This window comes from Platalea leucorodia, assembly GCF_965183815.1.
Source record: "Platalea leucorodia genome assembly, chromosome: 8".
Classification (NCBI taxonomy): Eukaryota; Metazoa; Chordata; class Aves; order Pelecaniformes; family Threskiornithidae; genus Platalea; species Platalea leucorodia.
Window position 1 is genome coordinate 37,663,436 of NC_138830.1, and position 51,849 is coordinate 37,715,284.

Below are 51,849 nucleotides of genomic sequence, written 5' to 3' on the forward strand. Positions count from 1 at the left end.
TGGGTCTGTATCCTCTCTTGGCACATAGAATGTACTTGTAGTTTACTTTAATAGGAAGTTATGATGATGGCAAACTAAGAAGAGAACATGTGCCTTTGATTAAGACCACCAGTATCACTAACAGCTAAATACTGAGGCAAACTAGGTCATACTTCAAGAACAAACACATAAGGCCGTATTTGGATGCCCATTATTGCAAGTAATATACATGTAGACATTTACTAGAACTTCCAAGTTCAAAAGAACAAAACAGCTCAAAGTGCCTTCAATCAACAAATTCACGGCTACCAGGCTTGGCTCCAATTCCTTATTGGAAAGGCACAATTGTAATACCCAAGACCAGGAAAGGATGGTTAATTCTTACTGTCATATTTCTGGAGGGTAAAATGTAGTAGAAATTATGAAAGAAGAATGTTATTTTCATGCTTAGTGTTATAACTTCTAAGTCCTTCTCTCTGCAAAAAAATTTTTCTTGATCTACGACGGGTGTAAATAAAGATTGCAAGACATGCATAAAACTCATTTGACAAAAACATGGCTACTTAGCTACCAATATTCTCCTACATTAATATTTCTGATTAACTACATAGTTCCATAAGGAATCCATCTGCTTATGGATGATGTGTTCATACATCTCTTACCAGCACACTATAGACTTCCTAAAAATAAAAAACAAGTAATAAAATCAACGACAATGCTTTGAAAATATCTGATATTTTAAAAAATTTATTTTTTGGGATAATCTTCTCAATGTTCTTTAAAATCAAGTTGCTAATTTATCCTGTCTGAAAGGCACCATAGGCACAGTGAGTGGTGAAGAGTAAACATCTCATTGGCATTTTTCACAACTGGGGAATTTATCTGTCTCCGAGAGAATCCAAATGAAATGTGAACAGCAAGATATACAAATAGGACCTAATTTGTAGCTGCATAGGCACGAAACCTCTAATTTCCATGCTACCGTGGCATCTTAGGCACATTCATGTCAGAAGTTTCTTCAATAAAATTAGCTTTTTTATGGGAAGGCTCAGCAAGGTCTTCTCCGTGGTCTCTGTTATTCAAGCGCTCCCGGTCTTCCCTTTTGCGTTTGTTAATCAGGCGATTTTCTCCCTCACACAGCTTTCCCTCTGGGACACCCAGTGTTCTCAGACAGACAATAGCTGCAGCCTGTTCTGCTAGTTTCTTTGACTTGTCCCTGAAGAGCAAGCAGACAGAGCACAGGTAAAAGTAGAAACTGAAGTCTCTACGCTGCCAAAAGACAACCCATTTCCTGTCTCTGATGCAACACCATGAAATAAACAGCATTTGCAGTCATCTCACAGCAGAACAACAAAATAGGTCAGTTCCAGAAATTATTTGAATCTTGCTAGGTATCAATGTTGATGCATCACTCCTGATGTAATATTCCTAGAAAATCTGCTTCTATCTGGTCTTGTGTCTCAAACACTCTTCATTTCAAAGGTATGAAGTCAGCATGTATTTGGCCCAAGTGGCTGCAATCCTCACAAGGTTAACACTTACAAATATGATCACTGAACAAAACTGAGTTTTGAAGGATCACTTTCTTGAAAGACACTCGGGCCCAAATATAATCACCGGTGGGTGTACAAATTCATTGATGCTGACAAAAGCAGGAACTGTTCCATAATAATAAAAATGCTGTCATTTCTGAGAGGGACTGCAGATTACACATTTGTGAAATTCAGTACTGGAAAACATTTTCTTCTCAAAGTTTCATATCAGCTGAGCTTAACCTCCTAAAGTCTCTGAACAGGAACGCTGCAAACACCAGTAATTGCTGTGTGCATTTGTCCTCTTTAAAATGTTCAATACTGAGCTCCAGCTTCGCAGTTAGATCAAGTTCAACTTAGGTGCAAATGCCTGAAGTCAACTCCAGTATTAATAATGGTACAAAATACTGTCATGAAACTTTAGAGCAGCCCTGGATGTAACTGTTGATTGTGATCTCTGAGAAGCCACTGAACTGTCCTCTGCTTCATTGTATACAGACACTTAATCCTGACTTGTTATTGAGAATGGATCTGCTGTAGTGGCTGAAGACATTACCTCCTCCAACATTCACCTCTGCCTCCCTTGGTTAGTTTCTGAACCAGGTCACCTATTTGCTCCCCTTCCAATAGAATTTGTGGACTAATGCACTAAGTGAATTAAAATCTGTAATGGTTTACTTGATTATGTTAAAACTTACTTCCTCTTGTCACATTCAAGTCTCAAATTTTTAATCCTTGCTGTCTCCCAGAGGTAGCTTTAGAAGGTAGTTTTTAGTTGACTTTATTAAAGTCTTTATTAAAAGTTGTTTGTTGACTTTTATTAAAGTCTTTATTAAAGTCAACTGGAATAAACTGGAGTACCCTTTCATTGCAAGTTTTAGGCAACATTTCAGAAACAATTACAATATAGCTGCAAAAAACATTAAGGATAGCTTACCACAGAGTTGATTTGTATTTTCGCTCAGCTACTGTCACTACTGAACAGAATAATCTATCCAGTGGTCTTTGAACCTGGAGAAAAAAAGAATGAAAAGGGAGAGGAGTGTCAAAAAACAATCATGTCATTTACAGAACAACCAACATTGTCAATGTTCCTTGTTATTCTTGTCTTTACACCACAATCAAGCAACACCTTTAAAGTTACTGTAATTCACACCACAAATTTAACCTTGCAGATTTAAGACTAAAAAATAAGAACTTGTCCAAACTGCAAATATTTTTGCTTTACAAAAAAAAAAAAAAAAAATCAAATAACGTCCCCACCCAAGCAAGCAGTTGCTGCTGTCCAGTATAGTTCCTACCTATAACAGCATGCAACAACAGAGAAAACATTCTGAATCCAAATTCTTTACTTAACAGAAGTACCTGTAGTTACAGCAACTTCTTTCACACATGAATCAAAACCAGACTGAAGGTCTGACTTTTAAATTTTTATTTTCTAATAAAATAAGCTGCTATTTTCATACATATGTGTATTACCATTTCTGAAGCTGCTTACTCAAGAGCTATGCCAGACTGGGAAGCTGAATTTCTCACTACCTTGAGTCTTAAAATACTTAGTTTCATAGACAAGGCAGATGAAGAGGTTTGAAAGGGTTTCTTCATTGACTCACAGTTTCATAAATAGGCTGAGGATGCTTTTCTTTCCTACACCATTCCAGAAGATACATTTTTGGAGTAATCTGTGGTGGATATTCTCGCCTAGACAGAAAAATTTGTGGTCAACAACTGTGCAGAGTTTACTTACTAAATAGATCTATTTTAAAACCAATAGTGCTGCTTATTATATTACTTCTACCAGTTATTTCTTGTGGTTTAATTTTACAGCTCAAATGATAAGAAAAATGCTGCTTCCTTATTAGATAATTCAAGTAATATGTCTGACACAACATCTAAAATAAAATATAAACTTCTCTATTAATTCTTCCCAAACATTCACATCCTGTAGTAATACAACTAGAGAAAAGATACTTACCAGAAAGGAGATTCTAACTAAACATATGACACAGAATAGAGATACAGTTTGGCACTGCTTATTATAAGCAACAATGTAAGATTAAATACTAGAAGAAAGAAAAGAAGCTGCTTCTGTTATGAGACAGTAGAGTTATCACATAAAAAAGGGCAGAAAAGGTAGGCATCGATTCAGTTACTAACATGCCTCGTACTTGGCAGAAAAAAGAAAAACTGTAAAACGACTGTATTCAGTCCTCAGGGAGTCAGGTATACATCCTGTAAATACTAAAGCATTATGACCTGAGGATTTGACGAGCACTTTATATCACACTCTCCTTGAGCTGTTTGATAGACTTAATAGCCAACATAGCAGAAATAGCAAACACTGGTATAACTTTGAAAGTAATAGCAATTCTATAGGTTTCACAGATTATAATCAAAGGTTACTTAAAATAATACTGTGCATGACTCCACAAATTAGTTTTTCAAGGAATACCTTATGAGTGGAACATGTTTAGGAGACTGTAGATAAGCACATACGTTATCTGCTCAGAAAAAGACTATTATGAAATTTGTGCAGGAGTTTTTATAGAACTACTGTGTTTTAGTTAAATTTCACCAAAAATAACTGAACTCGCATCCTTCTACGTACAGATGTTTGGATTTTTAAAAAAAAAAAAAAAACATTCAGCAAGTTAACTGAGAGAATTTAGCAGTCTCAGGAAGCCTGGAACTAAAGAACATCTTAGCACATCCAGATAGCACAGGAAGAGTGGTGATGCTAGTGATTATGTAATGATGTACACAAATTGCGTCATAAAAATTCACGCAGTAAGCACTGTTATGCACACTGTTATTTTCCAAAAAAACTGTAAGGCACTGTCAAATTCAGTTTTTATTTACGGATGCAAGATAGTGAAAAACTTAATTTGCATGCTTACTTGTCAAATCGAACAGCCATTTTTATTACATCTGGATCTTCCATTTGGTCATCTTCATCTTGTGTCTCAGTTTCTAAAGATGTTTTCTTTGCTTCGAAAATAGCTGTTGTTTCTTCATAGAAGTCAGCCATTTCAAAGACTTCACTATTCAAACAGAATTCCTTTGTATTAGAGATCAGCTTATAAATTTTTGTATCACATTATGACAGAGGAAAGTAAGTATAGAAATCCGTTGTGTTTAAGTAGAGTATATATGTACAGAGGATCACATGAAAAGTGTGGCTATATTCTGCACGGTGATTTTATATTGTTTTGCCTTCAATTCTTATCAGACGCTGTTGAGCTACAAGTAGAAAAGGAACGTTCTCATTTCCAGCACTATATATTCCATTTGCAGCCTGAAAGTCCAGGCAGAATCAATCAGAAATACAGGTCCTGCAATGTTCTAGTTATTAGCTCAATTAATAACTTGCAGGTGGATGAATCAGCAAAGAACATCTCCGAGTGACTACTGGCACATCAGCTCCAGAAGGGGAATATGAACAAAAAGTAGGAAACAGATTCTTCTTCTATTTTTAGTACTTAAAAATACTATAAACAATAAACACTATAACATCCAAATACCTCAAAATCTTAGATTTTCTGACTTCAGAGTATTATTCACAAGCCCCAGTACAAGGGAGCAAGCAACTAGGATTTGGGTCAAAGGCAAGAGCCTCAAATCCTTTTAAATTTCAGATCCATGGCAGGCTGCATCTAGTTTAAAAAACTGAGACTATTCATTTTCTGCAGATAACAACAATAAAACCTGCAGCATAAGAAAACTTTTACTTTCTGACTGTTATGAGAATGCTCATTGATATGAGGCTGCTCAATGACAAAATGAATTCTGGCCACAAAGCCACCTCCAATGCTTTAAGTGGAAAAGCAATGAAGCAGAATAATGCTAACTGATGCTTCTAAGAGAAGATAACTTATTATGTACTGTTATGTACATTTTTTTGTCTGAAATGCAGCAGCTTATTCTCTTTATTCGGTGCTGAGGTTAAAACCTCGAATGGCTGTAACATGCCATCACCACCAGGAGGCAGCAGTATTAAATAACATTTTTGCCTGAAGATGTATAGCTGCACTTTAAATAACTGCATGTTCAGTTACCTGGACATCAAACGGGCTGTTTAGAACAGTGGTTAAAAGACTTTGAGTCTGCTGATATAAAGAGGTTTTATAAATTTTCAGGTGTCTCTCTCTGTCCTGCTCTCATGCACACACACTGCTTAAGCCAATTTTGAAATTGGTATTGCATCACACATACAAAAACTGATTATGTTCAATTTTGGAAGCCCCTAAAGAATTGCTAGGCATAGCACATAAAACCAGAAGTTTTACACGTAAACACCGAATAGAGATCTAGTGTATAAACTGTGACATTTCTAATTACCTGTTTAAAGGCTTGACTCTTACTTAAAATTTCTTTACATACTATGCATTACTATTCATTCAGTAGAGAACACCACCACCCTTTTGTCTAAGATTTATTTGAAGTCATAAAAGATTGTTTCAGTTTCAATCTATACTACATCTCTTCTAACCAAACTGGAGAAATATAAGCAAAATAGATAGTAAGTTACTACACTAAAAATTGTTCAACTATTTACATTGCAAAACTGAGAAGTAACTTGAAAAGTGTAAATGTTGGTCATGGATTCCACTGCTCCTTTATGATTAATGAAGGCTAGCTCCTTTTATATATAGAATACAAATTCCTCTCATTGTATTGTAATGTAATAATCATGGATAGAAGCGTTTATAGAGAGCCACAATTCGTAAATTGCAAAAGGACTGCAGGCATTTCCATTCATTTTGAACATGAACAGAATGCTGATTAGGGCTTGCTAGAAAACAATAACTTGATTTGCAAAATATTTCAAGCTTTCAACATTTCTATCCATTTTCATACATGTAAGAATACAGTTTCAGACTGTTTATTTTATAAAAACAAGGAGACTCTCTTCCCCTTCATTCCATCAGAAGGATAACTATAGCACACAACATGGATATGACACATGCAAGCTCAGGCTTTTATTTTGTTCAGTTTGGGATGGGTTCAAACCTGAATTCCCTTCCATTCTGTGCGAATTCTTTAACCACACGTATATTTTATGGTTTCTCTTGAACTTTTCCTTCTTCCTTTTCTGTCTCCCCCTTTGAGAAATTTCATCCAGACTGTTTCAGATGTCCAGGATGAAGAGATTCATCAAAGCTACTGTATTTCCTCAAAAAGGTTGTCATCATTCATTAGCATATCTCAGGTATGAAAAGCAGCACAAAAGAAATACATCTAAGTAGAGGTGATCTTCATAAATTGTTTTGAGTTTCTCTCTCATTCAAAAGTGTGGTCATTTAAAACAAACATGTTGTCATAAAATTTCCAGTAACATTAAAAACCCCACATGCAAAAGGGAAAGTTAAAATAAACTAATATCTCTGGAAGAAGACAAGCTCCACACTATTAACCTCCAGACTACCACTAGACAACGCTGAAACTTTTCTTAATCAGTTAATGCAAATATTGGATAAATGCCTGTCAGTCAGTGAAGTACCACTCAAATTAGTACGTTGAATATAAAGACAGTTTTAGGGTTAAAACTTTAACACCCGAGCATTGGGGAAACCTGGAAAAGTTTACTGTATTTTTTCACACCTTACTAACTAGATTTTTTTTTTTTTCCGCAACTTCTTCTGAAGGTATGAAATGCTAGGCAGTGCTACAGACAGAGAAGTGGTTTGCAAGTTTGACAGAGAGTACAATTCCTTTTTCTGAAGTACATGCTTACCAGATCTCCTGTGTGGACTGCGCAGCATGCAGCTTCTTACCCTGAGTAGTTTCCAACTGTTCTCTTAACATCTGACACAAACAGTATTTTGTGTTGGTATAGTGATTATCATATCTCACTGCCTAGAGGAGAGAGACAAAGCATATAAAAAGATACCAAACAAATTTCTCTTATATAATGCTCATGTCTCTTGATGAATTTCAAAACGCTTTTTGAAAGGCAAACCACAAAGTACAGTTTTCTCAATAACATATTCAAGACTACTCATGAATGTGAGTATAATCCGATTATTTTGGCATGCTTTCATGAACATAAGTTCAAATTATTCATATACTTATGAAGAAAGAGTTGACCAGTTTACATAACTGACTAGTGATGCAGTAGTATTTTAGGAAGTAACTAGTTAATGGCAGTCCAAATTTTCAAAAACCAAAAAATTTCCAATTAATGGCATGATCAAAGCCACAGATTTCTGATTAATTTCCTATTATGTCACTAAAATTGTGTATTTTGAATAATAGATAAAACTTTATAGATGACTCGGCTAATGGAGCTATAGATATATATCATTACTGTATTGGCAAATCATTCCCTTTACTTCCCTCCTGTTAAAAAATCTTGGCAGTATTTGTGAAAAGCAATTAATTGAATCCAGCAGTAACTGACTATTTAATATTCCTTCACTTTTCTTTTCAATATGATTTGTACTACTGTAACATCAAGAGAGTTAGCCTACATATCATTAGCTTTTCAAATTCCTAGACATTTTTAGATAGTCTTCTAAGCCTCATAAATGTTTCGAAAAACCTAGACCTAAAAAGCATGGTAGGTAAGAAAAGCATGGTCAGGAAAAACTGTTTTCTGAATACAGATTTCTCAAAATTTTTTTCTGAACAAAATAAAACAGAGGAAGCAGTGGTTGATATGCAAGACCCATGTCACATGCAGTGTGTCAAAATACCCTCAGAGCCTAAGTCTTTGAAATCAAGAGGAGTTAAAATACTGTAGTAAGATTTTGATTAACAGTTCTAAACAATGTTAACTACAAGTAAGATCTTCCAAAAAACATACATATTTGATGTAATCTTGCATGACTTCCTTCAAGGGGAAAAGACCCTCTTTTCTGAAGATAGATGGGTTCCACATGGCAGCACGAGCTATCATTACTGATGAGGCAGCTGTTGCTTTCTGGAAGGTCTCAATGTCCGTATATTCTTTGATGAAGTCATGAGATCCTCCACTAAAAATTAACATCACTGTTATAATCATGAAAGTTTTATTTGCTATTACTTGTACTTTTATACACCCTTGTATTTTCAATGTGATATTACATTATTAGTGGTGGCAGAGTCTATTTAGGGCATTTTCTCAAATCCAAGAGAATAAATGGGTCTGAGAGTTTTATTAGAAATGGCTCATTAAAACACTGATTATATATAATATTTTCAATTATCTGCATACTTAAAAATAGAAGACCGTTTTTATGACAAAATAATATAGTTTGTGTTTTACACAAACTGCGTGCTTTTGCACAGTTCTTAATGGATAAGGCTCACAAAGAATCACTTCCATGTTGTTTGAAAAATTATACCTTGTAATTGCTAGTTTTGTAACCTCCAACTGCATACTAATTGTGTTCGCACAAGTGATATTGAAAACAAATTAAGTATGGACAGCATCATTCCATTTTCACTCTGGCACTAACATAGGGAGAGTAACTAAAAGTAGTACTTCTGGATCAGTCATAAAGCACTTTAAAGAAGGTTGCACTACTTCTATTGTACTGCCTCTGCTTTCAAGTCAGCAAGTCAGATGTGTTAGTAAGCAAAAAGAACACTTAAAACACCTTTTCCTTCTCTTAAAGTTTCCCTTCACAACATCTTTTAAATGTTAAATAGAAGTTGGATTTTTGAACTATAAAGTAAGAGCAGGATCTTTATCCCTTCAAAAGTAAAAACACTGTCAAATTCAAAATAAAAACTAGAGAACGATAAATGACTTTTAAACCAGAAACTTATATTGTGAAGACAGCACAAGCAATCTTTCATAAGTGCAGGAAGCTTATACCATAAACACAGTACCATTCTAGAAATCACAGTACCAATTCAAGTTTTCTTGCTTTTTTTTTTTTTTTTTTTTTTTTTTTTAGCACCAGTCTACTTCCTTTCATTCATTCCTGTGTATTTCCTGACCAAGCCTGAGGTACAAGTGGTCAGAATTCTCAAAATACTAGCCAAAGAAGTTACAGCAGGGATCAAGTATCATGGATCACATGTATTTAATAAGCAGGATTCCAAGTTGCACATTTACATTTCTTTAGAGAGGGAAAAGTTTCACTAGGTGGATTGAAAACAAAGACCATATCCTTCTCAGAGAAACCATTAAAAAAATAGGATTGTTAAGGTTAGTTCAGCATGTTGGGACACTTGCAAAGAAGTAAACTGATATAGGGATTAATTAGAACCAATTTATCAACAATAAGCCTCTGATACTTTTATATCTTAATTGCACACTTCTACATCATTGAAAGTATTCATACAGAGCTGACATTTCTGTGACATGCATAAAATCTAAGAAAAATTGTTAGCCTCATCTTTCACCTAGGCAAACAAAGGCTTCACGGCAATGCATAATGTGAATTTTGCTTGGCTTTTTAATTCCATATTGTTTAAAAAATTATTCTGAAAACCAGAAAGGGGGTGAACCACTGAAAAGTGGATCAACAAACATTATCAGCATGGAATATTTCCTTTGTCCAGTACAGAAACAGATTTTCTAACTGCAAAAACTGCAACTGTCAATGTATTTTCTACATAGAAATGTGAACAGGTAAACAGTTCTCAAATTCCTGATCCAAGTATATGGTTTGCAGAGATGCAGGTTTTCAATGAAAACTCAAGATCAATGAAGAGAGAACTTCATTTAAGGACACTGCTTCTCTGGCCAAGGATACTCTACTGCCACTTATAAACAGGTGAAACATGTAAAGATGTTGGTCAGGAAGATCAGATACAATTCAGTACAGTTTGATACTTCCCATTACCTCCAAAATTGCTCTTAAAACTTACCTGTTTGTAGCTAAAAACTGAGTTTCTTATTTTACTATCACAGAGTTACTGAAGGATCTATCAACACAAGCAGACAGATTCAGTGGGTTCATGTCTGTATGTCTGCAGAATAAGGGAGGACTTAGGGAATATGTGAGGCCACAGAATATAACGCTGTTTTTGAGCAGTGGGACGGGTGATATCTAGTGTGCAAGTGTTCAAGATACACAGTGGTAGGGTTATAATCAGTCACTGCACAGGGCTTAAAAGCATAGAGAATTCAACTGCTGGATACAGTCAGAAATAACTTGCATAGGATAGATTGTGACACACAAAAGCAATACTTTTTGGAAAATACATGGAATTTTTAAACTAAAAACTGAGGTATGGTGATATTTCATATGGCCAACTTCTGTCACTGCTACCTCCATTCAGATTTCATCTTTGGTAACATTGTATTCGCCCTACATGAAGGATCTTCTTCCTGCACTTGCAAATCTTGTTAGGTACAGGCATCTTGCAATAATCAGCTAATTAGTTAAACTTACTTTGCTATTACTGGAATGGAGACTGCTTCAGATATGGCTTTGATCACATCACAGTGGACAGGGTGCTGAGGCCTCTCCTCCTTCTTCCTTTCCAACAAACAAAAAAAGACAAGACCAAAGATTTCCTATGGAATTTGTAGATAAATTTGTAGATATCTGAATCACAGCATACATGCCTCAAGGATTATTGGGACATACTTATTTCCGCTTATTTACTTCTATCATTTGATGGAATTTCCCTTTTTTTTTTTAAATACAAGAGAATTATTTCACATCAAATACATTTTAAAACATTGTTACTGTAATTCCACATCCAGATAAGCAGCATTTTTTAGATATAGAGTATGCAAGATAATTTTAGTTTTATTTGGTCTTTGAGACAAAAAAAAAAATCTAGAAAAATAGCAGCAAGTGGTTCAATTCCCTAATCACTGGCCTGATTTTCTACAACACCGATTTAGTTAACAGTTGAAATCAGAACCACATATTTCATGTAGAGTATACTCTAGTCATACCTTACTGTGCAACATTTACCAGCAAACTCAAAAAAAAAAAAAAAAAAAAAAAAAAAAAAAAAAAATCTAAGTCTCTCTTGCCTAAAATTGATTTACCTTCCATGGACAGCAATAGCAGCAATGCCAGTTTTTTCTATTCTCTTTACCAGATTCACAGTATCGTCAACCTGAGGGATAAGAGAATGACATGATTTTAGTTCAAAGAAAAAGGAATAACTATCATGTGATCATTGTACAAACAAATGTTGGAAGCCTTTTCTTTCATCAAGAGGGACAGGATTCCTGTATTTCAACAGTAACTCCAAATATGCTTAACCATTTAATAGATACTTCAATTAAAGAACTACATAGTATGGCAAAAATAAGAATCCATTTTCAATACTTCCTTGAAACTACAGATCACAAACTTTCTCAAACCAGGTAACACAATACTCTGTAGCAGGAAAATATTTTCCAACAGGTTTTTAGACTGTCATTTGAAAATGACACAAAACACTTGATTAGCAAGTCCTCTCTAACGACTACTCTGTAAATTTAATTAAAATCCATCTTAATAAGAGGATACCTTCTGAAATGAACATAACACGCAGTCACACATCTATAAATATTCCTCTCAGATGTGTCTTAAAAAGTTAACTAGTATCTAAAAAAGTCTAATGCTATTTTTACATGACCACTGAATCGAATGATACAAGGGAAAAAGGGGAAGCTCCCAGTATATCTTCAAAGAGGCAAGATGCTGTAAAAAGGCAGAAAGAAATTTGGCACACTGATGGATTAGCCTGTCTAATGCAGCTTTGAGGAAAGGGAGAACAAAAAACGATAAGGCCAATTTTCTCTTCAAAAGCTGGAAAATGATCTGTGGCTCATCACAAAAATAGCACATTCAGTCTTTGAAAAAAATGCAACATCTACCAGCTGGCATGGACATAGAGACAGAAGCTCACCTGCTGTTCTGATGGATGACGTGTTATGCAAAAGCAGCTTGAAACAAAAAGGAAGAGGCTCTAGGATAGTTGTAAAAAATAAAAACGAGAGGTGCCAGTTCTCAGGTTTAATACTTCAGTACTTCAAAACCAAAATGATCTTATGCAGAGTTACTGATTCTTTTCACACAGGCTTCATTTGTTCATTTAATCATTTTAAGAGCACATGTAAGTGACACTTGAACAATAGCTAGCTCAGTTACAGTTCACCCATCTACAGAAATATCTATCCAGGTCATATGCAATCACAGTATCTAGGAAGGCAATTAAATACACGTATGCAAAACAGTCAGTAAAAGAGAAGGCACATCATCTCCTGGAGGTTTAAAAATATGTAGGGAATTCAACTAAAAAAAAAAATCCAGTAAAGAAACTACACCAGCTGTAAAAAAAGAAAAAGAACTTACATATTTTCACTACCTTCTTAATAGTTAAATTTTAGAATACTGACAAAACAAAATTTAACAGCTTTAGCAATGTAACAGTCTTACCACAATTTCTTTGAAATGAATGACTGTACCCAAGAATTTATCCAGAAAAAAAATCATTGTAATTGCAATGAAGATGCTGCTTCTGAGACGATTGCGAACCTCTTTGAATAAGCTAGCAATTTCAGTGCTTCAATCTACCAAAGATTTTCTACAAAGGCTGCAGAAGTTGTTTTTAATTCGGGTATCATTTGTAGCATATATTGCTATCATTTCATGTACAGTAAATCAGGAGTCAAGTAATGCAAAACTTCCTTGCAGTGCAGAATATGAGTAGTTTACAGAGCACAGACAGTTTCTTTTGTAAATGCAGTTTCATTAGTGAAGCGTTCATTGTTAACATGGATGTTGGAAGTTGGAGAAGTAACATTAGGGCTTGGTCTTCCCCTCTTGAAGTTTAAACTTCAAGCAGACTGTCAAGAAATTCAAAGTCCATCACACTGTGCTTATGTACACGATATTACTCAGTCAATTCCACATTTGGCAGTCTTCTTCTAAAATAAGAGTGCATTTTCCCTTTTTATTTTCATTTAGTGCTTATTCACCAGCAAAAGCTTTGGGATTAACTCAGTGGGTTACAATAAACGGACTATAATATTTTTTTAATAAAGTATCCACATTTGGAGTTCAATGGAATAAAACCCTGTGTAGACATCTAATACTTAGTATTTTCTTGACTTTTTAAATTAGAGAGGAGAAATGAAGTTGGGCATCTGATGTGAGCAGCCAGAAAGGCAAGCTGGTTGGAAGGGGAAAATTACTGAATAGAAGAAAAATGAAAAATACTGAGATAGAAAATGCCTGCCAGCCTGAAAACCGTCAGCCTAGGAACCAGGCCCATGAACCACAAGCATCCCTGGTAAGTGAAGCTGGGTACCTAGAAACCAGCAACATCCTGAGATACCATCAACAAGTGCAAAACCAAGAAACCGTATCAACAATTTATCATCTGAAAAAGTAAAAAATAGTCTGGAAAAAGGGGCAAACATCCTCAGAAAGAATCTCTAACTGTCATTGGCTCTTCTAACTGTAAGAACAGGAAAACAGTCTGGAAAAAATAAAAATTGGTCTGAAAGAACAGAAAACAATCATCTATTGGCTGCCCCTGGTGAAAAACAGGCATTAACAGCATCTACTGGCTGCTCAAGGGGCGGTGTCCTACACCCTCTGGTGTCTCTATGACATGAAATGACTTAATTTTTATCCAAAATGGAGCTTATCTGAGAACTTCCCATGCTGCACACACTTTTCCTTCTAAACAGGTTGAACTCTCCACACGAACTTTCTGCAAGATCTTGGACTCTTGCCAGGGATGCCTGGCTGACTCCAAACTCCATGACAGATCATCGTTGGAGTGAGTCTCTGTCTGTTATTTTATTGGTCCCCCTCTGGGTCTATGTTTAGGGCTGGCTGAGTTTGTCTTCCTGCTTCTGGGATGGTTGGGTGCCCTTCTGGGATCAGTTTGTCCTTCTCTCTGGGATGGTTTGGCCCCCTTCTGAGACCTGTTTAATGCACTTGATATCAGTATTATTACTATGAACATACATATATGCATATAAGTAATCTATCATAAGTATATCTGCTGTTATATTATTGATAAGCTTGCTTCACTAGTGATAAGTTTGTAGTAACTTTTAATGGTATATCCCTACTTGGTTGTTGCTATTACTGATTGTTGCTATAATTGATTGCTACCATATTAATCCTTGCCGTTATACTATTGATCATTGCTACTAATAATTTGTAATAGCTTGAGATAGATATATCTATATCTTGCTTTATTAATCATAGGTATATTTGCTATAGTGATTTTTGTGGTATTTGTGGTAATCTGTAATAAAGTTGAGAAATTTAGAGCATAAAAGCCTCTGTGCCCTTGTGTACCACGGAATCTGACAAACCCACAATCACCATCTCTATACACCCACAGGTCAGATAATCCTTCAGGTCATGACAGCATCCCAAACAGAAATTATAATTCCAAGTGCTATTTCACAATAACAGGTCTAAAACGCCAACATATTAGAATGCCATATATGCTAATTGATTTAATAATCACAGAATTAAACAACAACTAAACACTTTAGCATAATGATTTATGTTCTTACTGAGGGCAAAATGCGGATTTTGCACGTTACTGGTTTACAAATCCCTTTAACAAGGGTAGTCAGTATCTGGAAAAAGAAAAAAAAGACAAAACTGTGATCACAACAGTGACATCAATAAAGCTCTCCTCCTTTCTCTCTTGAAGATACAAAGAGATGAGAACAATGTAACACTAGTTACTGTTCCTCTATAAAGAATCTTACATGCTAGACGAACACATGCAGTCTGCAATTGAGTATATCATTTTATCTGATAGATGTACAAACCTATTTCTAGTCTAAGCCATTTTTATTTCCACTTCTTTTTTGATTTAACTGGACTTTTACAGAGCAATTAATTGCTGCTGGAGTTTCAACAGTGCTTTTTAATGAGGTGACCAGTAAACTCTGATCATTTCAAAATAAAGTGCAAAGGTTTTTCATTTTCATGCAACTGTTTTCACAGACTTCTTATATTCAAGTTGTGAGTTTCTTACGAAAACTATATGTAAGTATTCCCTAAAAAGAGATTTTTTTTAAAAAAAGAGAAGAAACCCTTTAAAATGGAAAAGAATTAGTGGAAAAAATCAAGCAACATCATTGAACCTTCTAAAAGAAAACAAAAATTGTAAACTGAATTCCACACTTAACACAAAGCATATTTGATTCATTAAAACTAACTCAGAATAAGCAGATAAATGAGCAGCAGTTAGTTTAACCATTTAAGAACTGAGCTACAGAAAGAACCTCCTTTTCACAGGCTGAATTTAAGTGCAACAGACCATACTTAAAAGGGCCATGTAATGTCCTATACATGTTTAAATCACTGTATGACTATAAAATAAATGGTACCAGAAATCCAATAGCTCTCTAAATAAAAAAGTGGAAACCAGCTGATCCTGACTATTATTAGAAAAACACTTGGTTTTCAACCTTTTTTTTTTTTTTTTTTTTAAGATATTGTCATGCATGTTATTCTGCATACACTTACCCTGTATAAAATGGCTGGAACTGCAGGTAAATGATTTCTTTCAGAGTTGTGTATACTATGAAACTTGAATTTTGTTTAATGTTACCGCACTTATTAGGTTCCCAATACAGAAATGAGCTGTTACAGCTAGCACTCACAAGCTCTTATAACAGATGGCAAGTTATTAGTGTCACCTTGCACTGTCCTCTCAAATTTTTCCTCAGTAGTGTTCTCTCAAACAAAACAGTAAGATCCAAGAAAATTATCTAAAAAACCCCTCTTCAGTATTTTTAATTTTATTTTTTGCATATAAATCAAACTGAAATGACATAATTTTCCAATCATCACTATAATATTTTTCTTACAATAGCATCATAAGCAAACCTTGTAAGATTTCAGTGTCAGCCTCATGAAGGACTCCAATGTGAGAACCAAATCCTACACTTCTTAATCACATGGAAAGCTTGATTTGGAACTGGATCACTTGTACTTTTGCTTTTCCCATCGGCTAATGAAAGAAAGAGTAATAGGTCCAGTCTATTCCATTTAAACTCTTAGTTTGGCACAATTAATAATGCTTCCAGTTGCTGAATGGTCAGTTTATACAGCTTGGCTAACACAGTGGCTCTTGACACCAAGAGACTCTTATATTTGGCAAAAGGCTGGCACTCCATCACGGTTATAACTTTGATGACATGCCCTTCTAATGGCATGTCCTCAGAGAATGAAATAAATGATGCAGAACAACCTGTTTTCATGTCTGAGCTCACAAAGAATTGTAACTAAGCTTGTTGAAACTGTAGAATCAGTTGATCAGCTTGTTGAAACTGTAGAAGTCCCACTAACCTACAAAGCTGAATGGTGTTATCGCAGTAAGAGGAAGGATTTACAAAACAAAGACTGACTCAACATCCATTTTAGACAGAAGGAAAAGGCATGAACTGCAGGGACCCGAAAGAGACTGGCTATCATTCAGAAAAAGAGTCATGCAGATAAGCAAAGAGAGTCTGGTCTCTTCAAAAGACTGACCTACATCAAAGAACCCTTAAAACAAAGAACACTCAAAAGCCACATAGAAAAAGGCAGAGCAATGCTTTTGGTACTTTTGTTTTGTCCAGATCTGCATACTTTTGATAGTACAAGAAAGAAAGAATAACTACCTTGAAACATTTGCCACTGTGTACCACAATTCAGTTATTAGTGAGAGGTAAACTGTAAACTAGAATTGCCCTCAGAACTCCGAAGGATATAGTGAGCAACTAAAAGCTAAGGGGAGGCAAGACAAAGTTCACAGTCAACTCATCTGAACTATGAAGAATCAGGTCTTTAAACAGAAAGAAAATAAAAGAACTATCTGCTAAGAACGTTCCTGAAAACCCAGAGCAATGTCTGGATTCTGTTTAACCTCAGGAAGCTTCGAAGTCCTTGGCAGGGGGGAAACACACCATATTACCTATCTATCTATATTACATATAGATAGATGTATACCTATCTTTTTCATATAGGTTCATACAGGGTTTTATATATATATAAAAGAATATATATACAAATAAATTATACATACATGTATATGAACCTTTTTCATACTGGGTCACATAGGGTTTTATATAGATTTACATACATATGCACATAAAGCTCCTCCCTCTGGAAATATAGCACCACATTGTGGAAGTTTTAAAAATGAAAAGGAAGAAGGTAGCAATTTTATAGTCCAGACAATGACAAGGAGAACTAAATCAGGATTATTTATCCATAACCTTAATTTCAGTATTCAAAATTGATTATTCCACTCTAGCTTTTACAAATATGTCTTCTAGGCATTCATTCCTGCTTCCAGTAGAGCACAGTACATTTCCAAGGCAGTTCAAAACCCACAAGGTGATACTTACAGACTCTATTTTGTCAGGATCAGATAGCAGTGCTGCTCCCATACCTCCCTGGGAAAATATACAGAAACTGTTACACACTAGGCAAACACATTTTTCAACTCAATTGTTTTGCCTAATAGCAGACCACAGCAGAAGTACAATGTTATATTAAGAAGGGGGGGTGGGGGGGGCAGAAATGGCAAAATCTAAAATGCAGGCGCATTAGTGAATACTTTGGCAAAACACATTTCCTAGAACTGTATCAGAATAATTAAGCACTAATTCAGGGCACCAACTTGCTCCCATTACTTTATGGAGCAGACAGGATTTCAAAAAGACATTTTTAGCAACTGTAATCATCTGGTTTCTACTCATTAAGTGACAGCTGAACAGATTTATTGTTTTAACATTATACATCATGTTTGAGAGGTCTTGACATCAGTAGTTTCTGTCTACATACTACATTTAGAAAAATAGGCCAAGACAAATTAAGTGCCTGTATTGAACACAAATTATGAACACTTTAACAATTAAATATTTTAGCTGTTCTTTCTGCACTATCTCATCTGCATACATGGATCTAGAGGCTAACAGGCAGACATAAGAAATAAGTTCAAAATTGTATGAACATTTTTGACCCAAAACTACTGTCAGAGAATAACCATTCACCTCCATTTGTGGCCAGCAGATTGAGGGAGGTGATTCTGCCCCTCTATTCCACTCTGATGGGGTCTCACCTGGCGTACTGCACCCAGCTCTGGGGCCCTCAGCACAGGAAAGACATGGACCTGTTGGAGCAGGTCCAGGGGAGGCCACAGAAATCATTAGAGGATGGAACACCCCTGCTATGAGGAAAGGCTGAGAGAGCTGGGGTTGTTCAGCCTGGAGAAGAGAAGGCTGTGGGGAGACCTTATAGCAGCCTTTCAATACTTAAGGGGGGCCTGCAAGTAAGATGGGGATGGTCTTTTTAGAAAGGTCTGCTGCGAGAGGACAAGGGGGAATGGTTTTAAACCAAAGGAGGGTAGATTTGGGCTAAACACCAGAAACAAATTTTTCACAATGAGGGTGGTGAAACACTGGAACAGGTTGCCCAGAGAGGTGGTAGATGCCCCATCCTTGGAAACGTTCAAGGACAGGCTAGATGGGGCTCTGAGCAACCTCATCTAGTTGAGGACGTCCCTGCCCATTGCAGGGGGGTTGGTCTAGATGACCTTTAAAGGTCCCTTCCAACCCAAACCATTCTATGATTCGAATTTTTGATCTTTCGTCCTAGTACAGGGTGGATGTTTTGGTGTTCTGTTCTTAATTATGATTCTGTGGAAGGATAAAATAGTCTTTCATGTAATTAGTTATAATACAGAAGAAAGTAATAAAGGCTAAAGAAAACATTACTGGAAATATCATCAGACCATTATGAATTTAATGACATGTCCTCAACATGACTACAGTTCCTTGGTAATACCACTTTATCTCAAAAGCCATCTGGTAGAAAAACAGAGGAAGTTCAGAAAGAACAGAATCTAAATACGTAAATAAACAGGCTCCAGAACAGGGGAAACTAAAATTTGAGTTTAAAAGAATGTGAAATGTTCATTTTCACCATACCTCACTTACCTTGTCATTTTCATGAGTTGTCATTGAAACAAAAAAGTTAATGGTATTAAAACAGAAAAACCCTAGAAACATATGTGGATAAAATTATTCACAAGCTAGATGGAATATATTAGAAGAATTTAAGTACTTATTCTTCAGAGTGCAAGCCAACCTACAAAACTAAGAAGCAGTGAAACAGAAAATCCCCCCCATAAAGCGATCCATCCTATACCTTTCTTGCACCATCGCCTGGTACTTTCAACATTGGCCACTGTCAGATCCAGGCCGAAACACCATTAACTGTTCAAGTGAAGATACTAGATACCTGAAAGGTGTCCAACACTCTTACACACCTCACATGCTCCAAAGGAAAAGCAATCTTTGTGATGAAAAACATGAGCCCTCTCTTATATGTACAGTCATTAGGGCCCTTTGGTTCTTCGGTTCCAAAACTCCATGATGTAGTCTGTCCTTTTATTTCTTTAAGGCAATTTGGTCTAAAATAAACCCTTTTCCTCTTCAAGTAGTTTTATTAAAAGACATGTTCCATTAATGGAAAATAAACCCATTTAGAGAAAGCTTTCTTTTCTCTTGGCTGAAAAACTGAGAAAGAAGGACGATACATGGAGTAGAGTCTGTACAATGGCATGGCATCATGCAAGGTACAGGCATGTTTGGCAGTGTCAGCTTTGGCCTTCACTATTTCCCATTTTAACAACGTTGCTTTCATGCACCAGATATCTCATTTCAACTGGCCATATATTTATGCACCAGATACAATAAACTGTCACAGAATTCTATTTTTTTTTTTCTACTGTGAAAGGGGAGAGGAAAAAAAAAAAAAATAGTTTTACTTGGTCCACAGGCAGCTTGGTCTGACAACAGAAAAATATATAAGCTCTATTAAAGCTTAGGCTGATACTAGGAATTAGGGCAGATTTCAAGTTACCATTTACATTTGTGCTTTTGCTTCAGTAAAAGGCCAGTAAAAAGCTTCCAGATATAAAGATGGGTAACACAGAATTAGGAAGTGAAAGTACTGCCTATGTGAATATATTGTTTTTTCTGTATAAAGGATGAAGCATTACAGATCCACATGACAGAGAACGTGCTCCAAACGTTAAAAATGCCAATACTACAAAGACTAGAGGATAGAAAGTTTAAATGCAACAGCCAGGCTTCTTCCTTGGAATGATGTTTTAAGTCTTCTAAGTTGAAGTTCTTTTTCTTTGACAATAAATGCAAAATTTCTCTTATCTATTCTGCATGAACATCCCACATCAAAATGGAGCTCCATGCTCTAGTTCATTGATACTTCATCTATACATTAACTGGCTTAACAGTGCTAACAAACAGTTTGACTACTCTGTTTTAGCCACCAATGACAGAGGACTAGTTCAGTATTGCATGCGCATACCTTAAAGAAAAAAAAAAAAAAAAAAATCAAGTTAACTGATCCATCCTGCTCCCACTTAAAAATGACCAATAATTGAACTCAGCATTGCTAAGTTCTGAATGTTTACTTGTTCAGATGACAAACTGTGATTCCCATTTTTTCTAAGGCTAAGAACATATTTCACTCATCCAATGAATTAGTGACCTCAGGAAAACAAAACAAAAAAACCCAACCCACCTTATTTCATCCTGCCTTACAGAATTTACTTTTAAGTGCAAGATACAACACAGCCTGTCAGAATTTTCAGACTTCTACATAACTTTAGTGTTAATTTTGTACAATAATACAATTTAACAACCTCACTATGTTTTTCTCAATATTTAGTGGTTGTCTTGACAGAAAATACAATCACCACTTGCTCAGTTGTACAAGTCCACACTAACCTGAGCTTACAAATTTCATATATGCTTACCCACTTAAGGATATGGTATGTTTAATTACATTACCAAATCTATTCTTAAGTGAGATTTATAATAGAGTATGTTATTTTACTGTATTAGGGCCATGACACCTTCAAGACTCTTTTGTTTACCACAAAAAAATAAACTCAATTTATCTGCATGAAAATTTTACTGCTTGAATTTGTTCAGCCCAGAAAACCAGAACAGGTATTCCGCACTCCAGACCTCTAAGGAATAAAAAAAAAAGCTTATTTAAGAGTAATCAAAATCCACTTGCTTTAGTAGAATATTCTTTTGGGCATCCCATGTTGATATCAATAGCAGCTACATCATTCTCTCTGAAAGAGAGGAAAGAAACAATTAAAATATTTTTCAGCATATTAAAACAAGAATCAAGAAATAGACATCTCTCCAGGAAAATTTTTCCATCATCATTAAGGCTTAAATGAGAATTTAAGGTTAAATTTTTATTTGAACTAATAAATTTTTAGCTTTTCGCTTATATAAGTTACATATTTATTTTAACAGTGGTTTGAAGATTAAGTCTGTCCACAGGTTTCAATGACCAGTGTTGTGCAAAAGCTGCAAATACTCACCTTAAACATGTTTATATGGGATTAAATATACATAAGTATATACACCACTAAATTCACCACTGTCACTAAAGCAAGCCCTATTGAAACTTCCATCTATTTAAAGTGGAGGCTTAAAAACACCTTTTAAAAAGGTCTGAGACACACTTCATTTCTGCACAATATTTTATTGGGGGCTTCAAACCACAAACAATAGGAAACATTTTCAGGCATATTGATCTTACTTGCAGCTGTGCAATACCCAGGAAAATATCACATTGGAGAGATCAAGGACACGCTTACTGCACTAGCAAAAAGCCATCAATCCCAGTATAGAACTTGTGCAGCTGCTGTTTGGAGCAAGAATTATTTTAAATAGAAGTTGCAATTACACCATTATACCACCGGCCTTTTGAGATAATACACTTTACTGTGCAGCTCCTACAGAACTTTTCTTGGTCTTATCAAGACCAACCTTGATCCTCTCAATCATAAAAAATTGTCTTCCACCATAATTCCTCCGTACAAAAAAACCCAAACAAACCCACACTGGGAAGGGGGTGAGAGAAGATTACTTACACAAGCTTAGCTACTGCCAGGGCTCTTTCAGCATCTGCTGAACCCTGTTGGTAAAACAAGAGGATTTATAATTATAAAATATAATCAAATTAGTAAAAATAATTGCTCACTTGCACATGTGTATATGTGCGGTACACATTTAGTACAAAGTGACAGAGACCCATTCACGGCACAATGGATAGCTGAAACATTTAGCTAAAGCATGTACTAAGTCAGCCACTAAATGACAAAAGGTGATGCAAAAAAAGATCTGGAGAGGTCTGTCCACCCTCTTAACCTACAGCAGTATCAAATGTTCTTAGCCCATCACCAGATGGATATTTATTTATCATGTTCTTTAGAAGCTCCACTAATAACAATTCTACAGCCTCTACAAACAACCTATTCCAGGGCTATCATTACCACTGAAAAAGGTCTTTTTCAATATCTAATGCAGTCCACACTTCTCCCTCCCCCCAACCCCCATCTTCTCTTGTCCTACACAGAGTGGTCTCAAAGAACAAATTGCTACCTTTCTCTCCAGCAGCCTTTAATCCATTTGTGCAATGTTAATACACAGACTAATCCTCTCAATAAACAGTGAGACTGTTTACTGGACGGTGTAAGACTTAAACACGTGATCAAACAACAGCATAATTTATTTTTGCTATCTATACATTTGGAAATATATCAAAAATAGCTATTACAAAACCAAGCTGCTGTCATAGAGCACAGAATTCATCTTAATCACCTCTTCTGAAAACAGCTGTACGGAGAGCTTATAACGTAGCATCTTGGCTGCATGTGTACCAACAGATTAGAAATTCTGCAACAAGTTTGGTGTGAAATTTTACATCCACTGAAGCATCAAGAAATTGATAGTCTGCAATACAGAGAGCTGCTTTAGACTTAGATTAACGTTACTAGCACTTCCTTGTTTTACTATGTTGTTATTAGAAGAGTACCTGTGGTTAGTTTCTTACCATTTGAAAGACAACACGGTGCCTCTCCCTTTCACAAGTTCTGAAAACAACTCTTTCATTAGGTGCAACGAAGTCCACCGTTTCGAGTACTTCTACATGAAATGAGAAACAGATAAAAATGATATACAAATGTAATCATAAAGAAAGTGATATCACTATATAACTTGTATATAAATGAAATGCTATCAGATAAGCCTGGCGTGAACCACAGAACTAATGGCACCCTACCTCCTATAAGTCCTTGCAGTACATTTTCTGCACGCTGCTGTTTCCCTCCCATAGCATTCCCTAATCATACCCCAGCCCGTTTCTTGGGCAAGCATCAGCACCAGAAGAAATCTAATGACTAATCAGCCAGAATGAACATACTGGTACCATTTCTGGGAAGGGGCAGGAGAGGAAAGTAGATTTGTAGCGGACTTCTGTTCCCCAACACAGACACTACAAATAACTTGTTTCTCATGCCACTCAGCTGGGGAGGTCTCAAAAATACATTTTTAAGAACTTGTCTGAAAATCACGTTAGGCCAAATCTAGCCCATGAACCTCAAGTTAATAAAAGAATGATAAACAGTGAGATCTTGCATGTCTTGCTTCCTTGTTGCAGTAGACTAAAAGGTGTGTATATTATAATGTCACAAACAGCTAACATTTATAAAGACTTACGATTGGAAACCGTCTCTGAATTTGTTTCTTGGACACTTTCAAACTTTTCTTGGAAAATTAGAAGACTAACTAACATTAGCAGTTTTGCTCAGGAAATTAGATTTTATATTAGCACATACACATGTAAAACTTCGGGGGGGGGGGGGAAAAACACAACAAAAAACCCCAAAACAAAACAAGAGTTTTGTACTGTTCGTTCTTTATTATAGTAGCATACAAAGGCAGTAGAGAATGAGACTGAAGCCAGTATGTAGATACAGAATTGAGGAGGGTTATCTGTTAGTCACAGTTGTATTATTTGTCTTTTTAACCCACATAAAACTGAAAGCTTTAACACTTTAAACAATGTACTGGAACTTTTAACGTCCTGTCTATTCCAGCTATTAGTTTCTTTCACCTGCTGTCAGGAAGCATAATGCTGAAACATTAGTAATGGATTTCCAACACTAATCCCATTTTCCTTAATAAAAAGGGAAATTCCCAGAGCTAGAATTATAAAGTCTTTCGCCTGCACACCCAGTAACCTGACCTCTGTCAAAGAGTTTAACAGAAAACTCATCAAATCCTTGTAATAAACTAAATCAATGGTGGAGAAAGACTTTGTGTTAGGGCCCTAAAAAGAATAACAAACTGTCAGTTACTAATACATTACCCCTATCCTCCAAAAAAACGTGTGATTTTCCTGAGGGACACCAACTGAACTGCTGAAATTCCCTAAGAAGGGAAACTGAAAGTTTGAAACTGTAGAGCAGCAGACAAGTGTAAGGTAGAGCTTCAAAAGCGTATTTCAAGTCCCCAGACACTGTTTAAAGAGATCATATGTACTGATACATCATTGTAAGCACTATAAAATTACTTCAGAGAAATAATTATCTTTTCTCTTAACTAGAAAAAAGAATGCTTACAGATATTAACAAAAGAAATGCTATACTTGCCATTTATAACCCTCTTACACTGCAGCATCTTTATGTCAATCAGCTCCTGAGAAGAAAGAATAAAAATCTCCATGAGTTGAAGTGTTTAAGCCATACAGCTCTAAACAGTTGCCCATTTTATTAAGAATAACTACCTAGAGATACCAAACATAGAGAAGAATGCAAACAAAAACAAAAGTTTAACTATACAACACTCAACAGAAGTTTCAAAATACGAACAGAATATATGAACACGATACATTTACATAGTTCTAGAAGAACCATTTTATTCAAATACTATCTAGCAAGCTAGAAACAAAGCAGAACGAACCACCTAGAGTAGAAGATAACTTAATGCTACAGCAATAGACCACCTCAAAAATCAGTGTAGATTTGTACTGGCCAAACACATAGGTGAACAAAACCACAGTACTAGGCTTTAAGACTTCTTTACCTTAATCCTGAGTTTTAACAGCTCTCTATATTAGTTAAAAGACAAAAAGAAGCTTTGTGTTGACCTGTACTGAAGAACCTAATATACAGTTGCCATTCTTCTAGAAATTGTAGCTTGCTTCTAAAAGAAAACCAGAACTTCAGTCTACATATATTAGCTTAACTACAGATTTATGCAATTCAATTTATTAAGGACACCATTTGAGTCCTTTTCTCATACATGTCTCATCAACTTGATTATAGATGAGCTTTAAGACAAACTGACTGCCTTTAATTGACAAAGGGCTACAGCTTGAGCCAATATAACTTGTTAGCTGCTGAAATAAATATGCAGTTGTTAATCCAACTGTTATATAAATTAAGAAATAAAACCTACCATCATGCTATAGTGTTAGTTACCTGAAGAAGTTTAGTCTACTATAGACTCTTTGTTTTAGCAAATAAGACAGGGTTTAAGACCTGCTGATTTACAGGTAAGAGATAAACAAGCAATAGGCCAATCTCAATCTGCTTACATTATACCATAGGTCTTACAAGTAGTACTTTTAAGATTTTAACTAATGCTCTTCATCAGGTACTGTTCGCTTTAAGTTCTGAAACAGTTTTGAGTTCCAAAATATTGGGGGCAAAGACTGGAAAACAAAAGGATAAATCAGAAAATGAAGTTACAAAATGCAGTTATCCACGCTGTTCTGTTGCCAAACAACTGCAGTATAATTGCCTAAAACAACTGTTTTATTTTATACTATCTTGTCAGTTCTTAAGAAAACCTACAAAGCGTAGTTTCTTTGATAAAATATATTAAGACAGATATCTAACTGCAAACGCTAATCTATATCAAAGGCATCTTAACTCTCCTGTCTTTCAACAGCAATGTGGAGGGGAAAAAAAAAAAGACAATGTAGGAGACCTTATTTTTGAGATGAGGAAAACTACAACCGGTTTTTGGCTACAGGAATAACTTTCACCCTACAAGTTTTGTTACATACTGCAACTTGTTAAGGAAGTTTGAGGGTCTCTTCTTTTGAAGTAGTTTCTTTGGAATTGTGGCAAAAAGCGTGTGTGAAGGAGAAACTGCTTTAGCTATACAGTTTATAGTGCTGGATTAAATAACTTCTCATACCCTGTGACTTCAGCAGCCAGGAAAGCAATACCTTTATGTGTGTGGTTTGTTGTGGTTTTTTGGTTGTGTTGTTTTGTTTTAAAAACTATATTACTATCTTCCACTAATTTCCTATACAATGGCCCTGTCAAATCTGTGGTTACCGAAATCCAGTAGCTGCTCAGTAACAAGGTTCTTTGCTGCTACTAAGAACCGTAAGAGATACTGGAAAAGTACAAAGGCTGTCTGAAGCCTGACTCACTTTTAGTGTTTAAGACTTCTAGATTCCCTAACTCCATGCTTGTGATTTCTCTATACATGATCTACAGTTAGCCTCCCAGAGAATGAAAAAATATATATTCTCACTTAATCCCATGTAGAGCAGAGAGGTCATAATTCATAAACTGGGAAACTGTTAATTATTGTTTGTGAAAGAAGAAAAACACCTTATCACTCTCAATTTTATGACACACAGAAGTAACTATTCTACTGAATTTTGAGATTTCTTCTGAATCACCCAGCAATAACTATTCTTTCACAGGGAGCTGATCCAACTAATTAAATATCATTTGTAATTCTAGAAGCTAGAGACAAAAGGTGAACTGTGGCCAAGATAAAAACAGTCTATTGTTTATCTGAGAACAAATCTTTCCTTTCTTCTCCCCCCAAAAGGGCAGTGAGCTAACTCATGAAAGAACTTATGTGAAGATTCCTGGAGAATATCGTAAATGACTGATTCTGACTGTTTCAGCCTGTTCTGTTGGTACAGATCAAACGTTCTCCAGAAAAGCCAGTATTTAAGCCATGTTTACATTATATTTAACTGCTTACTATTTTGTTGGGTGTTTTTTTTTTAATCTCGGCTGAATCACGTAACTTGTACCGGTGCCTACATTTGAGAAGAGCTAATAATAGCACTGAAGGGGAAAATGTGAATACTGATGCACTGCAACAATAAGGACAGTGAAGAGTAAGTACCTTAAGTTACAGAGCAGTCCTACCAATAATATCTGCAGCAAACCGGAGTCTCAACTTCAGGCAGCTTTAAGAAAAGTGGTTAAGCAACACGGACAGCAGTGCTGTAAGGGGTACATATGGATGCTCTGGGTTAGCACAGCAGAAGTAACCGGGTGAGGGGGTAAGGAAGTCTAAGACTTCCTTCAATATTATGACTCTACTCAAAAAAAAAAGGGGGGTGGGGGGGAGAACCCAACACAAAGCAAAACACAGTAGAATGTGAGGAAATTGTTGAGTGTTTTGTCTAAATAAATTGAAACTACTGAACAGTCTTAAAATATGGGTTTTCCATAACTCAAGGACTGTTCAAAGGGAAATGCCTTAAGCCATAGAGATTCTTCTTTCCCCATTTTTCTAATGAAAAATATATGTAAAAGGAAAAAGTCCTACAATAAACAAAGTCTATTTGTACTTTTCTTAATAATAACGTTATCAGATAAGACTGCCTCATCTGCTCATCCTTCATACCTCACAGTACACGATATCAGCACCATAGTCCAGAGCAAGAAGACGCATTGGTAATGTTCCCACTCGCACCATTGGAGCCAGGATCTTCTTTCCTCTAAAACACAGAGGTGCATTCACCGTCATTCCTGTTGCAGTACTACCTGAAAGAGACAATCAAGGGCCATGGCCATGGAATTTCCTACTCGTAAATGCCCAGAAGTTTCCTTCGGCGGGGTGGGGGGGGAGCGTGTGACCCTGTCCAACCTGACAGGGCTCTCTTAGCAGCTCGCAGGCCGGCTGCTCCACCGCTGCTTACTCAGCTCCCGCGGCCCGGGCGCCAGTTGCGTGGAGCCGTGAGAGGGCTCAGCGGCGCCCTGAGGGGTCGGGGCGGCCCGGAGGGTGCTCCCCGCCGCACGGCCTCCTTCCCCGGAGCGAGGGGCGCCGGGCCGGCTCTGCCAGAGCCCCCCGGGGCCATGTTTGCTCCCGCGGGGCGCGGCACGGGGGTCAGCGCTCAGCCGCCAGCTGAAAAGGCGAACGGGAAGGGGCCGCCGCCGCCGCCCCTGCGGCCGCCGCCCCTGCGGTACGGGCCGCGCGCGCGCGCCCCCCACCCGTGGCACTCACCCTCCTCGCGTGGCTGCGCGGCGGGCGGGGGGGCGGGGTGAGCCGGGGGAAGCGCCTCTTCGCGGCGTCATCGGGCAGCGCCGCCGCCGCCACGTGAGAGGCCGCCATGGCGCTGAGGCGCGGCGGGACGGCAGCCGCCCTCCCGCTGCTGCCGCGGCGGTTGGCGGCCACCCGGGCGGCGGCGGCGGGCGCGCAGCCCCCCGGAGGCGTGGTGCGCATCCCCTGGGCCCTGCGGCTGCGCCTGCAGCGGGGCGCGCAGCGCCGTCGGCGCGGGCAAGGGGAGGCGGCAGCAGCGGCGGCGCGGCCCGGGAAGCTGCTGCTGCGGAGCCGGCGGCCGGAGCTGAGCCAGCCCCGCTGGCAGACGGTGGGGCGCTGGGAGCAGCCGCAGCTGGTGTCGGCGGGCTGGAAGCACAGGAAGGCCTGCGGGGACTACTTCCAGCTGGAGCCCTCGCAGGAGGCGGCTCCCGCCCTGCAGGCGCCGCCGCCTGACGCGGGGCAGGGCCCGTCCTTCGCCGAGATGGGGCTGCAGCCGGCGCTGCTGGCCGGCCTGGAGGGCCTCTCCATCGGCCGCCCCACGGCGGTGCAGCGCCTCGCCATCCCCGCGCTGCGCCGCGGCCGCAGCGCCCTCTGCGCCGCCGAGACCGGCAGCGGCAAGACGCTGGCCTACCTGCTGCCGCTGCTGGACGGGCTGCTCTCCCGCCCCGAGGGGCCGGCGGCGGAGGCGGCGGGGCCGCCGTCGCCCCGCGGGTTAGTGGTGCTGCCGTCGCGGGAGCTGGCGGCGCAGGTGGGCGCGGTGGCGGCGGCGCTGTGCCGCCCGGCGGGGCTGCACGTGCGCGGGCTGACGGGCGGCGGGGCCGCGGGCGGGCTGCGGCGGCAGCTGCGGGCGCCGCCGCCGGGGGCCGCCGTGCTGCTGGGCACCCCCGGGGCGCTGCGGGAGGCGCTGCGGCGGCGCTTCCTGGCCCTGGGGCGGCTGCGCTGGATGGTGCTGGACGAGGCGGACGCCCTGATGGACGACGACTCCTTCACGGCGCCGCTGGAGGAGATCCTGGCAGCCGCGCCCCTGGCCGCCGGCGCCCCCGGGCCGGCCGGCCCCGGGGAGGCGAGGACCCAGGTGGTGGTGGTCGGAGCCACCTTCCCCGCAGGGCTGAGCGAGACGCTGGGGAAGTTCACCGACGTGGGCCGGTTTGTCACTCTCGCCACCCAGAGCCTGCACCACCTGCCACCCCACGTCCAGCAGAAGTTTGTCCGCCTCAAAGGCCAGGACAAGCTGCCCGAACTGCTGCAGCTACTCAAGGAGCGCCCGGCGTCCGGTGGGGCTGTTCTCATCTTCTGCAACAGTGCCAGCACGGTCAACTGGCTGGGCTATATCCTAGATGACCACAAAATCAAGCACCTGAGGTTGCAGGGACAGATGTCAGCAGCTGCTAGAGCTGGCATCTTTGCCTCCTTCCAGAAGGGTGACGTGTCTGTCCTTGTCTGCACTGACCTTGCCTCGCGGGGGCTGGACACCAGCAGCGTGCAGCTAGTGGTCAACTATGACTTCCCAGACACCCTGCAGGACTACCTGCACCGCGTGGGGCGAGTTGGACGGGTTGGAAGCAAGGCGCCTGGAGCCGTGGTTAGTTTTGTCACCCATCGGTGGGATGTGGACCTGGTGCGGAAAATAGAGACTGCAGCCCGGAAAAGGGCAGGTCTCCCAGGCATGGACTCCTCTATTAATAAGCCTCCACCCAAAGGAGGTTGATTCAGGTTGCCAAGCAGTAATAAACGGCCTGGTAGGGACTAAGCTTGAAGTCATTAAGGCAGAGCGAATGAACTGCTGTGTGTAAGCTAGACTGCAAGAACAGAGAATTGAGTTTCAGAGCCAAGTGATCAGGTTAATTTTGTACACTGTTCTGGAAGCTGCAGTAGTCATTTCCATAGGCATTGCAACTCATGGCTTTCCAAAAGGAAGCTAGTAAGTGACTAAGAAAATGCCTTTGGAGAAGACTGAAGAATGATCCCAACAGTTTATTTTGTTTAATTTTGTCGAGACTTTAAACTTAAATTCAAATCAGAATGAAAACATGCCTGTATGAAGTGCAGCTCTGTTGCATTTCATTGCTTCCCACCACCAGCAACTAAACATTCATTATTAAAACTTTAAAATTACTACTGTGGCAGGAAAAAAAAAAAAAGAAAATATTTTCCTAACTTTGGTATAATTTTGACCAATTATAGATACATGTAGAAAGACTAAAGGACAAATTATATTTGATTTTCTTGTGATGTAGCAGTTCATTCGGAGAATTCTAGACCAGATACCTCTAAAGTTTGGCGGGAATGAGAAGGCCCAATAAAGCTTGAGGCTTTTTCAAGGTCTTAATTTGTCATGGTTACCTTTCACTGAGAAAAGGTGCTTCATGTTCTATTAAATAAAAAAAAAAAGCGCCTTTAAGTGTTTTCTGCTCATTTTTTCTGTATGCTGTAGTGATGTCCAGTCTCTGAACTGATTGTAAAAAAAGAAAAAAAACAAAAAACCACCAAACCCAACCCACCAAAAAATGTCTCCTGTTAAAGGGAAGAAGTGTGTTGACTCACAGGTTCTAATGGCTCACAGGTAACAGAGTGAGTACAAAATTTCTTTTGAATATTGTGCCATTGTTCTTTTTTGCTTTAAACCAAAAGGATTAAAGTGAGGCTGAGGTTATTTCATATCTATTTCATAACTAGCAGCTAGTTTGTATCCATGGTAAATAATGAATCACATAAAAATAGCATTTTAGCTCTGATTTCTGTTGCAGTGATATATCACAGCCTTTTCTTTTAGTGGTTGTTTTTCCCATGCTATCCACTTTAGCCTGTGCTGAAACTCAGTATGTAGAAATAGTAGGCTGTTAAATGAAAAGATCACAGCATAGTATCTAAATCATTGGTTTCAGAGGAAATAAGGCACTGGAGCTACTCTTAGTATACCGAGAGGAAAAACTAAACAAACAGAAAGCTTGCACAGATAATCACTTAAGGATAAGGCTATATAACCTGATACTAGAAATTGTGCGTGTGCTCTGTTCACATTGCACAGTTAAGGGGCTCTTAGGGGAAGTTACAAGCTGTGGTAAAATTACTTCATACAATAGAAAGCTTTCGACTTTATAGAAATACAGCGAAAGAGTGATTCACTCAGAGACTGGAAGCCTTTATATTTTGGACCTATTAATTGCATGGACTACTTCCCTCTCATCTGTAATTCATGTAACTGCAAATCAGGCAACTAATGTGTCCACAAGCAGAAGCTTACTGTTCAAGTATAGGAGTAGGGTAAATCCTTAAACAGAAATCTGGGGACAATCTAGTATCTAATTTACATAAGATCCTATTTCCATTTGTTAATATGCATCTTAAGTTGTATCAGGTCCTCTGAACTGCTGAGAAATAGCTTCCTTTAACTGTAGACACACAGATTAATTTAAATGAGGTAAATTGTATTCAAGGAAGTCCAACTAAGAATTTTTAATATTTGCTTGCCTGCTTTGCCTAAGCATTTTCAGGCTGACTCCATCTCAACTGTCATGTAATTTGAATCTGATCTTTTTCAAAGCTGTAGCGCTTCACTGTATTATCATAAATATGAAGTTACTACCCACTTCATAGAATGCCTGTCTTTCCTGAGGCAGCTGGTAATGGTGACCGTGCTTCCCAGTTCAACATACACAGTTGCCCTTTTAAGTTTCTGAGGAAAATTGTTGCTTGGGATCTCAGATGTCTGGCTTCAAGTATTTGTCTTATCTTGTAGCTGCTATACAGGACTAAATCAATCAGTTGTTGGGGCTAAAATTTTGTAACTGTTGCAGATGTTGTGTACTGTAATACTTCGCTCTATTGCCTACACTTTCCAGCTAAATAATGCCACGAAAGTTAACAACAGTTAAATTATGTCACATAAACCATAACTTCTGACACAAGATCCACGGTCGAACTATGTGGCAATGGTCAGTCATAATGAATGCATCTGCTTAATTTGTGTCAGTAACTAAGTGGCATTGGTGATAAGAGAGTAGGTTTTTTCATGAGTTAAAATATGTGGAAGGAAAATGGGAGGAAGGGTGACTTCTGATAAATTACCCAGATTATAAAAGGTACTGTGGGCATACTTGACACTGAGGTACAAAATATACATCTTAAAAATGAATGATTGGTGTATTACACATTACAGAAATTAATTGTATGTGTTCTGATGGCCATAACAAAATATTTTTAAGATGTTCTACAAGGTTATATTTGGATGTTTTTGTTACGTTTTTTAGATGTATAATTTGTAGTTTAATTTCTGTAACTCACTTTTAAAAACTCAGTAATGTAGTCTATGAATCTGGAATAGTGTTACAGTGAATCCCATGACAGGTCAGTCTGGATTGCAACACACAATATTATCAAATTAGACAACACAGTGAAATAATAAAATTCTTTTAGCCACATGCTTCTTAATTTTGAAGTAATATGCACTTTATATATTTACAAACAGTAAACCTTGAACTTGGTACAAATGCTCTAAACTGATTGTTGCTAGGGTAGTGTTGATCAAAACAGTTTATCAAAAAAAAAACCAACCCAAAACCTTTTGACATTTATACGCTAAAATGGCCAATAAAAAGCTTTGGGTGGATATACTCAGAGAACACTATATTTACCAATAAAGCCTTTTGTAAACATTACTTTCAAACAAAACCACAGTTCTTTTAAGCATATATTGAGAAATACCACTTTCCTACCGGTGCTCACAAAGAGACAGTTACTGGAGCCAGTGATTAACAGCAGTAATTACATTCAGGAGCATACAGACATTCAAACCCTGGGATCTATAAGCTGATAAAGAGCCACCAAATGCAGACATCCACATCACTGACACATCATGTGAAAGGTTTTACTACCCAATAGGTAAATACTATAGCAAAGCCTTCAAGGAGATTTAGAGACCCTATCACAGCTAGCGAGCTAAAAATATATGTAGCTCACATGTGGTCAAACTTGTTTAAGAAACAAAGACATATTCCAAGACTTTTTAGTTTGACTTTCCCAAACTGCTTTTCAGTGCTCTCTAAATGTCACATCACTCATTGTTCACATCCTAATGACTGTCTGCCTACATAATTAACTGCTCTTTTCTTGTCTGTCCATATTCTACCTTCTGTGTAACTCTTATTTTAGCTTTACGGGCATAACTACAACTGCATAAGAGTTCTATCTTATGGGCGCTACAAGGACATTTAGGTACTTGGGTTGCACATAGCCTAGTGCCTAGCAAGGTACCCTAGGACAAGCTGTGTCAAGTGTCCTAACAGCCAGATGGAAAACTACCTCCTACCACTTCGGTAATCTGACAAAGTCCACATTTTTGCAGACTGCACTGCTCCCTGAAAAGCACTTGTATACCTGTTCTCTCCAGACAACACCCTTTCCCCTCCTCTTCCTCCTGAAATGTATTTGTGAGACCCATTTACACATTAGTGGTCGAGTGCGTGGTAGAGAAGTTCTCCATGCGTATTCTGACCAGTTTCTCAGTGGGAACCGGACGCAGGAAGAACTTGCAGGTGAAGACTTGTCGGCAGGCCTTGCGGAAGTTTTCCGAGAGGAAAGCGTAAATGATGGGGTTGATGCAAGAGTTCCCATAGGCTAAGCAGTGAGAGATGATGCGGAAGGTGAAGGAGATGTTGTTCAGGGGAAACTGCCCAAACTCTGCCCACATCGTGATGATATGGTGTGGCAGCCAGGAGAGCAGGAACACGGCAACCACAAGAAGCACTGTCTGTGCTGTCTGGAAAAGACAAGATCATGTATTAAATGGTTGCAGTGGTCAAGCGAGTCAGTGGCACGAGTGAGTTCGCCTTCCTCCGTCAGTAGTGAAGGCAGCATAACACAGGCAACACTGATGACTGCCAGGTGGGCAGATTATGACAATATGAAAAAGGATGCTAAAAAACCCTCCTCCCTGGAAAACAAGGATTGCCTGGTTTTGGGTCAAGCAAATAACTCTATAGGGAATGGAGACAGTGCCTGTAAAACTCAAACAATACAGAGGCTGCAACAGTAATGCTATGTTACATGGAAGAGTGGAAATAATATTCCCTAACGTTTGGAGGCTGAGGAACATTAAAGCTATTGAAAATAACTGCAGGGGAAAACAGTCTGCAAGGAAACATGACACTGAAAGGAGTAACAAAGAATGACCTGAGGAGAAAGATTTTTCTAGTAGCTTCCCTCTTACAGGAGAAACCAAGAAAAACAATGCATAGAGGATTATTTTTTTAAGATACGCAGTGCTCTTTGGTTAGAAATATTCCTAGCTAGATGATTACCTGAGGGAGGCCCACTGTGCCTGTGGGATCCCAGCCTGTGTGCTGGCTGGGTTAGAGGTGTGCCCCTGCAATGCTTGCTCTCCAGTTAGGCTGGACAGCCACCATCACAAGCTGTGGTTTGTAAACCCCAAAGCTTGACCTGAGGTAAAATTTTCCTGAAAACAGCCTTCTTTGAAGTCATCATCCAAAATGAAGGTTAATATGAGGTGAGCTACTGACAGCAGCTGTGGTAGCCCCACAGCTGTGGCTGGAGAAGAGGAACAAGGGCTGAGGTGGTGTCTTGAGGGGGCTGAGGAACATGGTGGGGCAGCATGAGGGGGTGGCTGTGTGCTGCCAGGGTGGGAAGGGTGCAGGGAGAGGCAGCCGTGACCAAAGGTAGGTGGTATGAGCTGCTTGAGCTGTTTCAGTGTGAATTTTAGCAGAGTGTTTCTTTGCGTTTTGTTCCTTTTGTTGAGGGAAAATGGTAGCTTGGGGAGAGGGGCTCAGGCTGTGAGGACCCTGCGTGGGGAGAAGACTGAAGGCAAAGACTGAGGCACCTGCATTTTGGGGCTGTGAGCCCAAGTTGTCTGCTGTCCCTGAAGCAAAGGTCCTCACCAATGTAGGTGAAGTCCCTTGCCCTATGAATATTGCTGTGAAGCTAATGTTCAGGGGACCTGCAGGATGCATACCAAGAAATAACTCAATCTTTATTGAAAAGGTCTTTCTCCTTTTGAACAAAAACTCCTCAACCTGGTATAGTTAAGGGTGTGTGTTACAACAAAAGCACTCTTTTTTTATTATTTTATTTTCGTGGAAGCCTTTGAAGAGGATGAAGAATGAGTTTTATTTACTGTAAGCTACAGTAAATAAAATTAAACTATAAGTCACTTCAACTTCCTTTCTGTAAGACCCTGAGGCCTGTGGGAGCAGGACCTCCCTTTTCAAGTTTAAGGCGGCTGAGGGTGTTGCTCTTCTCTCATTTTCTACTTCTAGCACACTCAGTGAATACCTAGCAAGGCTCAGAGTTTACTGACTTAGGGCCCCTGAGAGCCCTTCCTAATGTTTTTGACAGGCTAATTCTACCTGACTTTGGGAGTTTTTCAAAAATACTAATGGTAATGGAAGGTGAGGATTTTTTTACATGTTTACTCCCTCCTTTTTGGGGTACTGTAGCAGATGCACAGCAGGTGACTTCTCTCCCCCCACTTGATTCTCAGCAAAATGTGTGCTTTTCAACTTTACTATTTAGTGTTACTCATTTGTATTTGGTCATTTTAATAAATATAACAATCTCCAAATATGCAGATGATAGCTTTCCCCTAAGGAGAACTGTTGTACAAGTAGCAAAAAAGCAACGGAGAAAAATTAGACCTTAGGCTTTGTTTCAGCTTAAGGTTTACAGCCTTACTAGTCTAGGTCAATGCTTCTGTCAATAATTCCCTTGCATGATTTTAAGTGAATAGTGTGTAATTACTTTCCTAGAAGAGGGATAATTTTCTAGTGAACAAAAACTCATTTAATCAGTGGTAATAATGGCTACATCTAGTAGTTGTTTTGTCTGCTAGAGAAGACCTGCAGGATTTTGTATCTCATTTTAAAGCACTCTGTCACTATACCTGTTATGCTAAAATGTATAAAGAGAAGTGTTAAAGACTCAGGCTTACATATATCTAACACCAAAACACCTAAAGTGGAATGATCTTTTAGGAGAAGGGAAATCTTTTCTCAGCCCCCCCAAAATACAGCAAATACAACAGCTGCTGCAATACTTCTGTATGTTCTTTTGACCTTTCTGTAGCACTGCAGAGTTGGCATGACTTGCCAAATTAAGCATGTCTCCCAGGCAGTATTTCAGTGATGACTCAAGTGGCTGGGTAGAGCTGGGCTCAGGAAGGCGATTTTTTGGATTCCCATTAAACTGGGAGGGCATTTCATGTGTCATTTGCTCCTTTCTTGGTACCCTCTGTGGCTGTGTGCTTTGGGTGAGATGGAAATTGCAGGGTGTTTTAGTAAGTCTGCCTCTCTATGGCATATGCTTGGCCTTGTTGGAAAGGTAATATGAGGAAAACCAGGAAATTATGAGTACCAGAACTAACGAAGCAAGGTTTCCTAAGGAATTATGTCTTCGATGGATTCTCTGGCGCCCTAAAAGACAGTAGCGGTACAACCAAAATACTTCTCCTAAGAGCATTTGCAGTCTTTCCCTTGTCAATGGCTCTCCAAATACTTAATAAAGTTTTACTTGTCTGGAGTCTACTTTAGTGATGGCTTTTTCTGTCTTCCTGTATCAATGAGTTAGGTATTGTGTTCATGAATGTACACTGGCTAACAGAAGGCTTCTGTATTGCAGACTAACTACCAAGATCATGTTCTGGAGACCATGACAGCATGGAGAAATGACAGAATGCTCCAGGGAAGAGCAGAGTGACGTTACTTCATGGCAGAAAGAATATAAGGTGATTAGATCTCGGTGCATAACATCGGGGCTTGTAACAGCTGATTGCAGTCCCATATGTGAGAACAGTGGGAGACACTCCTAAAATATTTATAAGCAAGTCTTATGTTTATAACCTGACTTGTTCAAAGGGGTTGGAGATACAGGGTGAAACTGCAGAAAATCTATTTGTCTTCCAGGTTCTTCTGTTTCACTTTAGAAACTGCCCTATAATGCTCTTGAAGTTTCCTAAGATTATTCAGAACTTTAAAAACCTTTTGTTTTGTTTTGTTTTTTTTTTAATGTCAAAATACTTCAAAAGCCATTTGCAGCTCTAAGAAGCTGCTATGCTTATGTGTTCTGGTATAGCTCTTTATTAAATATCTGGCTAGGGCTTACTTTATCTAGACAATTGGAGTTGGATCAGGACCTTCATATTATGCTGACCTTCCTAAGTAACAGTATGAAAACCTGCAGAACATGAGGGCACACTAGAATTCTAATTATTGTTTATAACATACGTTTAATCTGATCTTATGTCTGAGTGAATTACACTGAAATGTTTAAAGTCTATTCTGCTTGGTAGGACAGTAGTAATGTGGGGGAAGGCTAAGAGGTGCTTTACATGGCAACTGCTTTTTCTTCTACTTGTTTAACCCTGCAGAAAAATCAACTGCATGATAAAGAGGAGTTTTCTCTATGTTGGACAGGTACCATCTTTGCTCTGTTTCCATCGGGTCTGCAACAATGATCTCCTGCAATAAAAACAGATGATTATTGAAGTGCAAAAATGTATTTGGTTGGGAGCCAAAGGTACCACCTTCACTTGTCTTAGCTACATTAACAAGCCAGTTAAATCTGTTAACTTGTCTAGGAAGATGTTATTGCATCAGATCAAGATTTCTGTGCAGATAAGAGAAAACATTTGCCTACAATACAAGTAAAAAAAAAGAAGGTATTTCTGTCAAATAGGGCTCTCAAGGAAGTTTGTATTAATTTTGAAAGGCAATAACCTGTATGTTCATGCTGTACCTGGCATACTTCAGGTGCTTCTTTGTTTCACCTACTAAAATGCTGTCTGACATATGAGGTGACAAAGCATGTTCCCACATGAGTGAACAACCTCAGCTCCCAAACATCCTCAAACTGGCCACACTGGGAACCAGATGCTGTCCTTAAAAATATACTGGTATGATTAGAAGTTGATGGAACTGAAAGGCACAGATGTAGTGGTCTTGTGGGGTCTACCTTGCCCACTGTGGTATGATGGGTACTAAAAAAATTATTAATAAACAGATCCCATCCTTGGCTTTCACCAGCAATAACGGTGCTACTTTTTTACCCTCTAGCAATGTTAAGTAGCTTAGGCTTGTTACCGAGGCAACCTTTTCATAGCATCCTTCTGCTTTAATTAGGGGGCTACAAGCACTGAAATATTCTTTTGAATAAGGGATATATACCTAGATTCTTTTTTCCTTTTATTGTGAAATAACAAACCACACATTTAACATAGGGATGAGTATTAAAAAATGGGTTTGCAGTTGCTATGTATTAGCACAAAGCTGTTTCTGAGGTCCAGCTATTTGGGATTTTGCAGATGGAAAACACAGACAATACCAGAGCAATAATATACATAATTCATGAGTCAAGAAACATGGTTTGGAAATGGAACTTGTGTCTTTTTTCAAGTTAGGGACTATCTTGTTGAGATAAAGGAAACTGAAACAAAATATTATGTTTGGCTTTTATTGTGGTAACTTTGTTGTAGCTAAAACTAATGTTAATACAGACTGTGACCAGCTGCAGAGGACTGATCCAAATAGTTTGTGTACTGTTTGAGTTTGTTCAGTGGGCTGTGATAATTTGCACAGTTGCATTACTGTTGGTCTAGCTGTGCCCACTTAATGCTGGCATTCTGGTTCATCTCCAAAGGTTCAGTGGGTCCATAATAGACATGTAGAATGGCCACTACTGGATTCTCTAACTCTCTCTTAATACCCCTAGAAATCTTTCAAGCAGCTCCACAAAATAACTTAGTGCATTATTTGTTGTACAGACAAAGTAAGTATGCTTAAGGTGTACAGTGAATCAATAGCATGGTGTGAAATAGAGACTAAGAGAATAGAGACTAAGAGAATAATCATAAATATTTTTGTTTGTCAAATAAATATAACTTCTCTCTTATTTCTCCCCTTATTGTTTCTGCCATGCACAGATTGTCTAGAATTTACTTGGTTATTGTTTTTTTGTTATCTTTATAGGTGATCTGACTCTCATTTATGCTTTCCTGCTTTGCTTTTCTTTGTTTTCACTTTGATATTTTTTTTTTTTAAGCCCTGGACAAGCTATTTCTGGCTTTTAGCCTTCCCCATCCTTCAAAAAGCAATGTGAAATGTGTTTAAAAACCCTTTTTGGGGGAGATGCCTCATTCTGGAGGATGATGAGTCTTTAGCATTTAATTGTGTTTTGAGCTGTTGTCCTTGATAAGCTTCTAATGAAGTTGTCTCAACTTGTCAGGCAACTTGTCAAGGGCAAAATTAAGATTGCCCTGTAATGAGTCAAATGCTTCGAGTATTCCATGGACTTACCTATTTTTGGCAGAACTACCTGATACATTAGATTAATAAACATTCCTGAGATTAAAATATAGGGTGGACAGAGCAGTCGAAAGGTAGAGAGCTTGTCACTTTCCTGATCTAGTCATGTTTGAGACAGCTAGCTGCACATCTTTTTTCAGAGCTGATCAGACCATCCATTTGCAGTGTGTACCTCAGCCGCAAAGACATGGGAAAGAACATTCAATGAGGTTTTTATTAAACAGTACATTCTCACTAGCTTGCAGAAAAACTGGGCTTCATTAGTGAGACAACTGCTCTTTTCTCAATACGGTGGAAGTTTTTTTCCCTTTTTTTTCTTCCATGATTCTGAAGGAAGAAGCATAAAGAAGCCTATGCTTGTTCTTCCACACCGTCTTACCAGCAAATAACAACTGACCCTTCCTTTATTACTGCTTTGTGGGAGGATGGGGGATATAATGAACTTGTTTTGGACTTTAGGTCTTCCTTCCCCTACTCCCTAAAACTAATTTCAGTTAATAATGTTCTGCTGTGACTCCACAGGCAGACTTATTCTAGCTAGTGCTGCTTCTTCACACCATACTATACTTCCTCAGCCTTTGTGTGTGGGCTGGGACTTTTCTCTTTGACTTCTAATATAAAGCCTATCTGATGATGTGATTTACTGATAAATTCTTTTCTCTTGTTATGCTCCTCTCTAACTTGCATCTCCTTTTCCCTAAAGTTTGAGAGACAATTGGTGCATGTTTTGATTGCCCCAGATTTGATTTGGGTAAGCCACAGAGTTTCAGACTTGGCTATATATTGTACTTTTCCTGTAGTAAAGGCGTGGCAAAAAAGTAGTGACCCATGGTGCCTTAAGATTTTGCTTTTAGATATTGCAGGTACACTGTGCTGGTGCCCAGGAAGGACATGTAGCATAGCACAATCTACCACTGTACTGCTGGAGGTACTTACTAACTTCTGAGGAAAACAATTTTTGTGGCTTTAGATTCTGGGATCCTCTTTTCTGAAGACAGAAATCAGTCAAGAGCATCCCTTTGCTCCAAGTCCCTCTTTAAGCCAATACGCAAAGTGAAAACTGTCAGTCTATTCTCTCCTGGTGCCAGGTTCTTCTCTCCTTTGTTCACAAATCCGACTCCCTCTGATGCATTTGCAAACATCCTTTTCCTTTCTACCTGTAAAGTTCTAACAGAAACATCCCAAAGCACAATTTGATCTCCAGAAACATACTTCTAGCTTAGTGATAAATGCACAATGTTTCAAACAGCTGAATCAGAAAAGGCCATACCTATTCTTAACTAACTTAAATGTTGGACAGCAGCTTCCTCTGCTCCAGAGCAAATGCATCTGTTAATTACTTCTGAAGCACTTCTCACTGCCCTTAGGTCTTTTTTATTACACTTGAGTGTAATACTACTCTTCAGTGATCTGAAAACCACGTTGGAAGTGTTCTTTTTCGTTCTGTATTTTCTTTCTTGCAATCAGGGATGGCAGTTGGCTGTCATGAAGAAGAGGAGGGACTGAAGCAAATAGATTTTCCGTTGTTATCAGTTCATTTTGGCAACTTGCATTGCACTAAGAGGTGGACTCTTCATTTCCCAGCAGCTTGCTTGCGGTGTTCTAACTGCTCATCTGCACACCTCTCATTCTGTGATTATGTCACTAATCTCCTCTGTTGATGCCCTTAATACTGACTCACTTTGAATTCATAGATGCCTATGAGCATTGTGATATTCCTATTATCCACTAATTGGTAATGTTGCTCTCTATTCCTGCTGCCCTAGGCTCTTGTTAGCAAATAACTTGCAGGATTTCACTTCTGATTAATATATTTTTGCTGGATGGATCCCAGGATCTCCCATGTTCCTTTGCTGTACTTACTGTTGTTCAAGTGCCAAGGCCTTGAACATCACATTCATTAAGTCTCTATGAAAACCTTCCATTTGTGTGAACAGAAGCCAAAGAAATAGTTGCACATATAGGAAAGCAGTTACAGTGCAACTTTTGTCTGCCTCTCTTGGCCAAGATGTTCAGGAATACCTGTCTACCTTGAAGGAATTTTGTATGTTTTACCTCAACCTGTTCTATGACTTTCAAAATGCAGAGCTCCATGGAGTGTCCCAAATCAACTCTGTATGTATTCGCGTTTACTTAGCTCTGGGAGCAATGAACAGGTAATTTGCATGTAGGTAGATGTAAGGTGGTGAATATATAAGCTGAGGAAGAAAACAATCAGCTTCATAGAGAGAGATGTGCTTCGGACTGACCATTACAATTTTGGAGCAAGATCTTGGGCTTATGATAGTTTTGTGAGCAACTTGGTTCTCAAGTAGTGGCTAGAAGAGGGGAAATTTTAAAAAAAGTAATAAAATAAGGCAAATCAAATTTAGGAATTATTAGGAAAGGAATAGAGAACAAAACAAGAGACACTGCTCTCCCACCAGGTAAGCATGATTCACCTTTCTGTTGTAGCTAAACAACAGAAAAGCATAGTACTAATTTGTTAGCTTTAAATGGCTCCATTGGAGCTTTTGGCCTCAAGGTTCCACCACTCCTACTGCCCTTTCAAGGGAGCTTGCAAAATAGCTGTGAAATTCACATCCCCGGAAACATTCTTAGACTTGAAAAAGCATTTCAGATTGTTCAGTTTGCAAGTCTTGTTATTTGTTCTTTAAAGATGTACAGGACAAAACTGAGTAAACATTGAGGAACCCTGGTGTGCTCCAGAGGCCAGTAAAACACCACAGGGCTGTTTCTTGATCAGAATAGACCTCGGTTTGCATTAATTTCCATTGTTAAATCATCCTATTTACTGCAAATGTACGTTCAGAGTTCCTAGGGCTGGGCTCTTATGAAACGCTTTTCAACACTGTCAGACAGGGCATTGTTAACTTTCCTTGGAGCCAAATTATAGACTTGCTGTACTCTGCATAATGCAGAAAGGAAGTAACAGAACCGAAGTATACTTTATTTGTGATAGAGGGGTGCACAGGATTTCTTAGCATGTGGTCTTGCTGGCTGGCCTCAAGAAACAATTATCCAAAACTGCAAAGGGGAATCCTGCAGCATCGCACCATCTCAGTTTTAAGGTTGGCAAACTTGTGCAGCTAGTATGGCATTAAATGGGGAAACAGACAGTTATGTATCTCTTCTGCAAGCACAGTCTCAGTTCATCATGCAGAATTTCAGCTAAGCTTGCAAAAAGTCCTGAACTTCTTCCTTGATCTAATGTACAAATATTACATATAAATGGAAAAGCATATTAAATTGAGCATGTCCAACATTGACATGTAGATGGCAAGCATATATAAAAATTTGTAAACTAGGAATCTGAATTAAAGGTCAAACGCTTTTGATAATGGAATATGAAGTCAGGATGGAACAAACTTTGTGCAAGGGAAATTTTTGCCAAGTTTCAAGTGTGCATAAATTGGAAAAGTTGCTGTAGTTTCAACATAATCTTGCTGTAACTTAAAAGTCTACAAATCACAACCCAAGTGCAAACCCTTTTTTTTTTTTTTTTTTTTTTTTTTTTTAATGTATGTGCCTGGAAGATTGTATGTCATCTGTAGGATTCTGTTAAAGACAAACTTATTCCTTTCGGCGAGTGTTTGAACACTGACTTGGAGGGGGTGGCTGTCAGAGGTCTCTGGGTTATTCATAAACTGGGCCCATTCAAATAAAATGTGTTTGTAATTAACTTTAAAAAGCATGTATCTAAACACTGCTTACAGGTAGGTTGGCCTTAGAAAACAGGGCCCTCCTATCTATCCCCCTAGCCCCTACATATCTTCAAATAACATGAACTTTCAGTACAACATTGTAGCAAATGGGACAAGGATAGACAGCAGAAAGATCACAAATAATGGAAGAGATGGGAAAGGACTTTGCAAACACCATGCACAGAATGAAATCCACACTGGAACCCCAGGTATATCTTGTGGCAATGCTGTCTGGGAGACAAGAGCAGGGTCTTCAGATCCTGCTGAAGCGAAGCCTGGCATTTAAGACTTATTTGGAGAAGATGCTTCATATACCAGTGTCCTCTGGGAACTTTTTGACAAAGCTCCCTTGAGGAGAAATTGGGGGCAGTGCCACTCTGTTTTAGGTGTATGCGTCAGAGCTCCTCTTAATTGTGCAGATAGCTAAAAAACTTATAATTGTTTTAACTTTTAACTGGGTTTTGTTTCTGTACTCGGATAACAGACAGTAGGCACGCTTGTCTGCACGTGCAGCTCTGCTCGGTCCCTGGGCAACTGGTGCTCCTCTGCTGGGTGCAAACAGCGCACACCAGGTGAGTCTGTACAGAAGGCTGAGCACAGCGCTGTGGGGGCAAGTGCTGGAAAGCCATGCTGTGCCAGAAAAAGGCAGAAGGAAGTGCTAGCGAAAACAAGCAAGAGAGTTCTTAGAATAACAAATTTGTAGTACTGTAGTTCATTAAGCTTTGTTCCTGTGGGTTTGATTTATTTTTTTTTAAAGGCTTTTTTATTTTATCTTATTTTTTTAAAAAGGCATTAATACAGATTACTGTTACAATATGATCTTTAAAGAGGGAGGTTGAGATACAGTACCAAGTATCTGGCCTCCAGTAATGTACTTTACATACTCAGATTCGGTTAAATCCAGTATTATTTTGCTTTCTTTTGCTACAGCAATGCAACTGGGAAAGTCAGGCATATACTTGCACAACACAGGGACTGTTCATTTGGCCATGCTATCATCATCTCTTTAGAAATTGCCCTAGGTCTGCACCTAGCAGTCTCTCTCACTTGTTCTGTAAATATTGGCCTTATCCAGATTCACGTGTTGTTTCAAGATTCACAGGATGTACTAATAGCAGATAAAATACTGGCTGCTCTATGACCTGTCAGGTGGCTTGAATTTGGATTTGTCCCTGTAATACTTCCTTACTGCATACATTTCTGTGTTCCGTGGCTCAAACTATGTGAATTAGGATGATGTCTCTTCTGCCTGTTATCAGTGTTTACAGGATTTGGGGGTGGAGGGAATGGTATTATACTAAGGTTCCAACAAGGTCAATGAAAGCTATAGATCCAGAAATAAGTCACGACATTTTTAAAAAATCTTACCCAATATTACTGGTTTTTTTAGAAGCAGCCTACAATGGAGAATAAGAGCTATGTGTTTTCAGCTAGTGTGTGGAATGCTGCTTATGAGAAATCCCTCCCCTAAGCTCTATGGCATTTGCTGTGTTTCTTAACTATATTTTATCTTGGAAGTGTTCTACCTTGAGGAGTCTGTATAGCACAAAGCAGAAGAGATATTATAGTTTCTGGAATTCTGAATGGCAAAACAAATTGTTTGCAGTGGTAATGCAGGCAACCATTTCACTGGAAAATCTTGATCCACAAGGACTGAGTCGGCAATTTGATTCTTTTGAGACCTTTGCTTATGTATATAGCCCAGATTAATGTAGTGAGATCTGAACAAATAACTGTTTGCAAAATTTACTACTTATCTGTTTTTTAAAAAAAAAAAAAAAAGCCAAAACAACCCCAAACCCACAAACCAAACACAAAAAAACCACCAAACAGGTAAAAAACCAAACAGACCAAACCCAACCCCCCTTCCCTTAGGGGTGGGAAGAGGATAATAGCCAAAGTGTCCTGCTTTCTTGAAATTATAGGAATGAAGTAGGAACTGAGTGGTCATAGTTCCAGACTGTACTCTTTTGTACCAGTATGACACTTTGTTTTCCATATCAGTGTGGTCAAGATACAGTGAATTAACAGATGTGCGCCAAGTAATTTTATCATCTCATATTGGAAGACTTTGCTGTTGTGTTGCACTTTCTTGTGATAGATCAAGGCAATTAGGGTTTAGCCACTGAAGTCGCACGTGTATTTCAGAACAAGCTAGATATTCTGTATATGCTAAATTAAGCCTTCAAACATGGAGCATTATTCATTTGTCAAACATCTTTGAGCAAAATAAGCAAAAGCTGTTCACTTAGTCTCTGATGAAGTTTATTAATTAAAACCAAACCAAACTACTTGTCACTAATAGACCAATTAAGTACATATGAAGGAAGCTAATTTAACAGAACTGACACACACATACGAATTTCCTATTAGGTTCTAATGTGAAATTTTCTTAAGGAGATCTGCTTTAAATCATTGACACTCAATGTGTTTCAAGCATACTTTGAAAGCATATCCAGGAATTGACTGTGTCTGTACCCAAGAAAGACTAAAATGCTAAGAGAAGTGGTTGAAACAAAAAATACTTGAAATAGGTACACTAAAGATACTGTTTGGCCTGCAGAAAGGCTAGATGAGCAATTTCTACACAGAAAGTACTGGAAGGAAACAAATTGTGGAAGATGATATCTGTGTATAGAGGAATGTACTTGATTTTTCTTTCATCTGAAAGAATCACCTATGTAATTAAGCCTAACTGTGCCAAATGGAGCAAGAATTGCTACTGGGTGTTCCAGAATTATGGCCAGGGAAATACTTAAGGGGAGAGAGGAAGAAGTGCTGTACCAGTAATTTGTTTGAACAGGTGAAGTCATATCTAATCAGGAAACTCAAAGCTGAAGAAACTGTAGAGCTGTTTTTTCATCGAACTCTACAGGTCAAATCTGAAAACAATGCAAACAGATACATTTGAAAAAAATAGTGTAATAAATGAAATTCTGTACCTTACTGCTTTATGGGAAAATGACAGTAGTAATTTTTGACTGTTGGTAGCATTCTCTTCAAATATAGCAAAGAAATGGGTAGTGTGCCATTCATATATAGGTAAGGAAAGACAGGAGGGGAATTCAAACCAACCAAACTGTTTAGGGATTTGTTGATGATTTTGAGACCTAAAGCAACTTTTCAAACTTGTGAAGTCATGAAATTATTCTATGAAAAATGACAGTGCTTCTTAGCACTTTATTTGCTGTATTTTACATAAACAAAATTGTCAACAGATCTTGGTTGCCTTTTCTCATGGTAGCTGTTAAGCACACAAGACTCTGACTGCACCTTCTGCTTGTAGTCTGCACTATCTGCCCAGAAATGATACTCTTGGTTCTCAAATTTTAATTCACAGTAGTATCTCTGGCAGCATCAGTGTTCATCAGAAAGTCAGTAGGCAAAATAAGACATGGTGTTCTTCAGCGTAGTCTGTTTCATCTAGGTCTGGTGGTGTTCCTGAAACAGGCAATACATAGCAGCTAATTCTTGCATAATTTATAGCCTTAGAAAAGGTGATTAAAAGAATGTTTATCAGAACCTACTTGAAATTAGATGAGCTGGACTCATAACACTAATCTCAATAAGGTTCAGGAACAAGCAGATGAACAAAGTGGTATTTGTGAGGCTTTATGCTTACTTTGTGAACTCAGCAACTGAACCCGGAAAACATGACCAAAACACTCTAAGGGGAAAGGGAAAGTAACTACCATTAAGGAAATACTGTGCGTGGTGTATTATAACTTCTATAGTCGTCTTGTATTGTGAGATAATATTGCAAATACCACTTGAGTTCTATCCTTACAGGCAGTGTAGGTGCAAGACCAATTATGGATTGATAAACATAAGTATATTGCCAACAAAACTGAGTGTATGTTAGTGAATGTAATGAACCAGGAGAAATTAAATATAATCTATAGTTAAATCTGGTTAGGATTCATAGGCCTAAATGACTGGCAAAATCTCTGTAACAGCTCTAAATCAACTAGAAGCAGCACAGACCAGACTATTGAAACTGTAGCACAATATTGCAGAGGATACACCTGAAAGGTAATATTATTTTTGTATTAAAAACCCTTAAGTTTTGTTTGAGATGCTACTATAGCTACTAAAGTGCACAGTTAACCTCCTAAAGTACCTCTGCTTTTTCCTCAATTGGTTGACCATGAAGACATCTATGTTGATGAGAACTGTACAATTTTCTGTGATACCTTAGCTGCATACAGAACATTAACCTGCTAAGACTGGATTCTTTCCGAGATAAGGAACAGATGGCTATGTTATGTTTAGGGATATACCTTTTTGTCTCTATTACAGTAAGCCTCTTGGGCGAAAGAGAAATCAATAGAGGTACTGGTTCAGGTTATTATGAGCTATAGCTGCAGTATCCTGAAAAACTAGTATCTTGAATTCCTCATCTTGTTAGAGATCTAGATTTACAAAGGGGTCCTGTAATGCTAGTGAATAAATCACTGGACGCAACTTGTCATGCCCAGAAGTGGTTCTGTCTTTTTTTTCTGGAATCACATCAAAGCTTTGATTTCCATGTCTTGGACCCTTTTCAATCAAATGGCCACATTTGCTGTAATGACCCTCATTTTTGTCATCGACAGCATCGTGGCAACATCTTGTAGGCCTGCTCTAATGTGGCAGGTAGCTGCTGAAACTGGCCAGTGTGTTGGCTGAGAGCAAATCAAAGCACTCCCTAGTCAACTCCACTGGCTGTCACATCTGCTCAGAGGCTCACACACTGCTCATTTGGGTTGTACAGTTGCTGTGCTGCTGGTATAGACTGTGACCTGACTGTCCGACCAGCAGCTAATGATAGCACTCCATTACTTCCTGTCTTTGACTAGCGAGGTAGCCTACAGTTTCGCTTGTCACTGCGCACTCAACAAGTACAGCATTTCTGACTGAAATAGCATTTTCCCCTTTCATGTCAGGTAAATCTGATGTTGCATCACTGAAGTCGGTGAGTTTTGCTACCTGAAAACTTCTATTAATTATGGCTTATTCATGCTAAGCTTCTTAGAAAAAAAAATATTCTATCCTTAACGTTTTTCTCAGTAAATACTTGCAATTCTACTTATTTCATACAGCTTGAGCCAGGGATAACCCTGTTCTTTGGCTTGCAAAGGGATCAAACCGGGATCTGAATCCACCACCTACTTAGATGCAAACCTTAAGAAAGATCTTAAATGCAAACTGCAGCAAAACTGAAGTACTTCAGTTTCGGGGTTCTTCATGTATTTTCCTTTTAGCTTGCTGAGAAATAACCAAAACACCTAGATATTTTTCTAGTCCGAGTGTCTTACTGGCTGCCAATGTAAAAAGATAGTATTTGTGGGATTCTATTATAGCACAAAAAATCAAGGCAGTCCAGCAGGCCGGTATATAGAGATTGATATAACATTTGAATAATGGCATCATTATGTACTGAGTCTATAAAGATATAACAAACTGCCAACATGAATTCTGAACCTGAACTGAAAGACTTGTGCATGAATGACACTTCAGTATGCAGATGGAGCTTGAAAAGGCTGTTGGTTATTTTAGAAACCTGACATTTTTCTTATATTATAGTCAGCGTACAGATTAAACCAAAGATATTTACCTTCTTCTTTGATCTCTCTGACTTCTTGGAAATGTTCTTTACTTTCGTATGGAGATGATATAAAACCTTGGGGGGGAAAAAAGGAGCAATATATTGAATGGGAAATTGAATTGTGTATATTAGTATTTGAACTTCTCATACGAGCATCAAAAATTAAAAGAGTTGTTTTAGCATGACTTCAACCAAAGTTGAATTTGATACTTTGAGACTTTTAATTCTAAGCCCTCCACAGTTCTTTCTCCTTCAAGAAACAGGGTTTGGAAAAAGCATTAAAACTGCTATGCTTCCAGAAGATGTAGTTCAGCATATATTAAGAGCTCAGCTGGCACTATGCTGAAATCCACAGGAGTCTTTCCGTGGATTTTGAATTTTAGCTTGTGCCTCAAATTATCTACTTTGATTCTCTAGGTTGATTATATACAAAGGCAGAGAGCAGGCTGCCAATACTGTACCCTGGTGTGACTGTCCTGCGGCTCCTGAACGCAGCATTAACAAATGGGGCAGTTGGAGTGGGTTCTCCTTTCAGAGGGAGAGTCGTAAGCAATGTTAAGAGCACTGTAGGGAAATTCTCGGTTAACAACATCTAGAACAAGCTTCTGAAAGCTGATTACAGCACGGTAGTACCCTGGCAATCTTTATGCTTTGGCCTTTGGAGCTAACAGACTAAGTTTTCTAAAGCAATTAATGAACAAAAAAATGCCTCTATTAAATGCAGCTCACCTTCCAGTTGCTGCTGTCTCACCTAGGGCAGTGAGAGGACAAAGAGCTGGAGCTACAGTGACAGGAATTAAGAGCTCTAGTGGCTTTTTCCTCTTGTGACAAGCAAGGCCTGAGGTTTAGAGATTTTTAGCTTAAATCTAAGTGCATTGTCCTGTCCTTAGCACTGATGATAGCAGAACAGATTAGTATTGAAAGTAATGTGGTTTTTTTTGATTAAACAGACATGAACTTAAATTCCAGGAAAACTTTTTTTTTTTTTTTTTTTTTCCCCCCCTGAGAGGGCAGACCTGCAACTGACCAGTGACAAGGAAGTCCAGTCCCTGGCAGTCTGTGCACAATAGGGTATTAATTGAAAATTTACAGAAGACTTATTCTGCATGCTAGCACAACTCATTGACTTACTATCAGTCTTAAACATGCTAAAGATCAGTAAGGGGAAACAAAAAATTTAAGTGATGATAGCAGTCCACAAGAAGAAAGGAAGAGATTTCTTGCTAAATAAAACTCTGATCCTAAGATCTCTTTTTGCAAGTCTTTGCAAGACACAGTGTCTGAGCTTTGTTTCAAAAAAAAACCAAAAAAACAAAAAACCAAAACCCCAAACAAACAAACAAAAAACAGAAAAGAAAGAAATCGGGGTGATGTCTTTATCTAATACTGTTGCTGTACACTCTCTGCATAGTTTCTCCCTCCATGGGTTTTTCCTCTTGCCAGGAACAAACATTTATTACCAAGAAAGAACAAACTGAAAAATAGGAAAAACAGCAAGAGTCTTTAGGGGATTTGGGTGTCAGGCTGAGTGTCAACTTAGCAGTTGTAAACTTTTTTGTGTGCTGGTGTAATTTCACTCTCTGTTTTCCTTCCCTCCCCCTGCCTCAGAGAAGTATTCTGTACCAGGAGAGAATATGGAAAGAACTGGATCTATTATTTGTTGGCTGGGTAGCTTGAGTGTACACATCCAAGCCACCAAGAGTCTGGGAGGGATCTTTCCCTCCATTTAAACATTACTCACGTTCCTCTCACCCACCTTGGCATAGCAGCAGGTGATGAGCACCAGGGGCAGGAGGTAGCCCACCAGCAGGATGGTAATCTTGTACATCTGCTTGGCTGTTGAACCGTCTGCCCAGTGCTCCCAGCAGAAGGAGCTGTTGGGTGCTTGCTGATGACCGCTCATGAGCGCCTGGTGCTGGGCTACAGGGATGGCAATGAGTAGAGACAGCAGCCAAATGACACCCACGCCGAGGGCAGCGTTGCGCTTGCTGCGGATGCAGGGTGAACGCTTGGCATGGACCACGGCAATGTATCTGTCCACAGACATAGCCACCAGAGTAAAGATGCTGACCAGCATTGTTGCCATGGCCAAGTAGTGAACCCACTTGCAAAAGAAGGCGCCGAAGATCCACTCTGGCAGGGAGTAGATAGTGGCCTGGAAGGGGACGCAGAAGAGCAGAAAGGAGAAGTCTGCGATGCTCAAGTTCAGAATGAAGATGTTGGTAGCGCTGCGGGATGGGCGTCCCCCAGGCCGGAGACGCCCCAAAACAACCAACACCAATGTGTTTCCCACCATTCCCAGGAGGAAAATCAACCCAAAAAGCACCGGTACAATCACCACCTCTGGGCCACCCCTGGTTGCTGCTGACCAGCATGTTGGGGCCCGTGTTTGGTTAGTCTCAAGGCTGCACTTGCTTGTGTTGGCTCCGAGGGAAAGCACAAATTTGTCTTCCTGCTCCTCCATGGAGCCAGGCTGCTCGGAAGGCAGGGAGCAGTCGCTGTAGCCCTGACTGCTATTGGGCAGGTCTATGTTTGTTAGTGGTGGCCAGTGGATGAATGCTTGGGTTTTCCAATGCTCTGTGTCTTTCCTTTGGGGAGCAATTTTCTTCAGATGATTCTTCTAAGCTCTGTCTGTCTCTGGTGCAGATTCTTCCAGGAATGGCAAAAAAGGGGGTTGAGG

General features: G+C 39.0%; 3 protein-coding genes across 3 annotated transcripts; 1 reads left to right on the plus strand and 2 right to left on the minus strand.

The window, feature by feature from the left end:
- Nucleotides 1-757: 757 nt before the first annotated feature.
- On the minus strand, nucleotides 758-28,641 carry DUS2 (dihydrouridine synthase 2; the record flags this gene model as incomplete). The annotated part of the gene is given in 17 exon segments (XM_082319327.1): nucleotides 758-1,195; nucleotides 2,449-2,522; nucleotides 3,125-3,212; nucleotides 4,409-4,552; nucleotides 7,246-7,367; nucleotides 8,317-8,485; nucleotides 10,841-10,927; nucleotides 11,452-11,522; nucleotides 14,938-15,003; nucleotides 17,773-17,816; nucleotides 21,475-21,539; nucleotides 22,353-22,396; nucleotides 23,315-23,406; nucleotides 24,915-24,960; nucleotides 27,934-28,073; nucleotides 28,534-28,560; nucleotides 28,563-28,641. Coding segments are annotated over 17 exon segments (1,596 nt in total). The 3' UTR covers nucleotides 758-957.
- DDX28 (DEAD-box helicase 28) lies at nucleotides 28,640-30,958 on the plus strand (the record flags this gene model as incomplete). Its single annotated transcript, XM_082319326.1, has 1 exon — nucleotides 28,640-30,958. The coding sequence occupies one exon, from the start codon at nucleotides 28,640-28,642 to the stop codon at nucleotides 30,275-30,277; it is 1,638 nt and encodes a 545-aa protein (XP_082175452.1). The 3' UTR covers nucleotides 30,278-30,958.
- Nucleotides 30,959-34,009: 3,051 nt separating this feature from the next.
- On the minus strand, nucleotides 34,010-51,633 carry LOC309594345 (galanin receptor type 1-like; the record flags this gene model as incomplete). Its single annotated transcript, XM_082319978.1, has 3 exons — nucleotides 34,010-34,327; nucleotides 49,179-49,244; nucleotides 50,926-51,633. 3 exons carry the CDS (start codon nucleotides 51,631-51,633, stop codon nucleotides 34,010-34,012), a joined length of 1,092 nt encoding a protein of 363 aa, XP_082176104.1.
- Between the last annotated feature and the right edge of the window lie 216 nt (nucleotides 51,634-51,849).